We start from the raw sequence: 72,089 nt of genomic DNA on the forward strand, positions 1-72,089 counted from the left end.
TTACCTTGTAAGAAGGAGAAGAAGTATGTTACAATGTCATTAAAATGAGTAATAAAATACTTACCTTTTGACTCTCGTAAATCATGACTCTTCATTGATATAGCATAGTGATTAGGGCTTTCAAGTGGTAACCCGTCAGGAGGGTCACCTAGCACTATTCGACAACTCTTGGCGATAGAAGATGGTGTGGGCCAGTCTCGTGTTGCTTTTACTTTCTCATCATTTACATGGATTCCCTGTGCATGAACTATAAAGCATGTAGAGTTGTTCAAGTCATGTTTTCATCATTAAGATGACATTACGACTAAGGCTTTCATGGATGTAGCCTTTTTGTAACAAATTTAACTCTTTGGTTTCTTCGAGATTGTATGTTTGACGAGGTATGATAGAACCTTGAATTAGATTGGTTTGGTGTTGTTTTCCTTTTTCCAGTGGTAATCCGTCAGGTGAATCACCTAATTATTCTTGAAAATCCTGTAACAAAGATGAAAACACACTAGGCAAATCCTTGTTAATGTTACAAATCGAAACAATTGATTCTCTAAAGCGAACAAGGATGGAAGGCTGTTTGTAAAGAAGGTTCTCTCTCAATTCTTTTGTGCTCACACATAGATTTTGAGTCACTCTTTTCTTCTCACAATTAGGTTCACTCACCTCCCATGGGTCATTATTCTTTTGGCTTTTGTAACTAGTGACCTCTTTTTCTTTTGCCTCTTTCTCAGCTTTTTCTTTTTTTGCTTTCCCTACCTCCTCACAAATTATCATTTGATCTTTAGGGGCTGGAAGTGTGTCATTCTTTGCTGGTCGTTCTTTCTCCTTGTCAGGTTTGTCATCTCTTAGCTTTTTTAGAGAAGATGGAGCAGAAGACGAGGAAGGATTTGAAGGATTACCTTGGTAAGAGGATGAAGTACCTTGGTAATGTTCTCGGAATCTCCTTTGGATTTGTACTTCGATTGTCATTGCTTTCTTTAGTATATCTTCAAGTTTTTCATACCCATGGAGGTCAAGAAGATCAGTGATGTTTGAGTTCAAGCCGACGACGAATCTTGACACGGTGACTTCTTCTTTTTAGGTTATGTTAGCCCATTGAGTAAGGAGTGCATCTCCTTGTAGTAGTCTTCAACTGAACTTTTACCTTGTTGAAGTCGGTGTAGTCGTAGTTTAACTTCTCGTGTATAATGTGTCGGTAGGAATCGCTTCCTAATGGTTTGTTTGAGGTCGGTCCAAGAAGTGATTGTTGGAATTTGGAAATTCTGGATCTTTTTCCTTGTTTGCATCCACCAAGTTCGAGCATATCCTTCGAATTGCATGGTGATGAGGGGAACTTGTTTAGCTTGGGGGTAGTCATGGTATGCGAATATAAGATAAACTTTTCCTTCCCAATCGATTTACCTGTCTGGATCGTTGTCTCCTTTGAAAGACGTGATCATGAACTTTGGTTTTGAAAAGAGTTTGGGTGCTTGGAAACGTGGTTGTTCTCGCCTGGGTACCAAAAGTTCAGCATTGTTTAATCTTGGATTCTGGTTTGGTAGATCCAGTTGTGGTTCTTGTCGTTCTCTCACGGTATTGGTAAGTTCATCAAATCTTTCAACTTGAGTCGTGAGTCGTGCAAGTGCGGCTAAGATAGCCGTAAGTGTCTTGTTGTTATTGTCACACATCCTGAAATTATAACACTCGAAAGAAAATTTTAAAGTAAAATAAAAATAAAAGAAAGAAAATTCAACAAAGCAAGAAACCTCACAAGTCACTCCAAGAAAGTAACACAACGAGAGGCAAGTAAGCCGATCTTGTACTCTTTAAAAATCACTTTACCAAGTAGTCTTCCACAGTACGTATTGGAGTTTGATTACTAGCAAAGGCGATAAGAAAAAACCTAAAAGCTCTAAGAGGCCAAACAAATGTTAGACTCCAAGAGAACGAGAATGCAAAGAAGGAAGATGTATGCAAACTATTTAGTCCTACTAACACAATGAATATAATGTGTTAGATAATGCAAAAGAACAATAATAGGGAAAAACAAAAGAACCTAAAGCACTAAGAGTCAAAGAAAAAGGGACCAAACCAGAAAACCTAGAAAACGCTGGATCAACTTGAGCAATGTTTTTGAGGAGGTTACCGGTGTCCATAAATTCTGGAAAAATTCTTGAATGTCTTTAAATGCGTCAAGAAACCACCTGTAAAATTTCAGAACCAAATACCTTCAGTAGTATCCAGTAGTAGACTCTGTTGAACGGTGAGTCCTCAAACAATCTGTTTTTCTTGATCGCTTTGTTTGAAGTTGTTCTTGATCTCCAAAAATTCTGATTTTTTTTTTGAATGATATTCAATATATGAAGTTGAAATCTGGAAATTTTCACCACGAAATTCATCCTGTAGAATTTTCAAGAAATTCGACAAGATCCTAGATCGAATCTGCCAATGAAACTTGAAGAATGTATTTGAAGGCACTAATGAACTCCGATTTGGGTGAATTTTGGACTGGAGATTTATATTAGGATGAATATGATATCTGAAAAAAATCAGTCCTAAATACCTTCGTTTGATTTTTTTTAAAATTTTGGCTTTTTTGTTTTTTTTTGTTTTTGGGTTTTTTTGCCTTTTTTGTTTTTTTTTTGTTTTATTTGTAAAAAAATAATAAACTAACAAGAAGGATTTAAATATAAATTAAAATTAAATAAAAAGAACCTGAAACGATGAATTTTCTCTGAACTAGCTCCGTTGGGGTACCTTGACGGTGTTGTGTGCAAGAACAAACAAGATTGGTTGCTTCTTTCCAAGAATCGGCCCAAATCTGATACCAATTGATAGGGAAGTGGTGGCAGGTTGATGAACGTTGCTCTTGTTGAAGAATCAAACCTAGAAAGCTCTAGACTCGATGAAGAACAATGAGGAATGAATAGAGAAGGTGGCGGTAATAGCTAGGGTTCTTTTAGGGTTTCTTTGAGGTGCTGAAAATAAGGTAAGAAATAATATTAGAACAAGATAAAAAAAGATAAAGAAATTGAAAATAAAATAAGATAACCAAGAAATCAAAATATCTCTCTTATGAAGGTGAACGGTAAAGATGATGATGGTAAGGATGGATTTGTGGAAAATAGATGGATAAGTGTCCTATCGAGCCCTCCTAGTCGCAATGAAAAGGCAAACACGATAATATGGCTCTAACCAACCCTCCTAGTCGCGATGAAAAGGCAAATTGGAGTGTGAAGATTAATCTCCCTCACAAGAACTTGAAAGAACTCAATGAGAAGAAGCTTCGAAGGCACAAGGCAATCAGCACTTGCAAAAATGAACTCTCCTTGTATTATTAATCAAAAAAATCTTCAATTACAAAGTTTAATGAAGCCTCCTTTATATAGGGGCTGAGTTCTAAAGGTCCTAAATAACTAATGAATAAAATAATAATAACTAAACATATCTTAACTCTAATTCCTAATAAAATAATAATACTAAAGATAATATTTTTAACTCAACCTTAATTCCTAATAAAATAATAAATCTATCCTAAAAGATATGCATCATCCTATATTAAGTTATATTACAAATAATCAATAAAAATATTGAAAATTCGTAATATTTACAAAATCCCGTATTAATCCCGTATAGGATTTTCTGCATGCTTTGTCTTCAGTAAAATAACCATATCTTGAGTTCCCGATATCGGATTGATGCGATTCAAGAACCGTTGGAAAGATAAGAGACAGAAGGTTGTATCTAAAGAAGACATATTGAGTAAATAAGATCAGGATCCCATTCCAAAAGTCGTCGTAAGTCTGCTTCTGTTCTAATCTTCTTTTCCAATGCTTGACGAGTGGATCATTTGGAATAGTTATTACTTCTCCTTGATGTGAGCCTTGTGATGCATGTATCATCCTCTCTTTCTTCAAAAAGATTCGACCTCGAATCTAAAACATTAAAGGGAGCAACATTAGAATCGTTTAATGATTCATTCACATTATACTTACCGAGTAGATATGCTTTGAATCTTCGAGACTTTGTTCTTCTAATAGGTTCGAGTAGAAACATTAGTCCAAAGAAGCATGTATTATGGACTCTGGGGCATGTATCACTGTTGGATTGAGCCAATCTCGGAGTATGTTACACCTCTCATCACCAGGCCTTAGCTCACTATTCAAATTCGTCGATGATGGCTGTAAGAACATTTCTCTATTTTTTCCAGTTTTGTGATGTTCGAAAAAAGATCAAGGATATATCCTTCTTTCTTTCTGCTTTTCCTTCCCTTTTGTGTGTGTTTTTCCTTCTCTGGTGATTGGCGAATGGAAATAAGAAATGGCCTCCTTTTTTCTGATTTTTTCTTGTTAATGTTCTCTGTTTTTGGTGGTGTTTCTCTTTTTCTTTACGAGAATTGTGTGTTGTTTATAAGAAATGGGAAATCGAATAGAAATTGGGAGACCCTTGTTTTACTATTACTTTCGAATGGGAGGGAAAGAAAATCCATTACACTGCTTCTCTCGATGTTCTCTGTTTTTGGTGGTGTTTCTCTTTTTCTTTACGAGAATTGTGTGTTGTTTATAAGAAATGGGAAATCGAATAGAAATTGGGAGACCCTTGTTTTACTATTACTTTCGAATGGGAGGGAAAGAAAATCCATTACACTGCTTCTCTCGAATCAACAAAAATGGGAGCAAAGAAAAACAATCCCTCTTTGTTTACACTGTATTATTTGAATGTGGGGGCAAAAACCTCCTCTTACACTCTGATTTCCTTCGGGTTTTATATCCTTTTCTGTTACAAAAGGAATCTCCAACAAATTACATTTTGTTTTTTCCCCACTGTTTTCCTTTGTGCATGTTGATTTTTGCAGATGAGGCTTGGTCGTTAGGATGTTTGTTGTAGCTGGGGGCCATCGTGTGAGAGGTGGCTGCTGGAATCTCTGTTGGGACCACCTGAGCACGGCATGGTGGTTGTATCTCGAACAAAAGGGGGAACCAGCAAGGTATACGTGACTGCTGTCGTGGCATCTTCAGGAAAGCTTGGATCAATGGCACGTTCATCCTAAACACTGGCTACAGCCAGGGTGTTGAACATCCAACGGCCATCGCGTGTACATTATACACAAGTCAGATCCGACGATTGCTTTCATTCTTAGAGACCACTCTTTGGCAGCATCTTGTTGAAACATGATTAAGTGATCCCCTTAGCGTGTGAATCCAGTCTGGCACGTGTGAGGGAGCTCAAGTGGGCCTGAGAGCTATGTTGTAGTGTTGCTGGTGTGTGCTTTGGGCCTGTAACAAAATACCACTTAATAAATATTATATATAATATAAAACTTGCACATAACTAAATATATAGTAAATTATAACTAACTTATTTAATCGGTAATCATTTGACATATAAATATAACTAATGATAATATATATATAACCATAACCAATAATTAACTTATTTAGTTAAAAGTAACATAACCTACAAGTATAACTAATAGTAATATGATAACTAACAATTCCTACTTAATTGATAATAATATAGCATTAAACATGTAACTAATAATATATAAACTCAATCGAAGATCGAATGGAAACCCCGGACAAAATGAACATCTACACTGAGATAATTATGCTTTAAATGTAATATAGGGAAGAAAGGTGTAGGTCCACAATGATTCAGAAATTTCTAATTCTGATTTGATTTGATCTTGAACCAAGAAATCTGTAAAACAAAAAGATTAAAAACAACGGGTTAGGAATAATCAACTAAACTAAATAAAGTAAAACTAAAGTGAAAGCAATGAAAATAAGAAAAGTAAATTGTAGAGGATTAATTAATATGAGAGATAGCCTCCAGCTTCACCTCAATCTATTTCGATCACTAAAATATGTTTTACTTCGGATACTTGTCGGTTACAGTCTACAAGGCCCAACCCTTATAACTTGCTCTTCTCTCTAGTGAATTGATTTCCAAAGATAATCCTTGGAATTTAATCCTTGTTTGGATTAACAAAGTTATTGATGTTAACACCAATTATTTTTTTAATGCTGGAAAAGACGCTCTCGGATTATGTTGTCTCGATGAGAATAAAACCCAATTTTGATTTCCCTTAGCGAACTGCCGCTAAGTTTGTTCTTAGGAAATTGAATTTCCTACAAGTTGATTCTCCTCCCCAAATGCATATCAAAATGTCAATCAAACCAATTTGGAACTTTGGATTGAAGATATTGAGATGTTTAAAGAAAGGTCGATAGCCTCTCCTTGTCTGCCAAAAATCAAGAAAGATATATGAAGATATGAAGCGCTTTTGCAATTCTCACGAGATCGAATTGAGTCGTAGCTTAGCTATCGGCTAAGTAAAAGTTTAGCCAAGTATGATAGAATTCATACTTGGCCTGTGAAAGAGAGAAAAGATGAAGAAGAAAATAATTTTATTGAACTAAAAACCCAAAACAAAATAAAAGCCTAAATCAGTTATATACTAAATTCTGAACATATTCTCTCAAGCTTCACGCCTATAGGGTATTTATAGCTTTGAGATAATTCTAATGAGAATGAAATACTAACTCTCAAGAAAATTAAAATACTTAATTCCAAACTAATAGTAAACTAAAAATTCTAATAATAAATAATTAAAATCCTAAGTAAACTAGAACCCTAATGGATTAAATAATAAAATATAGAATGTTTGAATTTAATTAAAACTTTTTAATTCCTAAAGAACTTTGGTTCGCCTTGTTTTTCTCCTTTGATCTTGCTAATTGGATTATTTAATTAGAGTCGACGCCTGGATTGGTCTTCTAATTAGAGTCGGCATCGACTACTCCCATAAAATAGGATAAATCTACTTTTAAAAACTCTTTAAATATTGTTTTCTGAAAAGTAGAGTCCTTCATAGAATCTAACGTAAATAACTCAAATTAGCACTATAACACAAATTATTTGATAATAAAATATTAACCAAATAAAACACTCATTAGTATTCAAGCTTAAAGATCCAGAGAAAAAGTCTTCAATCTTTATTCTTTGATTTTCTCTTGTTTACATTATTTATGAGCTTCATCTTCGTAAACATACATAGAGAGATATATGTTGTTTAACAAATCAAACATTGTAAAAGGGAGTGATTCTAGTTTAGCCTTTAAAAAACTGGAGTGATTCTATCTTAGCCATTGTAAAAGATAAAGTTGTAAATATTAAATCTTGTCCTTGAAAAGTTCAATTCAAGTTAATGAATTGAAAAATCCTTATCATTGAAAAATTAAGGTATTGAATACAAATTTAGGTTGAGAAAGTCGAACAACTATAAATCGATTGTGTCAAAAAAAATTTTGAAACTTTCACCAAATATTGTTAAAGTCAGTTCACCCTTTTTGGTGATTTTCGGTTAATTGATCTAGCTAAAAAATTTATTAGATTAAATTATTAGTAATTATAGGAATAATTTAAGGGGTAATTTATGCTTTTGTTAGCATATTATTTATTAATTATTCGAATCATATTTTAAATTAATTTTTTAGGCAATAAAAGAATATAATAATTTGATCATTTATTTTGGAATATGAAATTTTTATTAAAATAAACCGTATGAGATGGAATTGTATTCGTTTTTGTCGGAGTGTAATTTACCTAATCATTTAATTGATTTATTTTACAATTTTTTTATTAATTCAAAATAAATTATTATGTTGTTATATTCTTTAAATTACCTTAGAGTTAATATAATCTAAAATCCATAATTTATTCCTATCTTGCATGATATGATTTTAAAAAAATTCTAAGACAAAATTCATTTATTTAAGATTAACAATATAATTTTTGCTTTTATTGAAGGTAATCCTTGTTGATTCTCAAAATAAGTAAATATTCTTTTAAAATCGTATATATAACGGATGATAAATAAAATAAAATCTAAATTCAAAATTCAAAATTTTCTAAAATTAAAACAATGAATAATTAACTACGTATCAATTGTAGGTGTTGTGTGGGTGTTAATCATTCTCTACACGTAATCAAATACCGAACTTGTTTTTAGATTTCGCAAGAGCTTTTTATTTTAGTAAAATAAAAATTTTATGAACATAACTCAATTTTATGTGATCCGATCTCACCTCAAAAATGATTTGTGACAAATTTTATTTTACATAATTCTAAAATCTATCAAACTTAAAATTCCAGCATTAACATTGTGCAATACAAGAGAACACCATTGAATATGCTATAAGGATGAGCTAAATGAAGCCTGGTATTAATGGATGATAATTAAATTATGTATGTATAGATCGTCTTTAAATTTTATATTAATGAATTATTTTTAGATTTATTTTAGTATAATTTCAGATAAATTTGTATTATAAATTAGTTTTTTATTTTATAATAGTTAATTTCAATTATTTTATGTTCGTGTTTGTATTAATAGTTTACAATAAGTATTACGCGTGTTTGCTTTTAGATAATTAAAAAACATATTTTGATTTCTATACTGATAATTTTTTTAGTCCCTACAATGAAAAAAAAACCATTGAAATAAAATCAAAAGTTATAAATAACTACTATCAATTTTTTCGATAACACAGAAGTGGCAAAGACTTAATAAGCTCGGTCACTATCCATTAAGGTAGCCAATTCACTTGGCATCTCTTGGTTAAAAAATTGTTCCTATTGGACATCCCCTGGCCATTGACAGATACTTCATACAATTTTGATTTTTTTTTTTACTCATATCAGAGGATGACTTTGATAATTATTACAGAGTTCACTAAAAATTCCTAAATGGTTTTTTTTTGCATCAGCATTTCATATTTTCTTTAAACAAAAAATGTAATAAATCTTGTTTCAGAAATAGAAAATATTGTTTTAAAATTTTAACTGTTTATACAATTATTAATTTTAATTATAATCTACTCGAATATGTATCATTTGTAGGTGTGATTGTACCTTATCCTTATAACATCAAATATATATATATGTATATAGTAAAACTTTTAATTAAATAATTTGATGTAAGTTTATGTCTTAAAAATCAGATATTAAAATAACACTAGTAAAATGTAATAACAAAAACTTTAAAATTAAGTATTAATACCATAAAACTTTTGTTATTATATGTAATAATAATAATCTTCTTTCCTCAGAATTAATATTTCATTATATATAAAATATGTAATAAATTTATTACAATAAAAGACATTTGATTGCATTTTTAGTATTAAATTTGAATTCTGATTTGGGTTTTTGGAATCGGGGGTTTTTTTTGGATTTGGGCTTTTTAGACTCGGTTTTTAAGGGTTTGAACCTTTCCAGATCATTTTTTTTTCAAATTCATTTTTTTGGTATATTTGTTTTTCAAATTCAGAGCATTTTAGATTTAAAATTTTTTAACTCCAATTTTTTTTTAATCCGGACTTATTTCACCAAATATATAACAATGGCAACATGGGAAAGCTTGATATACGTAGAGGTGTAAATGAATAGAGTATTTAGTGAACTGCTTGTAAACTGTTCGTATAATATTCGTTTATGTTCATTTGTTAAGTTAAGGAAACGAGTATGAACAAAAAAATTTATGTTAATTTAATAAATTAACAAACACGAACATAGATGTGTTCAGTTCGTTTGTGTTCACGAACAAGTTGTTTGTGAGCTCGTTTATAAGCTTACTTATGAGCTCATTTATCAATCCGTTCATTTATGTTCATGAACAAGTTCGTTTATCAAATTCTTCTTTTCAATTTTTTACATTTTAAATATTAGTGAAGATAGGGACTAAATTGAACACATGATAAAAGTTAAAACTTAAAAAGTGGATTTTAAGGATTTTAAGCACTGATAACATAATTTTATTATTTTTCTTTAGCTTGCAAATGAAAGGGTAAAACTAAAAATTAAACATATAAACGAATGATGACCGAACACTAAATAAACATTAAACAAACGTTAAACGAACACTAAACGAATGCTAAACAAACATGTTCATGAGCGTTAAATAAACACATCCATGAATGTATAAATGAATATGTTCGCGAACAGTAAATAAACGAACATGAACACCTTCAAAAATAAATAAATGAACACGGACATGATATTAAAAATTAAACAAACATGTACTAGATATAAACACCTTTAAAAATAAACAAACAAACACGAATATAATTTTAAAGGTTTAAGCTCGATTTTTATGCGATACAGCCAACGAGGATATTGGTAAATAAGTTGATCGATTCTACAATTGCACCATTTTGATATCTCGTCATTAAAAACTTAACAGTAATACTGGCGTGTCAATAAAAATACTATGTCATCATTAAAAAAATAAAAAGAAATAAAAGAAATACGTCAGTAATTCTGTTAATTTTTTAATAGTGAGTACAAAATTGAAATCTAAATTAAACGTTGAGCATGATTTAAAAAAAATAAAGTATGGGTATTAAAATGAAATAAAAGTAATGATTTAGATACTAAACATGCATAAAACCTATGTTTTTTCGCATCTGCAAAACAATCGTTATAGGAGGGGAGGATAAATTATCCTCTTTTCTTAGCTTCGAATTTTCATATGTATTTGGTTGATTAAATCAGCTCAAGTAACAATGGTGACATGGGTGAAATTCTTTTCGGCTTCCCAGCCATTTGTTTAAGAAGAAGAGGATTTCTGGTCCTCTCTCTCTCTCTCTCTCTCTCTCACTTTTGTCCCCCATGTCCATGGATAATGTTTCATATCTGTAGCTCAAATACATGACCAAAATATGGGCTAGCCCAGATTGTTGTGTGGTTTCAGATCCCAGAAAACAATGGGATGTCTCGAGTTTTTGACAATGAAAATGATGCTTATGTTTTTTGTTCTTTTACTACTGGAAAGTGTCAAAAAAGGTGAGCATGACTAGTCAAAATCCAAGCACGCTAGACTTGGCAACGGTTTGAGTTGAGGCTTTTATCAATTCGATTCAAGAAATACATCTTTGTTCAAACTCAATTCGAAAAGTATATTCCTTCCACAGTAAGCTATCCAAACTAATTAAAATTTTGACTCAAATGGAAAAATATATTTTCTCTGTTCGAATATGACCCGAAAATCTAAAATGCGGTAAAGGGAGATGCACTTGTGCATTGTTTTAGTAAAATGGTTAGGGTGAGGGCTTTTGTTATTCGTATCTGTTGCCTTTAATGTAGGGGTGTTAAATTGGTTGGTTAGGATAATCAATCAAACCAAATTTTCAAAATTTCGTTAACCGATTTTTTTTTTGGTTTTAACTGTTAATTAAACTGAAACTTTTTCGAAAATAATTAACTGAACCGAACAAAGTTCGGTTAATCGGTCGGGTAACAAAATTAATTAAAATTTTAAATAATATATATTATATATTTAATATTTTTAGGTAATTCGTTTATTTCAGTCGATTAATTCTATTAAAACCGAAATTTAAACACTCCTAAAGTTATTAATATATTAAAAATTTAAAAATTTCGGTTAATTTAATTAATTAATCAATTTTGAAACCGAATTAGGCGATAAATGAACTTTGAAAAAAATACTAATTGTTATCTGACCGAACTTATAATTAACTGATCGATTAACCGCAATTTTTTTTTGGTTCGGTCAGTTTTATCGGTTATCCAAAGTTTTGAACACCCTATAATCATAAAACAATGACCCCAAACGCCCTGCCAGTCATTTTTCTCTTTCATGAGAACCGAAATGCTTATGATTCCATGCAACAATCATTTCACATGTAAAATGAGCTTCAGTACCATGTGGAACACATAGACAATGACTTTGTATTCAAACATTAGCAGAGAGGTTACAAAGAGATGACCTTGAACCGGTACTTGAAAACCCGACATTGTAGTCGGAGCATCCACGGCCTGTGGAAGTATCAGAATTCGTTCTAATTCCACGATAAGTATCCCCGGCAACTAGTGATACATGCATCACAAGGCTCACATCAAAGGAAAAAGTAATAACTCTTCCAAATGATCCACTCGTCCAAGCATTGGAAAAGAAGATCAGAACAGAAGTAGACTAACGACGACTTTTTGAATGGGATCCTGATCTTATTTAGTCAAGATGTCTTCTGAAGATACGACCTTCTGTCTCTTATCTTTCCAACGGTTCTTGAATCGCATCAATCTGATATCAGGAACTCAAGATATGGCTATTTTACTGAAGACAGTGCATGCAGAAAATCCTATACGGGATTAATACGAGATTTTGTAAATATTACGAATTTTCAATATTTTTATTGATTATTTGTAATATAACTTAATATAGGATGATGCATTATCTTTTAGGATTAGATTTATTATTTTATTAGGAATTAAGGTTGGGTTAAAAATATTATCTTTAGTTATTATTATTTTATTAGGAATTAGAGTTAATATATGTTTAGTTTATTATTATTTTATTCATTAGTTATTTAGGACCTTTAGAACTCAGTCCCTATATAAAGGAGGCTTCATTAAATTTTGTAATTCAATATTTCTTTGATTAATAATACAACGAGAGTTCGTTTTTGCAAGTGCTGATTGTCTTGTGCCTTCGAAGCTTCTTCTCCTTGAGTTCTTTCAAGTTCTTGTGAGGGAGATTAATCTTCACACTCCAATTTGCCTTTTTCATCGCGACTAGAAGGGTTGGTTAAAGCCATATTATCGTGTTTGTCATTTCATTGCGACTAGGAGGGCTCGATAAGACATTATCCATCGATTTTTCACATATCCATCCACATCATCAATCATCTTTATCGTTCACCTTCATAAGGGAGATCTTTTGATTTCTTGGTTATCTTATTTTATTTGCAATTCATTTTTATTTTCTTTATTTTGTTTTAATCTTATTTTTATCTTGTTTCCAGCACCAAAAAAAAACCCTATCTATTGTCGTCACCTTCCCAATTCATCTCTTATTGTTCTTCATCGAATTTAGATCTTTTCTAGGTTTGATTTTTCAACAAGAGCAACGTTCATTAACCCGCCACCGCTTCCCTATCAACTAGTGCCAGTATCAATTTCGGTGGTGGGGGAACGGCTACTTCCACCACTCCTTCCAACATCTTTATTACCGTTCCCATTGTAGGCCTCAATCCCTCTTCATCTTGTATACACCAGATTGCTACCATAGCAAGACGCTCGGCCTCCTGTAAGTTATATGCAACACCGAGTCTACTGTCCACGATTGCAGCAAAATTGCCCTCAATTACTTGGCGTGCTGCCCATGGAGGGAAAAACCACTTTTCGCCGTTCCCTCCCTCACCGAAAGCATTGGTGTTTCCTGCAGATTGGGGTGCCTCCACGTTTCTGCGACCACCAATAAGTTCTAACAATGTCATTCCGTAACTATAAACATCGGCTTTTGGTGTAATTGACATACCAGATATCCATTCAGGGGCAACATAGCCCCAATTACCCCTCATTGTGGCTAATACCCTGCTAAAATCTCTGCCAACTAGCTTTGCTAATCCAAAATCGGATACCTTTGCCATGTAATCACCATCCAAGAGAATGTTTTCGGGCTTGATATCAAAATGAATGATACAGTCCCTACATGCCTCATGTAAATATGCAATGCCTCTTGCAGTGCCGACTGCAACTAGGAATCTAACTTCCCAGCACAAGTTCAGACTGTCTTGGCGTAAGTATGCACTCAAGGCACCATTAGGCATGTAATCGTAAACGAGTAACCGATGAGAATTCTCAGAGCAAAATCCTGTGAGTCTTACAAGATTAACATGTTGAATGTTGCCAATTGTGCAACCTCTGCCCTGAACTCTTTCTCGCCACTCCCAGGCCTTTCAAGTCGTTTAACAGCGACAGGAGTAGAATCCGATAACTCACCTCGGAAGACCGCCCCGAATCCGCCGTGCCCCAGTTTCTCCGAGAACCCTCGAGTCACACTACCAAGCTCTTTGTAAGAGAATACTTTGAGATTCAACCCTGGAAAAACACCATCAACATTATCATTCCCCTTCTTGTTCTTGCTTCTTTTACTCAGAACCAACAAAATCAACCCCATGAACCCAAAAGCTGCAGCTGACCCAACAATGCAAGCAACAAAAACCATGGTTTTCGACACATTTTGCTTCGCAATCCCTTCCTTTGGAACCCTAACATAAAACACATCTTCATTGACCCCATCAGAGCTCAAATTTCTCAAATTCAACAAAGAACCATATACATTCTTACAAAGATTTGTCCTCCCATGTGATACAACCCAACACAAGAACATTTTGCCAGACAAGACTTCTCACAAGAACTCATAGTTCCTGTAAACGGCACCATATTCTCTCCATCAAACACAGCATCACCCACCTCCTCAAACTCATCTTCATCCTCGCAAAAATCATCACTTTCTCGCCTGCAACAGCTAGTAAAATCATCAGAATTCCAACCCTCTTCATCACATGGTCTAAATCCGTTAAGACAAACACAGGGTTTTAAAGGTGAACTCACGCAAATCCCAAAACTGCCGCACAGTCCGTAAACTTTGCACTTATCCTCCGGTACGGACCAAAACATGTTCCAATTCTCTGCCTGTGGCGACCACGTGAATTGCTTCAGCTGTCCGTTGACATCAACTTGAAACCTCGTCAATGGAGGGTCCTGTACGTTGTCCAGTGCTTTTTCTGTGTACCAAAACGAGGCTGTCGGCAAGTAAGGGTCGGAGAAATGGAACTTGTAAATGTAAGGGATTGTCATTTGTGGCACATTGGCGAAAGCAGTTCCGGTCCAGTTCCCTGTGGACCAATACACGTTGGTTGAATCGTAAACGAGCTCAAACTCGTTGTACTCTTGTGTTTTCAGCCTTAGAGAGAAATGTCCCGGAGATGGGTCAGACCAGCTCTTCCAGGAGGTTAAAGATCGTAGGGCGCTGATGTTCATCCCCGGCAGCCACGTGTCCGTCGGATGATCGAAGCTTTGCCAGATTTTTGAACCGTCCGATGAATACATCACCAGATTCCCACTCTCTAAAAGACTGAAACCTTTTTCTTTTTCACTGTTGGTGCTCTCCCAAACGACGGAAACCGGCGACTCCTTCACCGCTAACCGCCCTGTTTCGGTGATTTCAAGCGAAGATTGGGTGATGTTGTTGATGGGTTTTTCACGATTGGCGACCCAAACGCGGGTTTTGGTAGGGATAGAAAAGTACCAAATTCCCAAATACCAATTGGACTCCCCATTTGTGCTAAAGAAACCCAGCTCGAAAGTACGGTTGAGGCTGAGAAGGGTTGCGTTCCCTGTGATGATTTGGGAACTGCCATTGCCGGAACCTGGAAAAAGCTCATTCGGTGAAGATTTGGAGGCGAAGATTGCATGTTGGGTGTGAAACGAAAGGTGCAAAACCAAAAGGAGCAAAGAAAAAGAAAGCATGAAAGAAGGGGAAGGTGAAGGGAGCAACCACATCTAAAGCAGACTTTTTGAGGTTTCAGTTGGATCTCTGGTTTGAACAACTACTGATTTTCTTGTTGTAAGATGACATGGAATCTTAACAACGGTTGAAGCAAAACACACTGTACAATAAGGCGTTTGTTTGTTGTTCCGGATGAAAAGAGAGCGGATGTGGATTCTTATACAAATCTGCCATGCACGGATACGACCAAAAACCAAAACAAAAAATGAACAATTTTTGGGAATTATTTTTGGAAATTACAGTTATGTTTTGATCGCGGCTTAAATTTGGTGGTTGTTAAATAATGGTATTAAGTAGGAAGATGAGGGTATTTTGGTAAAGAGAAAAAGTCTATGGAGAGATGGACGGTTCATGGTTGTGTTGTGGCTGACAAATGTGCTCCACTTCACTCACGGGGTCTCCGTTTTCAACAACCAAACAACTAATACTAATTTTTAAGCCTTCGATAATTATTTCACTACTAATTTACTATGTTTACCACAAATGTTCAAGTTCTTAAGTACATAACTTATAAGTACATAATTTGAATTGTTATTTTTTTTTATAAAGAATTCAATTGTTATACTATTACTGTTGGTGAAGTTTGTTAATTCTATAAATAAGATTAATAAATTATTGCATTATTTATTTATTTATTTTGAATTTTTAAATATTAATTTATACACATTTTCTATTTTACCTTATTAGTAAGATTTAAAAAGTTCAACCAATTATAATTCAAATAAATATTCATAAAATTTATTCAATTATTTTTAGTAACTATTATATGAAAATATATTTAATACAAGAACCAATGAATAAATGCAGTATAATATATACGTGGGTAAAGTATACGAATGTTCATCTGATTATATGACGTTGTTTTGTTGAGTTTCTTAAAAGTTCCAAATATTCCTTTGATTATAAGGTATTATTTTTAAGTCTCCGACTATTAAAAGTTATAAAATGATTAACTGATTATTTATATGTTCCAAAAGTGTCATTTTTTTGTTAAAAATTGACTACAGTCTGAGCTGGACGTTAATATGCTGATTGAAATATGACAAAATGTTATCACAAAATCTCAAAAGACTATTATAATTCAGCCAGCATGTTAGCGTCCAACTCAGACGACCGTCGTTGTTTTAATGAAAAATGATGTTTTTGAAACATATGAAAAGTCAAATGATCATTTTGTAACTTTTAATAGTCATGAGACTCAACAAAGCAATTGTGAATGGTGTAAGGACTATTTTGTAACTTTTAACAATCGTGGGTATAATTAAAGGATCGCTTTTGTATTTACCATATATATAATTAGGGATAAGATCTACTTATACCTAGTATAAAATATTTAAGTTTACACCTTTTATGATTGTTGGAAGGGAAAAATCAAAAATTAAGATTAACATTAAAAAATGTAAAATATTCACCGAAAAATAAAATAAAAAATTAATTTTAACCTTTTATTTTTTCATCTAACATCCATAAAAGTATTTAAAACTACAAATCTTACTCTAAATATAAGTGAATTATAATCTATATAATCAATATAATCAATATAAGTAACTCGTGACTTTATGTTATACTAGCAGATAAAAAGTTACTGGTCCAATTTGGGGTGGGGCTCAAGAAACTAAAGGAGATGGCAATGGCATGGGATGGTGAGCTTTTGGATTGAGATTTGTAGGTTGGAAGAAGGGGACAACCAATGTGTGGACCACAAATATTGCACAAAGTGTTCCAATCAGATTGGCCCTAAATTTATATCTATTCACTTTCTATTTGCTTTTATTATTTTATTATTCTTTAAGGGAGATTTTTTTATGGTAAATTTACCTAAATAATATCATTAAAATTATTTATCAATTTAATAATATATTTTATTTATCAAAATGACACACTTTTACTAAGGCAAAATTGGGCCAATGTTAATAAAAAAATTGGGAATTGGATTATTTATTTGGCCCAATAGGCCACCTTCTTATTTATTTTAGAATATACGACATATGCTACAGCACATTACGAATTCTTTTACGATATATTATTTTTATGAAATAAATGATATATTTTTATTAAAAAATTTAAATTTATTTTTTTAAGAAATAGAACTCATCATTTGGGCGTGGCGAGTTCTTTTTGAATTTTAAATGTATAGTCGTTAGTTGAATATTGGGCAACGGGCTAATTTTTTTTTTAAATTCCATTGGAACTCGCCATGTGGTGTGACAAGTTCCAACGGTCATATTGTGTTTTTTTTTTGTAAAAGTAGGAGTGTGTTTATTGTGTTTGTATGAGAAATGAGAAAATAAAATCATGAATCAATGAAAATAATTTGGGTATGATTTGGCGAACAGTGTATATGGGTTTTACAACTCTGACAGCGATGATTCAAATTCAAACTCATCTTTAGATGAAGAGTGGGTAAAACATACATTAATGTCGATAGTTGAGGAAAATAAACAGAATAGGAAAGTTGAAGAAGACAATAAGAAGATGATAAAAATCGAGAAGAAGAAGAAGAAGAAGAAGAAGAAGAAGAAGAAGAAGAAGAAGAAGAAGAAGAAGAAGAAGAAGAAGAAGAAGAAGAAGAAGAAGAATGAAAACTTACCATTCTACCATAGCAAATGACTCGAAGAGAGGGATGAAAAGAATACAAGTAATAGCATGGAATTTGAGAAGAATAAGAAGAAGATGAAAAAAAATGAAGACTTACCAATTCGACATAGTAAACGAATTGCAGAGAGGGGTGAAAAAAATAAAAGTAATATATGAAAAAATATTGACTTTATGGTCTAAATATATAGATAAATTTATCTTTACTAATTAAGTAATTATTGTATTAAGTTATTTATGAAAACAATTACAATTATGTATGAATAAAAGTGGAAGTTGAAAATATATAAACACACATATAAAAGTACAATCCAAAAAATATGAAGTGGAAGAGAAAAATTTAGAGAAATAAATAAACGAAATTAAAAAAGTAAAAATAAAAACAAGCATTATCACCCAAGTCAATATTTAGGAAGACGCGAACAATGCTTTATGCTGTGGCCTTCACCTCTATAGTGGCCATAAAGCTTTGGTAGACCTTGCTCACTTTGAGGACTATCCATATCAATATGAATTCGATTAGATTCAGGTCGATCCTTCAACTTTCTATGCAATTTTAGATTTGGTAACTATTCTTCAGAAATAGTTGGTGTAGGCCAATAAGCATCGTTTGAGAGATACTTAAACTCACTATTGTATATGTTACGCACAGAATGCAAAATCTTAACTATGTTGAATGCAAAATCTTATCCGGTACAATAATAATTTCAAATGACAAAGAATCTTAACTATTCTTTTTCAATGATATATCACTTCAAATAAGAACTTATTTCATATTGAATGTAAAATCTTATCCGGTACAATAATAATTTCAAATGACAAAGAATCTTAACTATTTTTTCAGTGATATATCACCTTAAATCTGACTTATTACATATTGAATGAAAAGATTTAGTACAATAATAATTTCAAATGATAAAGTACCTTAACTATTCACATCCTTTTCCTTTTAGTGATATATTACCTCAAATCAAAACTTTATTTCATATTGAATGAAAAATCTTATATAGTACAATAATAATTTTAAATGACAGAGAATCTTAAATATTCACGTTCTTTTCTTTTAAGTGATTTCAGTGATATATCACCTCAAATCAAAACTTATTTCATATTGAATGAAAAATCTTATATGGTACAATAATAATTTCAAATGACAAAGAACATTAACTATTCACGTCATTCCATTTCATTAATATATCACCTCGTGCCTATATAATCATTATGGCTATATATAGTCATGCCTATATAAATGATACAAAACATCTCAAATCACATCTTCACCCAATATATCATTGTTAAAGTTCATATTTTCATGTCATGGCAACAATTCTAGTAATAATTTATTATGAGAGGAATCACCATCTCTTTCGACGGAGATAATCTACTTGATGACAAAAATTTCAAACACGATTAGAGCAAATCAAAATTCAACACTATCTTCACTACACTTCAAGTTTTCCACCTCTGTGGTTCTACAACATTCATCAATGGACTATCTTCACAATAATTCTACAATTTGAGCAATGATTTACACATACACTACCAACTCTATGAGTAATATTGACCTATTTGTCGAGTATCATAAGCAAGCCACAACTCCTTCCACTTCAAATACTAAATTGGGAAACATTTATGGTAATATAAAAGTTAAACTTCAAGAACTGAAACTATTTATATATAAAAGGAAACAAGAGATAGAATGAAGGATTGAAAAATTGAACTTAACATCTATCGAGTCAACTGACTATGAAGATTAAGATATGGGAATCATAAGTTAATGCTTCTAATGTAATGTAATGTAATGTAGGAGTTAATGCTTGTTTAAATCAAATAGTTTAGCATTATGAAGTTGGTAAATAAAACATAATATAAACATGATAAATAAAATATCTTTTTTTATACATAATTTAACTATTCATAAATAACTTCACTTACTACAATAATTAATATTCTTTGGAAAGACGTGTTCATACATAATATTCATAAATCAACATTTTTTAACAACTATTTAATTTTTCGGCCCTCTCTACAATTCGTTTACTACGTCGAATTGATAAATCTTCTGTTATATTTTGGCATAAATTATAATTGATAATTAAGTTGGATTTTATTGTAATTATAGTGATTAAATATTACTTGATAGTTAGGTTTATTTAACAAAGTAAATATTTGTTTTAGAAAATAATTATTATGAAATAAGAATTCTTGGTGACCAAGTATTTGACTCTATAAATAGAGATTATGTATTAGCCTTTAAGGTAAGGTGGGAGAGAAATATTTTGGAGAGATGCAATTCTTTTTAGATCTCTAAAACTTTTGGGGCTTATGTTACAGAGATAGTTTTGTAGGGATATTGGAAGAGTATTTTGGGATATACCGAGTTTTGGTATCTGTACCAGGTTTTGGGATACATGTGATATCATGTATTTTCTACTCTTCGTGTTATCTACGTTTATAGTGGATTGTTGTTCATCTTGCCTGTGGAGGTAGGCAAGGCCGAACCACGTTAAATATCATCTCCTTTCCATGTCTTATTTATGTTGATATCATTTTGGTTATTTTTTTGCTCTCAAATCTCTAACAAATAGTATCAAAGTTATGGTTTAGGCTGTGGAGTTTTAAAGAAATTTGTTGCTACAGATTTTGTTAGCGACAAGATGAATTTGTTGCAATGAGGTTTCAGTTGCAGGAAGTAATTCTCAATTAATCTAGTGATACATCAATAGATATTGCATAAGGTTTGAAGTTGTTGAATATATGGTAGTGGTACTTCAATGGATATGCGACTTACATAAAGACTGAAGTTGTTAAAGACTTGAAGACCAATTTTTGACGAAATTTAGTTAAGGGGGAGATTTTTTATATTTTGACTCATTATAATTGGTAATTAAGTTGGATTTTATTATAATTCTAGCGGTTAAAAATTACTCTATAGTTAGGTTTATTTAATAAAGTAAATATTTGTTTTAGATAATAATTCTTATGAAATAAGAATTCTTGGTGACCAAGTATTTGACTATATAAATAGAGATTATGTATTAGCCTTTAAGGTAAGGTGAGAGAGAATTATTTTGGAGAGATGTAATTCTTTTTAAATCTCTGCAACTTTTTGGGCTTATTGTAGAGATAATTTTGTAGGGATGTTGGAAGAGTGTTTTGGGATATACTAGGTTTTGGGATACATGTGATATCATGTATTTGTACTCTTCATGTTCTCTATGTTTATAGTGGATTGTTGTTCATCTCGCTCGTACCTCATCTCCTTTGCATGTCTTATTTTATGTTGATATCGCTTTGGTTATTTTTTTTGCTCTCAAATTCCTCACATCTTCGTATTTATCTTTCGTATTCTTCTTCTTCTTCTTTTCGATTTTCCTACGATTATTTTTATTTTTTTCACCCTCCCTATAAACCATTTGCTACGTCGAATTTGTATGTCTTCTTATTTATGCTTCGTCTTCTTCTTCTTCTTCATCATCATCATCATCATCATCATGTTCATCAATTTTTTCAACTCTTCTTCAGCTTATCTTCCTCAATCATCGACATAAATGCTTGGTATATCAACTCATCATATAAAGATGAGTTGGAATCTCAATCGTCAAAGCTCAAATCATCTAAATCATAGTCAACATTCGGCAAATAGTAGCCAATTTGATGCCATAAATTCATTCTTTGATTCTCAAAAGTTTGTATTTTTTTCTCATATAAACACCAACAAATCAATTATATTTATACTAAAAATTCCAAATATGACCGTTGGAACTCGTCATGTCGGTGGGAAGAGTTCCACTTGCACTAGCCATTGGAATCTATCATTTCCCAAAGGTCAGGTAATGACTAAAAATTTTAAATTTAAGCAAACTCGTCATGCCCATATGACAAGTTCCACCTATATTTTCATATATTAATTTTTTAATAAAACTATATTATTTATTTCATAATAAATAATATATTTGAAAGGAACTCGTTATGTGGACATGATGAGTTTCCTAAAATATAATAAAATATTTGGCCGTACGGGGCCTATCAACATGAGTTCGTTTAAAAAATTTTCTAAGAAAACTCGTCACGTGGGTGTGGTCAGTTTACTAAACATTGTATATTTTGAGTATATTTCAAAATAAATATGAAGGTGGTCTATTGGGCCAAATAAATAATATGGTTAGATTATTGGCTCAATGTTGCCCTTTACTAATATATCATGTTATTAGAATAAAGACGTGTCATGTCAGTCGTACTTTAAAAAATGTAATACCCTAAATTTAACGTAAATGTTACATCCAAATCTGAGATATTGCATAACATTAAATCAATTTACTCTTTCAGTTAGAAGAGGTGATGGTTGGTCAAAATAGTCTCATGTGACCAAATGATACTAAAAAAGTTAAACTAATGTGTCACATCAATATTTTGTTACTTTAGTGATGTAGGCAAAATCTACACTCTTCAATGGAAGTGAGCAGATAGCCTTATTGTTGTCCCGATCTAGGAATGACAAGTATTGACGTCCTTGAGTTATAAGTTTGGCTGCAACAAAGATAAGAAAGGAAATAAGATTAGTAATGGGATAAGAAATAGATAATTAAGATAATTAATGAAATGAAAGAGATGAATAGAGTTGGCTGTGGAATTATGAAGATGTTGATGGCCTTGATGGAAGATGTTGATGGTGTTGATGTTGAAATGGAGATGGTGGTGATTTTGTATCTCAAACATGCCAAATATGAAACTATGTTAGGAAGCACAATCCCGATCTTCACAAACTTGCTTGAGGGGTGATGAAAATGTCTTCAATCCACTAGCTAGAAATCTAGGAATTTAGGAATCAAGGTGAAATGAATGACTCCACAAGAATAAGAAGTATACTTGCTTAATCGATAAAGTTCACAAAGAACTTTGAACAGAGATTAAACTCACAAAGGTTTATTTATAATATGAGATGGAATGATTACAAATGAAGGCAAGCCTCTCAATTTATAGGAAATGAGAGGGCTTGGCCGAATGATTACATAATGTTTCGGCTAGGTACATGTCTCCAATGAAGATACATAATTAATTAAATGAAGGAATATGTCTATAGGCTTGGTGTTGGTTTGGCTAACCCTTCATAAAGGGGCTTGATGTTTCGGCCATTTATGAATCCATCTCCCTTTGGCCGAATAGTGGGGTGCTTGTTCATCTTGGCGCCAAAGATATCTCCTTTGGTCGAATGGTGTTGTGTCTCCTCAAATTGGCGCCAAAGCTCTCATGTGCAAGGGATGCAATCTCTTCACCAACGTGCTCCTTGATGAAAAGGCATATTCATAGGCAGCATCATTCATGAAAGGTCACAATGTTTGGAAGGCAACCTTTCATGTTTGAGCTAGTTCTGAGGTGAATGAGCTGGAGGTGAGCTGGCCATAGGTGCGTTGTAGCATGTTGAACATTATGGCAGCTCCTTGTGAAATGGTACCTCTTGTGGTGGAAATTATTCGTGAAAAGGTACGATTTCACAAAATCTAACTTAGGACATATTTGAAGTGTCTTAAGTGGTGATGATGATGGTGCAACTCCCCAGCTGAATTGAAGTGATCTTGTACCTCAAATCTTCAGCTCAATCCAACTATGAGCTCATGGGTCTCCGGACAACTTCTCACCAATTGTTCCTTATGCTCTCCTAAACGTCCCCATGTAAGTTTCCTTGCCATTGCTTTCTCCATTTAGCTCCAATATAGTTCCCAAGTTATGGCCGAATGTACCTACACACATAGCATAAAAACTAAGTTAAGTATATGAACTATATATATATATATATACATAAGATAAAGATGTGTACTATAGTATATAATGATAACTTATATCTTACATAGTAATGAATAAATTATCATCATTATAACTATAGATATAATATATGTATATGAATATAACTATATTATAGCATATGAAATTAGCATCATCATGTATAAAGATAGAAAGTTTCTTCCCTTGAAAGGTTGGAATAGCCAAGTTAAACATGATGCTAAATTGGCTCACATCATTTAATAACATATGTTAATGGTCGAGTGACCAATTTGTTATTAATAAATAATATTAATGATGAAATTGTTATTTTTAAAATATCAATGAGGAAAAGATAAGTTTACTCAAACATTAATAATCATTTATGTTATTTACCCTTTTTATTTCCTTTGTAAAATTTTAGGATAAAATATTTATTTGATTTTTCTGTTATTGTGTTTTTTGTTTTTCTCATTTAATTATTTTTTAAATCATCTATAATGTTAAACATTACTTATATTTAGGCATGCTGCCATCAAGTTTGAATGTTGCCTAAACATAAATAATCATATGAAATGATATAATAATAGTTTTAATCTCTAAAACATACAAATTCTATCAAATTGGTTCTTATTCAAATTATTCAATAAATTCACAATATTAAAAAATCTTATCAATTTGGTCCTCATTTTAATTTGAAATAATTTAGGAGCCCATTTGGTAAAGTTTTCTAAAAGTATTTTTAGTTAAGAAAAGCTTATTTTGAACACAAAATCAATACCAAACAAGTAAAAAATGAGAAAAAATTACGGTAGAAAGGTGGTTTCAAACCAACCACAAGGTAGAATTTCTAGCTTTTTTTATTTCAACTTTGCTTTTGGAAGCAAATTATAATTTTACCTTTACTAATGCATAAGCTCCACTCAATTATGTATTTACATTTTATTTTAATAATTTAATACTAACATCCTTAAAAAATAATTTATTACTTTTATTAATTTTTTTATTATTTAAAAATAAAAATAATTTATTATTTATATATTAAAATAATACTAATGAGTTATATAAAATATTATTTCTATTTTTATATTTTTATTATAGTTTAAATTGATATAATTCATATATAATAATAATAATTTTTAAATGTATTATAATTTCAATTGATATGATTCATATTTAAATGTAAATATAATTGAAGTGCTATATTTTAAATTTATAACACAATGTCTATAATAGACATTTTATCTTTTCAAGCTCACTATTTAACATCAATCCAAAACAATTAAATTTTAAATTGCACTTTCGTGCATCACTTTTAAAAGTTCATTTCTACAACAATTTTAAGAGTTACTTTTCAAAAAACTATACCAAGGTAGCCCTTAATAATTTATTAATAGTTTAATAATTTATTATTCATTTCATAATATTTTTTCAATATTGAAGATTTATTGAATTATTTCCAATTAGTACCTATTTAATTGAATGTGCCGACTAAAATTATTATCATACAATGCGACATCACCAATAATTAAGTGACTAAAATAAAAACATGAAAATAGATAAAGTACCAAATAGGGGTGTTCACTTCTCAATTTTAAATGAAATAATTGATTGAATCAAACTAATTCGAATGAACGATCGACTACCATTATTTTGGTTGGAGAACAATTATTTTTTTCAATATTCAATTAACGATTAACACAATTCAAAATTAATTAATTGAAAATGTTAAATATTTAATATATTATATATTAAATACATATTTTAAACTCAAACTCATTGAGTTTAAGCACACTAAACCCATTAAATTGCCAACACATTCGGATCATATAATGATTTAAAAACAAAATCGATTTAGTAACTCATAATATTGTCAACACATTAATCAAAATTTATTCGAATCATATAATGATTTAAAAACAAATTCGATTTGGCTAATGATTAAAGGAAAAAAATTCAATTAATTCAATCTTAGGAATTTAATTCCGACCGTTTGAAGACCCTTAATACCAAATAAGTAGTTTACCCAAAAAAGTTATATAGAAGGAATATAGTAGTTAGTAAGGTAGACAGTTTGGGGGTTGAACCGAAATGTTTTAGATCCCACATATCTCCCCCACCAGTGTTACTTGTTGATTATTATTTATTAGTGTACCAGTGTTAATACGATTTGACATAACTGACACCTTTTCGCTGAAATTCTCCATTTCTAATATCATTTGACCAATATTTCCTGAAGTAGTACCATTTCGGCTGAGGTGGCACAAAGGCGCATCCCTGGGGATGCGCTTTCACGGGGTTCTGCTAAGTCGGATGCCACGGGGTAAGGCGCATCCCCGGGGACGCACCTTTCATTAAATGTCATAAATGCCTATATGTTTTTCCCCAACTACCCCTCCTCATCCCCTATATAAACCTCTTCAACCCCCCTCATTCTTCACACCAAAATCATCTTCTCATCTCTTATATAACTCAAATTCTCCAACTATTTGAGTTTTAAATTTCTTATTAGTGGTAAGAAATTTATTTTTAAGTTAGTATTTGTTTTTAAATAATTGTTATATTTTATATTAATATAATTATATAAATATTATTTTTTATTAAAATAATATTTATATAATTATTATTTATTTAAATTTATTAAATAATTTTTTTTTGTGCTAATTATATTTTTTTGTCTACAGTTATAATGGAAAGTGAAATGCTGCTGCGATTGGATGCAAACCATATCTCCAGACATTTTAGTGATATGGTAATATTTTTTTATAATTAATGTTAATATTTATTATTATTTTTAATTTAAATTTATCATGAATTTATATTAATTATAAATTTTTTATAATGCATATTATTTAGGAAACTTATCATTTTTAGAGACATTTATTAAAAACCCATGTATACTGACATCGCAACGTATTTTGCCATATTTGTCTTCTGCCAGGTTAGGGTATATTGCAACAATTATTGGCGGTTGCAAATCAAACCTGTCCTAATTTCTACATTGATGAGAGGTGGAGGCCCGAGACACATACATTTCATCTTCCATGTGGAGAGGCTACAATTACATTGGAGGATGTCTCTATGCGTCTGGGGCTTCCCGTTGATGGGAATATTATGCGTGGTATGGCGGATGGTGATTGACAGTCAATGTGCATGGAGTATCTTGGAGCTGCTCCGCTAGAGTTTAATAGAGGTAGAATAGCTTTATCATGGCTGAAAGCTAATTTTGAAGTTCTGAATGAAAATGCTTCAGAAGTGAAGTAAAGGCATGTGCTTGGGCTTATATTCTACGAATCATTGGAGGAATATTGATGCCGGACAAATCTCGCAACCAGGTGCATTGAATGTAGTTGCGACATCTGATTGATTTTGATGAAGCTGGAAGATATAGTTGGGGCGCTACAGTTTTGGCATTTCTCTTTATAGAAATGTGTCGTGCGACGAATTATAAGAAACCTACTATCGGTGGATGTCTTCTGCTTCTACAATCATGGGCGTGGTTCCGCATGCCTTTCTTATGCCTAATCGTCAATGAACCATACGTATTCCCCTTATTATTGAGTAATTTTCAAACTAAATTTTGATTTAAATATTTTTAATTAAATAGGGTGGTATTTATTTTATATTATATTTCATAGGTGGTCGATGAAAAGAAAGAACCATAGAGATATACCTACTGGACTAGAGGAAGTCCGTTTACTTATTGATACAAAAGTTGGTTCTGAGGTATGTTTTGAAATATGTTTAAATATGAATTTTTTAATTTAAAATGCTAGATATAATTAGAATATTATATTTATTTGAATTGTATATTTATATTTCAATTTCAGTGGATACCTTTATGTGAGCGATAAAGTAAAGGCTTGCATCTTACCCCACCTGAGTGGGTCATTAGAGGTTTGGATGTCAATTGTACCTCTTATATGTTATGTTATTATCGAGTGGCATCCAGTTGATCGCTTGTACGCAATATATTCCTGGAGCACCTAGGAATTTAGACGACATGCATAACATAGATAGACGAGGAAAGAAAGAGGTTAATTGGGTGGTGAGACACAGAGATTGGATTGCGCTTTGGGAGAATCGGTATGCACAGTTGGCCCCTCGACAATTTTACGCTGAAACTAGTCATATAGTTATAGATAACTATATGGACTGGTTTAATGAAAATGGAAAGTCGTTTCTACTTTCGGCGAAAGCACGAGGGGTTAACATTCCTAGGCGCCGAGAGAGACGTCCACCGTCTCAATATCATCGTCCCCCGACTAGTGGACGGAGAGAATGCGCTATCGATTCTGCAACAGTCCCACCATAACATCCCTATCCACCGATGATGATGCCCAGCCCTCCAGTTCAAATGCCATCTCCTCAAGGGTATATGCCAAGCCCACCAGTTTATATGCCATCTCTGCAGGGTTACATTCCTAGCCCTCAGGGTTACATTCCTAGCCCGCCAAGTTACATGCCTAGCATGCAGGGTTTTATGAAACCATATGGAGGTGCATATACGACTATGTTTAATGATCCGACATATGGTTCATATGCATCTTATTTGGCTAGTGGTCCTTCTCCACAGACACCTCAATCTCCATCTGGATCACAGACATCGATGCCAATGTTTTCATAGTTTTCTCAATTTTCTATGAGCGGTGGGATTGTTAGTAGCACTCCTCCAGGGTCGTTATTTTATACAGGCCCTTCAGCGTCATCTACGCCAAATGAAGAAAATGCCGATGATGATGATGATAATGATGAGGAGATTGAAGAACAAGTTCCACGAAAAAATCCTCAGCAAAATAGACAACCATCGCCATGTGGAACTCATTCTATAAGATGACATCAGTGATCTAGTTGTATTTTAATGTTATTTAAATAGTTATATTTCATAAATTAATGTAATTTGGTTATGTTATTTAAATGTTTCATGGTTGTTACAACAATATTTTTAATGTTATTTTTTATTCAAATTTAACATTAAATGTTTGTTAAATATGTTTAAAATACAAATTATAGTATTCGAAATTTAAAATTAAAATACAAATTATAGTATTCGAAATTTAACATTAAATTCAACTTAATATTCCAATTGTATTCAAAATTAAAAGTTTTATTCCAATTATAGTTCACAGTACTTAAATTGAAATTAAATTTATCCATACGTATGATTTTATCCTTAACATATACATTAAAACATATACATTAAAACCAACTTATCACTTCACATTTATTCGTAAAAACATGTCGATTCTCATTCCATACAATTTCAATGTCACAACCAACTTATTACTTCACATTTGTTCAATTTATCCATAACATTTTATACAATTTATTCAAACAACCAACTCATCACTTCACATTTATTCAATTTATCCATAACATTTTTTCCAATTTATTCAAACTTCACATAACGTTTTAATTTAACATATGAACTTAAATTTATCCATATGTATAATTTTATCCTTAACTTGCTGAACTTCCAAAAAGAAATTAAATTTTGGTTATAATTTACCTGATTTCACCATCCATCTATAGTTTCCCGGGGGACGTGAGTGACATAATAGGGCAATGATAACATATTCTCTGGCAAAATAATAGAAGGCGCGCCCCCGGGAACGCGATTTCAAGTCCCCTCAGAAATAATAGGTACTGCCATGAATAGTTTCCCGGGGGACATGAGTGACATAATAGGGCAATGATAACATATTCTCTGACAAAATAATGGAAAGCACCCCCCCCCCGGGAACGCACTTTCACCACTTTGCCAAGCCCCCTTCAAAAATAATAGGTACTGACATGAATAGTTCCCCGGGGGACATGAGTGACATAATAGGGCAATGATAACATATTCTTTGACAAAATAATAGAAGGCGTGCCCCCGGGAACGCACTTTCAAGTCCCCTCAGAAATAATAGGTACTGCCATTAATAGTTTCCTGGGGGACATGAGTGACATAATAGGGCAATGATAACATATTCTCTGACAAAATAATGGAAGGCGTCCCCCCGGGAATACGCTTTCAAGCCCCCTCAGAAATAATAGGTACTACCATGAATAGTTCCTCGAGGGACATGAGTGACATAATAGGGCAATGATAACATATTCTCTGACAAAATAATGGAAGGCGCACCCCCGGGAACGCGCTTTCAAGTCCCCATAGAAATAATAGTTACTTCCATGAATAGTTCCCCGGGGGACATGAATGACATAATAGGACAATGATAACATATTCTCTGACAAAATAATGGAAGGCACGCCCCCGGGAACGCGCTTTCACCACTTTGGGTACTGATATGAATAATGCCCATAGGGACATGAGTGACATAATAAGGCAATGATAACATATTATCTGACAAAATAATGGAAGGCGCCCCTCCAGGAACGCACCTTCACATGAATAGTACCCCGGTTATAGACATTATTATATACAACGTATTATAAACTTTCAAAACAAACTTCAGTTCACAAGCTTTCAAATTCTCAAACTCTAAATTTCTCAAAAATCTCAATCCTCTATTCTCTGAAAATGAGTCGTCTTTTTGTTGTTGTTTTATATGATGGATAAATTAAGGAAGCTAAAGAGGGGGTTGTTTTTGAGTCAGATCATTATATTCCCTTAACTTTTAAGAGAAACATCACTCTTGAGGAGTTAATCACAAAAATTTCGTTAAAGATTCGTGTATCAGGCCGGAGAAGACTATCTTCACTTCAGTATAGATTTCCCACTGATCTTTTTCAACTCACGTATACATCATTTAATCTTTCCAACGATGAGGATATTTCTATGATGGTTGATGCTCATATGGGGAGTTCACAATCTCTTATTGAAATGTATGCTACTTTTATTGAGGTTCGTGCTTCTCGTGGTCTATCATATTCCTCTCACTTTGGCATTGCATATCAAGCTGATCAAGTTGATAGCCCGACGTAATTGATCTGTAATGATTTCACTTCATTAATGGCGAATCCAACGCCAAATGCCATGCCATCAAGTTCAATAGGAAGGCATTAATCAACAACTGCTTCTGATCTCAACCCACGTGGCTTCACCAATAATCCATATGGCAACATCTCTTCTACTTCAAGGGGCAGACATTCATCTGACAATGTTTTCGACTTACATATGAAAATGCCATCGAGACGACAATCTATTCACATCCCACATGATACAATGGCCTCAAGTTCAAGGGGAGGACACGCAAGCGGGAACTTATTTGACCTCAACATTGGATTATCAGAGGAACCCTCATCTCCACCAGAAGAACCTCTTCGGGAGCCAGGTGCTGAAACGGTATTATTCGTTGAACCTGACTCACCACAGTTTAACGTACATTCTGATGATGATGAGGATGACATTCCGATAAATACAACACCAACCGAGCTTTCAGTACATATGTATGGGGATGATTATGATGAAATGTTGAATTTTCGGATCTTCTTGATGTTGGCAACTATGGACTTCAATCATCAGTCAATGACGGTGATTTACATATTGGAATGGAGTTCGCATCGAAGGAGGAAGCAATGATGGCAATAAAGAGTTACAATATTCATAACTAAGTTCAGTCCCGAGTTGATCGATCTACCACGGAGAAATATGTCTACTACTGCGTCCAACGTGACAACGGATGTCAATGGATGGTCCGTGTATCAAAGAGGAAGAGGAAAAACAACTTATGGGAACTAACCATATACAACGGTCCTCGCACGTGTTGTGCAAGAGGTATAAACCAGGATAATCCCAACTTGGACTCCAACATTATTTGCCAAGCAATCATACCCATTGTGAAGCAAAGCTCTCATATAGCTGTTGCAGTGTTGATTTATGCTATACATTCACAATATGGGTACACCGTCTCCTATAAAAAAGCTTGGTTGACAAAACAGAATGCCATTAGCAAACTTCATGGCAAATGGGATTCCTCTTACAACGAGTTGCCCAGTTAGTTTCATGTTGTGCAAAGACTCAATCCTAGGACAATTGTTGAGTTTGAAACTCAACATCATTACGTGAATGATCGAGTGGTTCGAGATCGCTACTAATTCTACCGTGTCTTTTGGACTTACCCTTAGTGTATTAATGTAGTCAAGTACTGTAAACTAGTTGTCCAAATTAATGGTACTTTCTTGTATGGGAAATACAAGCAAGTATTATTATTGGATGTGGTCCAAGATGGAAACCGCAATATTTTTCCTGTTGCGTTTGCCCTCGTTCAAGGAGAAGACACTGAGTCTTGGGTTTTTTTCCTTACAAATTTACGTTTACATGTTGTCACCAGGGAACGAGTACGCATTATTTCAGACCGAGGAGCTGGGATAAAAGCAGTACTGGACTCTTTGGGTACAATGTATAGACCTCCACATGTTCAACATCGTTATTGTGTCCGTCATATTACTACAAACTATTACGGAAAATAAAAGAAGAACGATGAACGTCAGTTAGTCGTGCGGATGGGTATGTTACTTTTTCCCAATTTTTCTATCATTTCGTATTACTTATTTATACTTCATATTAACTATTACATATTCCTAATGGCTTAGGTTACGAACTCTTACCTCAAAGGTTTGATTCTATGCTACAAGAGCTGTTTGACAAAAATAAGAAGGGGTGCGAGTACATTATGGACATCAGCAAAGAAATGTGGACAAATGCATATGACGAGGGGTATCGCTATGGTCATATGACAACCAACTTGGCTGAAGCAATAAGTTCAACCTTAAAGGGGACGCGTCATTTACCAGTCACGGCATTGGTCAAAACGACTTATTTTCGTTTGGGTCAACTCTTTGCAAAGCTCGGTGGACAAGTTCTTACTTGGATGCAAAACAACCATATTTACCACCCAATACTAGTAGCTGATTTACAGAAAAAAGTGGCTGCATCAAATTGGATGTTGGTTACAAATTTTTCTCGCACCCGTAAATTGTCACCTCCGTTGCAAGGGATTGAAGCTAACTCTTTCAGAGTTAATCTGCAAGAGAGGTGGTGCGATTGTGGTTTCTTTCAAGCACTCAAATACCATGGTCTCATGTCATTGCAGCTTGCTCACATTCGCATTTGGACTACAAAAATTATGTTGATCCCGTATACCAACTTGTATTCAAGGTATATGAATTTGAGTTTCCGTCCATAGGAAATGAAAGAGACCCAAATGAGATTCAAACTTGGCTTACAATTGTACCAGATCCATTACTATTGAGGGACTCAGGTCGTCTAAAATCTACTATAATACATTGTGATATAGATATTCGAGAGAAGTCAACAGAACAAAAACGATGTGGGCATTGTAGAAACATCGGGCACAATAGAAAAAAAATGTCCGGCTCTGTTATCATCACATAACCGTTAACTCTTATATAATTAATATTCTATTTAAATGAATGTTTTTGTTTCTAATATTTAAATGTAATTGCATTTTCTATAATTTTCCAATGTATGTACACCTAAATAAATTTTATTTTTTAATTTTTTTATTTAAAAATTATTTTATGATATTTATTTAATATAATAATTAATATTATTTATTATAAAAATTAATTATTAATTTTAAAATATGATAATAATTCTACCTTCTAAGTAGAGTATTAAATTAAACAAATTAAAAGTTATAAAAAAATTATGTATACGATGACAAATTTCATGTTCTGATTGGAGGATTAAATTTATTAAATTAAATTAAAATTAAGACTAAATTGATAAAATATGTAAGTATTGAAGATTAAATGTATAATTATACTAATTTTATTAACTTATGCATCAATATTTTCGTTAAATATTGATAACAGATGACTAGATTGATAACATTTAAATAATTAAGTGATAAAATTAATAGATTGATAATCAAAATAAAAAAATAATAGATATATAACCATACATGTAATATTATAATTTCATACATTTTTCCTATATCTACAATAAGATCAAAGCTGGTTTTCATCTATTGTTCCATCCGATTAATGTCGCATGGAATGGGTGAATGCCAAAGTCCCTGAAACATATAACATTAAAACCTAAATTCACTCCACCTTTAACACATTTAAAAAATATATTCGATAATTCTTAAATTATAACCGAAACACTTTACATAATATATTACTAATTTATAATAACAATAAAAATAAAATCTTTATTATTAAAAAAATACCAACGTGATATCCGACTTAGCAGAACCCATTTAAAGCGCATCCCCGGAGATACGTCTTACACGCGTGCATCATAGTCAGCATAAACCCAGGTAAAATGCGTCCTCGGAGATGCGCCTTTGTGCCACTTCAGCCGAAAGGGTGATACTTCGAGAAATATTGGTCAAAGGGTGTTAAAATGTGTTAGAGAGGGAGAATTTCGACAAAAAGGTATTAGTCAAATCGCCCAGTGTTAACAATTTTCAAAAGCTGTATGAACAGAGAAAGCTGTTTTTTTTAATATATAATCAATTAAAAAAACATAATCTCAAGAAGAAAGATTGATTCGGTTTTAAGAAATTCAACGGTCATTAATTCAAAGCCGTCACAGTTCATTCTAATGGAGTATGAAATAAATAAATGATATTATGAAAATGGTATCAACAGGATGGGACCTATCTACCCTTTGAATTTGACACAACCATTTCTAAAATGATATTAAGAAGAAAAAGAAAGTCTAATTACAATTAAGGAGGCAGACAATATGGGACCCCAATGTGTATGCAAAATCAAAAGAGTTGCATGGAATTTAATAAGGTACAAGGAAAGAAGGAAAAGAAGACAAGTGACATATTGCAAATGAATGTCATGGATCATAGATTATCTCAAGCTTAATCACCAGGTAAAACAACAAAGCAGATGATTATAGACAATTCGATGGATCTAATATTCTTGTCACATGACATAGTAGGAAACAAACAAAAGGAAAATGACATAAAAACCTGTACTAGTAAAACCTCGATCGATTGAAGCAACGCAGGCCTACAATTGTTCGTACTGTTCTGTATAATTTCGATCTGAATCTGATCCCTCCAATGACCTTATGGTTTAGGCCATCCTCACAACTAATCTGAAAACCGACAACAGAATATATAACTGCAGAAGAAAAGCAGTAACACCCCAAGTCCCAAGCTGTGTTTATCATATTGTGTCAACTTGTTCTTTATTCTCGGATGTCATGAACTGGAACGATAGGTTAAAAGATTTGACAACCTTAATAAATGTATCCTTTTATATGACTAGATATTCGGTAAAATTCAATCGTGTAGGCACACCATCTGACCTGCTGCAGAACCAAAAGCTAACATGTCTCTGCTCCATACTGAGCGTTATTGATCAAAAGTCTCGTCAAACATCATTTCCTGTAACATTAAAAAGGGCAGAACATGTCACTACTTAGTGGCCAGGTGATGCAAAGTACAAGATTTGGCACAGGGAATAAAAGACAAGCAGATTCATAGGTGTAATAGAATATACAGGGGCTTCAAGTAAAGCCCAAGTTCTTGCACAATCTGCGTGACAGTTTGGGTCCATAATATTATTGGGTACATTAATTGGATCCAAAAAGTCCAAGTCCAAATCTTGTCCTAATTAAATCAATGTAACCTGGGTGAAACTATGCAGTATAATTAGCTACAATAAAGTCATCCTGAAAGAGGCTAACCTGATCGTACATAGGGCATGTGTCACTTCTTTCCATCCACTCCAAAATGCATGAGAGGTGATAATGATGTTCACATTTTGTAATAAGTTTTGGATTCCCTGTGTCATACTCTGCATGTGCAAATACCATATACAAGCCATTACTTATGAGCTGTTAATATATGAACAAGGAGATTGGCGCTATTATGTTTAAATGCACTGATCAGTTAACAGCAGCACAGGGTCCAGATCTAGGTTAACAGGCAATTGAAGCCTCAGACAACGAGATTACATTACCTTCAAGACAAATAGGACAAGCATCCTCTTCCTCTGTCATTGATTCCTTAGACTCGGTTACTTTTGACACTTCTGATTTTCTTGGTGAAAGAAGCGAAGAGCTAGGTTGTATTTTGCAGTCTGATTCCTCAAGATCTTCACATGTTGGCAGTGTCTCGAAACTGCCTCTACTTAGAGTTCCTCTGAAGGATTCCGAATCGATTGATTGTGGACATCCCAAGATCACATCATATGGAAAAGGTGCTGGAGGTGGCCTAAAGGTATCAGGTACTTCTATGTCCAAATTAACCAGGAATCTTGCAGCCATTGCAGAGGCTGATCCTTCATGAGGTACTATAGACTCATTCTCTTCCAAAGCTGGTGGGCACTGTGGGAGGAGTTTTAAAATTCAAAGAAATGATTATAATAGATAGAGATTCTCAGAATTCGTATACCACAATAGTAGATAAAAGGAGGATTTCCACCTATACAAATTAGAAATTATTAGGTAATCTACTAATTTAGCCCAGTGGCCACTGAACAAGAAGCTCAAGAAACTTGAGCTCCATCCTCCAAACGCATATGCAGACAATCTCAGGTGAATCTTTTATGATATTTCAAGGAGTTCTCAAGTTAGGGGACTAGATTTTTATACCAAATTTCAGGTTTTCTCTTTCTGTTCTGCTATCAATTTCCCCCCTTTAAAAGTAAACTAAAGAATCAAATAAGTCAAAGCACAAAATCAGAATTATTGTCACAGTTTGTGCATGCACAGCATTTATATTCAGCTTGCACAATGACAGGACAACATCAAATTCAAGCTTTTGGAAGAAAGTCTTCAGGTCAGAAAACATTTGCAAGGTCAGTGGCAGATCATAGGCTCTACAATCAGTTCAGGTAAAGGAAGAAGGAATGAAAGGGATTTAAGTATAATAATTTCATTGAATGGTCAATTACAAAAGAAAAACATGAATTAAAGGGATAGTTCTAGGGTAAAAAAAGGTACATAAAATGTTATTGAAGATGCATAAATTGTTACAACATTGTAACATTTTGTTTATACCAAAATGTTATTAATTTTTGTGTAGTTTGTAGCAATTTATGTATATATATTTAGAACATTTTGGGAATACACAAAATGTTAAAATGTTGTAACAATTTATGTGTCTTTGATAACATTTTAGGTAGTTTACCATTTTTACCTTAGAATAAGGTTCTTCACTGTCGAATTTCCCGAATTAAGGGTAGTTCAAACTTCAAAATCTTCTTCTTCCTCCCTTTTCCATTCCTTTTTCCCCATCTGTTATTATGGACAGTGGGAAGTGAGTACTTCCGAGTTCTGATATTCCTAAAAATTAACTTCCATTCTCTACTATGAAAAAAGAAAAAGTAGCATATGATAATACAGACATTAGAAATATTCATAAGATGAACATATTACTAACATAGTAATACACAGGTGTTCCATGCAGAAGAGGTTTCCTGGAAGAACAACAGCAGCCTCCCATTTCCCACAATTATCTTCTCATTAAACCAACACAAACGGAGCTTGGTGTATTTTCCCTGTTATTTGACATAAGTGGATAAGTAGAATATAATAGGTTCAAAGCAAGGGGTTAAAAAAACAACTCAAAAGCTAAGACAATACAGGGAACACTTCAGAGAATTATAATTTGCATACACAGTCTTAGGTTAGATAGGGATAACAAGTTGGCAGCATAACGGAAATAACCAATGCATGCATTACTAGCTTACAGGCATACAGCTTACTAGCAATTCATGCTAAATCAAGACGCCAAGTTATCCAACGTCTTTTAGTGCCTCTGAAAGAAAAGTCGTCATCGAAATTCTAGCAATTCATGCTAAATCCATCTGATTATAAGCTGGAAAACATGAAATTTAGCCTCTTAGTGCCTGATGCCCAGCTTATCCCATAATGGAACAAAAGCCAGACCCTAAACAACTAAAATTGCAAACATCACAAGCAGACACACATGAATTTCGTGCCTTACTACTTTTTTTTTAATAAAAACAATTCAGATAGGTTGTGTGAAGCTAAGTAGGACAACTTATAGTTTGAAAACAAACAAAGAAACAAACGCAGAAACAGTCAAGACTAAAAAACTAGGAAATTAATCACAAATCAACTACACAAACAACAAGCAACGAAACAAAGAGGTTTATCAATTACATAAATCCAAGGAAAAGGGGAAAGTTATATGCAATGGAGGGAAATCAAAAGAAAAGTAAATTATTTTGAAGGAATAAAAAACTGTTTCATCAGTGAAGAGAAAAATAATATTACAGATATAACCTTTGGAAGAAGCGGCGGCGGATATAGAAAGGAGGCGAAAAATTCTAACCTTCGAAGAACGAAAAGAAGGTGAGGAAGAGGTTTCCCGGAAATAATTATTCTTTTCTTTGTTTATAGTTTCTTAAACAGTAGGAGCTCCTCCAAGTTCTCTTCCTCGTCATTTATTTATTTAATAGAAAATAATCTCAGTGATCGAAAATTATTTATAATATACGATTTTGATCAAGTTTTTTTGATTTGTTAAAATGACCAACAAAATCGTAATGTGATCTCTAAATCGCAACGCGATCTCCAGTATCGCAAATCAGTCTCCAGATTCGCAATGCGATTTTGACTATCGCAATGCGATTTTTCAAATTCGCGTAGCGATTTTGTAAAATCGCAATGCGAATATGTAAATCGCAATGCGAATATGTAAATCGCAACGCGATTTTCAAAGCGCCATTAGTATCGCAATGCGTATTTTATTTTCAAATTCCAAACACAAATATTAATACATCTCGTAATCACAACTCTTAACCTAAAACCCTAAATCACAACTCAATCCCATCTCCATTCTCACTCTCTACGGTGACATCCGTCCCCATCTCCGGTGAAATCCGTCCCCATCTCCGGCGAAATCCGTCTATCTCCATCTCTCAGAGCCACCCTCACAATCATTCACGATCAGAAATGGAAAATCAACCAAATCAACCACCGATGGTTAGTTTTTTTTTTAATTATTTTTATTTTGAAATTTTTGCATTATTATTAGGTTTTTCATATTGAAATTGATGATAAGTTTACTGGTAATTTCAATAATAGATTAACCATTTCACTTAGATTGCTTATTAAATTCATTCGATTGCTGTCAATACTGCTAAACTGTTTAGTCTTTAACCCTGTAAAGTTAATAATTATCTTTGTTTTGTCTTTTGGTTGAAGTAATGCAATTCATTCAAGTTTCAATTTTAGACAATGACTATTTGAAACCGAGGATCGCAACGCGAAGTGAAAATCGCAACGATAGTCAAATTCGCGTTGCGATAGTCATTTTTGTGTTGCGATTTTCATTTCGCGTTGCGATTATCTCGTTGCGATAGTCAAATTCGCGTTGCGATAGTAATTTTCGTGTTGCGATTTTAAGTTTCAGAAACTATTATTCTTCTGCAAATTGAAACTTGAATGAATTGCATTACTTCAACCAAAAAACAAAGACAAATATGAAATTCACAGTGTTGCAAATTTAAGTTTGAAGAATAAACTACTACTACTCTTTATTGTTTTTGGTATATCTTCACAGTATAGTTTTTAATCTAACTTGGTATGTTTATTGTTTTTGTAGAACTTTTTTTCGGCTCAATTGACCTTAAGGAATAAAATAAGCCTAGTCACTACAATTGCGTCGAAGCTTTCACATGTACAAAGAGCATTGTTTGAGGATACTTGCTTCAGGCCATGGCTGAAAGTACAACATCCGGGTGGAGATGCTATGTTAACCCATTTGTGGCTTCATACCATGATTAGCGATCTACCCGAGAGTATAAAACGTGGTAATGAAGATATATGGTTTCATTTTCCACCGACGTATACGTGTTTTGGGCGGGAGGAGTTTAGCTTAATCACTGGTCTACGCTTCAGACACGATGATGTAGGTCGATACACTAGTCATATTACCCGCCCATCATGGTTATCCCGGGTTTTTCCTGAGCTGTCAATGGAGAAGCCGAATTTACACGTCGACGACTTGACGAGATTATTGAATAAGAAAGATGGTTTTACTCGGATGGATGACGTCAATGTTGTCCGAGTATGCTTTTTAGTACTTTTGCATGCCGGCTTTTTAGGCAGAGAGGCCAGACAACCTATTCTTAAGGACCTAATATTATTGGTAGAGGACCTAAATGCATGGAACCTGTTTCCGTGGGGTTCGTATCTATGGAAATCTACCTGGAATAAGTTGTCGTCTTCATTTGATGACCGCAAAAGTTTGCGTGGCGATGGTTCCAAATACACTTTTTCAGGCTTGTTTTGGGCCTTTAAGGTAAGAATTTCTATATAATGTTTCCAAAATTATAATTAATTATTTAACAATTACTAATGTTTGTGTATTATATTGTTTTTTGTAGATTTGGATATTTGAGGCTTTTCTCGACATGCAGATATATGCATTAAAAACTTCAAATGATATTCCTAGAGCTATTTCCTGGAAGAGGAAACGGCGGCTGTTGATTTGTGAAGATTTACTACGGTATAAGACAATAAATGATGTAAGTTAACACAAATACTACCATATATAAAAACAAGTTATTACTAGTATACGTTTAACTTTGTTTGAGCTTTTATATTGTTAGGAGGCCAACACTCCATTATAGAGGCTGACACCCACGGAGGCTGAGCTTGCCACTGATTGGTGGCAAGCTAGTAAGCGTTTTTTTGATGGCACGGATGATGAGCAGCCTCCACTTCGAGAGCCATCACCTCACCCAGAGCCATCACCTGATCGACCACACTATATAATTCTACAACGAGAGCCATCACCTATTCTGTCACATCATCGAGCCTCTTCTCCACCATCACCTCATGATAGGCAACCGGCAAAGATGCCACGACATTCATCTCCCTATTCTCCACCTCCACGGGATGAGTTAGGGGAGTTACGTGATGAGGTCAATGCCTTGCGTGAGGAGGTCGGTATTTTACGCGATGATAATGGTGCATGGCGTGACGAGGTATCTACTTTACGTGGTGAGGTAGCGACTCTACATGAGATGGTAGCATCGTTGCAGAATGAGGTAAGTTTAAGATTTTTCATATTTAACTTGATTTACTCGTAATTTCACTTAGATTAACCATTTCACTTAGATTGCTTAGTAAATTCATTCGGTTGCTGCCAATACTGCTAAACAATTCTAAAATAACCCTGTGAAGTTAGTATTTGTCTTTGTTTTGTCTTTTGGTTGAAGTAATGCAATCTATTCGGTTGCAACACGAAACTTAAATCGCAACGGGATAATCGCAATACGAAATAAAAATCGCAACGTGAAAATCACAATGCGAAAATGACTATCGCAATTTTGGTTTCGCGTTGCGAATATCCCGTTGCGATAGTCAAATTCGCGTTGCGATAGTCATTTCCGCGTTGCGATAGTCATTTTCGCGTTGCGATTTAAGTTTCGTGTTGCGATTTTAAGTTTCAGAAACTATTCTTCTTCTGCAAATTGAAACTTGAATGGATTGGATTACTTCAACCAAAAGACAAAGATAAATACTAACTTCACAGTGTTGCAAATTTAAGTTTCAAGAATAACTACTACTCTTTATGTTGTCCTTGAATATGCACTAAACCTATATGCTGTCCTTTTAAATGTTTATAAGTGCTTACTTCCGGAATGTTATCTGATGCATTTTGTGAACTATGATAGAATAATGACTTGGGTGAATACCGTGCAAGTTTGAAACATATTTGCCTTTGTTTTCACTGTTTAATATCATGTCTGTTTATTTACTGATTTATGTATTAATAATTATTTTTAGCAGCCCGATAAGGTGGATGCTTTACGTCGAGTTTTTCTTGCACGACGGAGTTCACGCATCAGACGGCGTGCATGTGCCATTACGTCTCCATTCACCCTAATAGTGAGAAGACTCCGTAAGAAGAAGCCCGACTCACCTGTCATCGTTCAAGAGGCCTCTCCTATTTTTCAAGAGGCCTCTATCATCCCTCAAGAGTCTCCTCCCACCGTTCAAGAGGCCCTTGTCATCGTTGAAGAGGTCCCTCCCACCATTCAAGAGCCCGATTCATACGGCGTAATATGTCAAATTATTGAGAAACCCCCTCACGTGCCGGACATGATGGATGACTGTTGGCTTTCGTATGAATTACCGGCTAGTACCATTCCGGCAGATGAAGTGGAGAGGAAACAACTACCGGAAACAATTCTGGATAATACCCTTTGGGCTAAGACCACAGTTGATTTTTTTCTACATGAGCGGAGCCAAGGGTGTTACGCTGACATATACAAACTCAACGATGATATGCATTTGTTGATTGATCGGTCTTGGTGGGATGTGTTATTAGGGGTTGAAGACAAAGACTATTTCGATGGGGGGGTAAGTCTTATATTTCTTCTTATATTTCATTTTGATTTTTTTTAAAAATTTATGTAATTCACTAATATATGTCTTTTTTTGTAAAACAACATATTGATGCATGGGTGTCACGTCTTCTAATAGTAAGGAAATTGAAGAAAAATAAAAAAAATACGCGATATACAATTATGCCGAAGTCTTTTCACATAGTTCACTTGAAGAATCAACGACATGAATCATATGTGTTGGCTAATGGACAAGCTAAGCTTTATCCTGCATGGTGGAAGGTCGATAAGATTAGTATTTATTTATTTTAAATATTTTAATGGTGTTCATAAATAAGTGTGCAATTTGAATTATTACTTATGATTACAGGTGTTTATCCCTGTTTTGGAACGTACTCATTGGCTTCTCGTCGAGCTTCAGCTCCCATCCCTGAAGACAATAGTATATGACAACATGATAAATTACATATCATTGTCTGATTTGAGAGATATTATTAAGGGATGGAGCTCTCATTTGGCTAAATTCTTGGATGCTATTAATTATTGGACTTATTCTGGAAACAAGAAGCCAAAGAAGTTCAATGTTACAGTTATCAGAGACGAGATCACGCCATAACAAACACCGAAAGCCAGAGGGGATTGTGGTCCTCTCGTATGCATGTGCTTGGAGCATTTGACGACAGGAAGTACACAGTTTCTACCTCCCACCGATAGAGATAGAGGTGCAGTAGGCTTGTGGTTTCGGCATTTTATGGCTAGAGCGATATATGCGAGACGCTGCCTACCTGCATCCGCGTTATGAAAGTGTTCATAAACAATTTGTAAGTCAAATGCAAGTGTTGTTAAGTACCTAGAATTCAATAATAATTTGTTGTTTGTTTGTTTTTGATGTGTAGAAAGTGTTATTTGAGCAAATGTTTGGTTTTTGCAGGTTAATCCTGAAGTGAGCTGCGTGAAATTAATGTATGGGTGCATAAACAACTGTCTGGGGTACACTTTTTTTGATTGTTTAATTGATTCTTAAAAATCTGATTTGTTTAATTGATGAGGAAAATAAGAATTATTAGCATTTTTTTCTTGTTTAATTGATTTGTAAAAATTGATTTGTTTAATATTGATGTGTAAATAATTCTTATTTGTGCTTGTTTAATTGATTGAAATGTAAAAGTTGATTTGTTGATTTCAATCTGCATCATATTGAAGGCAAAAGACCTGTTGAAGGTACACTTTCGCAACGCTAAACTCAAAATCGCAATGCGAAAGCCAAAATTGCAACACGAAAGTCAATTCGCATTGCGATAGTCTAATACGTTTTGCGATTTTCTCATTGCGATAGTCAAATACCCGTTGCGATAGTCAAATTCGCGTTGTGATAGTCAAATTCGCATTGCGATTTTTTCATTGCGATAGTCATATTCGCGTTACGATAGTCAAATTCGCGTTGCGATTTTTGAGTTGCGATAATCAAATTCACCTTGCGATAGTCAATTTCGCGTTGCGATATTCAAATGAGTGATAACAACTGAACATATCATAGCAATGTTCAAACTCAAGTTACTAATACATGCCTAACTGAAAATGTTAATAGTTTACACATAAAATACACATAATAGTCAAATTCGCGTTGTGATATTCAAATGAATGTGTAATAAGTGATAACAACTGAACAGATCATAGCAATGTTCAAACTCAAGTTACTAATACATGCCTAACTGAAAATGTTAAAAGTTTACACATAAAATACATATAATACAATGTTTGCATTTAAAAATCACTTAAGTTAATAGTCCAAAAAGGTGAAGCCGGTTGTGATTGGGATTTTGATTTTGATTGCGATTTTGATTGCCTTTTACTTGACACCATATGAGCTTTGGATTTTGATGAGGATCCATATTTTGGTAGAGGAAAAGATGATTGTGATGGCACTGGTGATCCACATGTCAACCTTGTATGACCATTTTCCTTGCACCGACTACATGTCGATCTCTTCTTCTCTTCACCCTTAGACGGTATACGATCGTGACTTTTTGGTCGGCCAGGTAGCCTTCTGTCCATGGCTGGTGGTAAAACTGTTTGTAAGTCATCTGGTATGTCCCACTCAGAAGGATGTGGAATAGGGTAGATAATCTCGACATAAGTCTATCGATATACTTCTGTAGTGTAGCAATCCATAGCGTATGCGCTTGAATCATCTTGGTTTAGATGAAGAGCAACTTTTATAACATGGCCACACGGATAACCAGATGTTTGCCATTTCATACAACTACACGTCTTTGCATTTAGATCGATAAGCCCATTTAAGTTATTATCCAGTACTTCAAACAAAGTGTTTGAACATGGTTCAACTCTCCATGACGTTGACTCACAACACGTTTCGTTATCTTTTTTTCAGTCCATGATGTAACACAATGTTCCAATGTTCCTGTAAATTTAAATAAATAATACTTAGTAAAATATATGATAAGTTACGAATTTAAATAAATAATACCTGTATGGTTTCTTTTCTTGTAGTACCACTGTTGAATAGAGGCTCGAAAAAACTCCATTAACATAGTAATGGGTAATTTATGGGAATGACGACTTAGAGCGTTGATTGATTCTGCACTATTAGACGTCATGAAACCATATCTTGCTCCAAGTTGATGTACTCTTGACCATCTTTCAAACCCGACATCTTCTAGTGTTTGAGCACACTGAGGCAAAACACGTCTTAAACAATTTATATGCTTATTAAAATCCACTTCCCGATAAGATTTTATAGCCTTCCAGTTTGTCCATTTGTGATTTTTATACCAGCAGACATTGATTTTAGATTTCTATACAAATGAACACCACAAAGTCCATGAAAAGCATATGGGAAACACCTTCTAACAGCGTTGTCAATTGAGTTTGGCCTATCGGATATGATTGTCAGATTGCTAATAGGACCTATGCAATCCCTAAGATGCCCCATAAACCATGTCCATGAATCAGAGGTTTCAGATTTGCCAACCCCATAAGCTATTGGTAGTATCCCATTGTTAGCATCCATGGCTACTGCTAATAAGTTTACTCCAATGTATCGACCTTTTAAATATGCTCCTCCAACTATAATAACTAGGCGCATACAAGTAATAAACGAACGAATCTACAAAATCATATACACAAGAAATATAATCATTTAAATGTGAAATGCATGTAACTAACAAAAATGAGTCAACAAAATTATATTGATTTACTAACCGCAGCACCAATGGCGATAAACAACAACTCAAAGCGTCCATCTCTATCTGTTTTGATATGAGTTACCGACCCAGGATTTTTCAGCTTTAAATTATGACAATAAGCCGGTAGTTGGGCAAACAATGCTTCTGGCGACCCCCTCAACAATTCCAAGGCATAACATTTGGCTCTCCAAGCTTGAGAATATGAGATACTAATCTTGAACCGAGCATTCATGTCAGTCATAATTTCATGTCCATGATATACCCTACCATTCAAAAACATTAACTCAGCCAGAAAACCACCCAACACCTTTTTGTTTGCCTATCTATGGTGAGGAAAAACTTGGGTTCTTGAACATGTATGTTTATCAATAAAAGTCCTAACTTGAAACATTTCTCAATCTTTTATCCTCTTTGAAATCATACGCCACGTACAGTTTTTGTCAATCATACACCTTGTTTCGAAATGATCTTTGCTTGATTTGTTAACTTTTAGTTGATAACCATCTTCCACACATTTCATATACAAAGCTATCTTCAAGTCTTCCTTTGTATCAAAACAATCATCTCTCTTGATACGAATAATTTTTGTGTAACAATCAACTGTTATTTTTACCAACTCTTCTTCCGGTATCTGAAGTAATTCTGGCATATTCCAGTTATACTACCGTGGCATTTTCTTCAGGGACTTTTCTTCGGGGATTTCTTCTTCTTCTTTTTCTTCTTTAGGGTTATATGAATTACAGAATGGATGTTCAACATGTTCATTCATAGTCGTAACTTCCTCCTCATTATCTTCAACAACATCTTCCTTGGCAGTGACTGTGTCATCATCAAAATTCAGGTATTAACCAATATCAAAATCATTACACGCAGGGTCTATTTCTTCTTCTGAAACATCATCAAAATCTGAGTATTGACTAAGATCAAAGTCTGGGTATTGACCAAGATCAAATTTCGAATACTGACTAGTACTCACAATTTTTTCTGTTGGCTCATCATCGTCTAACTGGTTAATACTAAAACTGGAATTTGGTGCTAAAAGTTGATTGTGATTTGGATTAGGGAAAGGTTGTGGGTTTTGAGATTGTGTTTGGTATTGGAAATGTGGTGAAACAAAATTTTCTTGGTGATGAAATTGTGGTGGAACCATTAAATTTTGAGCACCATAAATTGGGGTTGAAAAACTTAGTTGATTACTACCCGCTACTGACCCAACTTCACTACTTCTAGGTTCAACAACATACAATGTAACATCATCTTGCAAAACACTAATGTAAGCAATGAATCATTCAACATCTTCATTGTCGGTTAACAAATAAACTTTACATTTTCTCTGATAAGATAGCCTAAATCCACTTAAGGGCTCTAAATTCAATTTATTTGCAACACGTAACATTAGAGTTTCATAAGTTAACTTTTTTAATGACAGTTTTAGTTGAAGATTCATGGGTAAAGGCATATATTGTAAAACACCATGAACATTCTCCCATGACCCTCCAAAACATAAATCTATCCAAACATGATCAACATTAGATGATTTCATTATTGTAAATTAATTTACTAAACAAACGAGCTGCGAAACTAAAACCTGTTGCCGGATGGGGAAGGATGTCGTTGGATATAGGAACGGATGTCACCGGAGAGAGTGATAGATGGAGATGGAATGAGTTACGATTTAGGGATTTAGGTTATGAGTTGCTTCTGCTGCGTAGTTATATACCCAAAACATTTGTGTTGCGAAACTAAAACCTGTTGCGAATTTGAAATTCAGTGTTGAGACAGTCAGAATCGCGTTGCGATAGTCAGAATCGCGTTGCGATTATGTATTATCGCGTTGCGATAGTCAGAATCGTGTTGCGATTATGTATTATTGCGTTGCGATTATGTATTATCGCGTTGCGATAGTCAGAATCGCATTGCGAATCTGGAAACTGATTTGTGATACTGGAGATCGCGTTGCGATTTAGAGATCGCATTGCGATTTTGTTGGTCATTTTGGCAAGTCGAAAAAAAGTTGGTCAAAATCGCATATTATAAGGAATTTTCGGTCACTGAGGTTATTTTCTCTATATTTAAAATTCTTTAATCATAAATCAAGTGACGACCATTATAAAAAAAATTAATATTATTTTTTGATCATTCTAGTTCGAGCACCATAAATCATAGATGTTAAAGATATGAGGGTTAAATGTTGAAATATTAAAAATTATCTTTAAACATATATTATTTTGTACTTATCTCATATTAATAAAAATATTCTTTGAACAAATCTAAAAATTGATGTAATATAAAGAATGGGCATAGTACACAAATAGTCTCTTAATTACATGGCGTTTGTCGAAACAATTTTTTTCCAAAATAAAATTAAATTATTTTATGAAGTGATTTAAAATCTCGCCTTGAATAGTTTGGTGTTTTTCTTTTTAAATTAGATAAAACCCTATTTAAGGAGTTGCCACCAATCTTTGATTAAGGTGTAATTGGACACCTAAAACATTTTGTTATATTAATAAAATTTATTTTCAAAATTATTAAAACAACACAAAAAGGTCTGCATACCAGAAAATGAGTTCAGAGTCGGTTACGTGTGGAGAAGGATTAACACCCCATAACGCCCTAAATCAATACCTTGTCCATTAATTATTTGTCTTTGGAATAAAAATTGCAAATTCGAATTTAATTTAATTTAAGATCCCTTCAAATAAAATTCTTTAATTTTGGAATGAAATATCATAATATTTAATTATTTCCTATAGAAATGAATTGATTTCTCATATTTTGAGACAGTCAACTCCTTCTTCAATCGAAACAAATAAATATTATAATTTCACCCTGTATTCAAATGCAAGAAATAAATTAATTTAAAATTACCAATCGTTTTAGAAAGAAAAAAATATTCAATTTATTTAAAGACTTTAAGATCGGACCTTAGATAAGTTCTAACAATCTTTTCTCAAAGAATTTATATAAATGAACATATTATTTTTCTTTTATTCCCAAATGTCAGGCATAATTAATTTTTAAATTTCCACTTAATAAGATATTCTTTCATCTTAAAATATTCGAAAGTGACATTCTTATTAGTTAAGACAATCACTTTAAAATAATTTTAAAATGAATTTTACATTTAGTAGAATTATTTTAATTGAAATCGAGTTATGCTCATGAGGCCATCATACATGTCGGATAAAATATAACTAAATTTAGATGCACACATATACATACAAATATAAGAATAGACATTAGGACCAAAATAAAAGCTGATAAAAGATGATGCTTAAAATAGAATACCAGAAAGCTTCATTCAATGACCAAAACAAGAAATCACAAAGCCCAAGGGACCCAATACACAATTAACCCACATGTTGAATAGACACACCCTAGCCCCCTATGGTGTTATTTTGAACCCAGTTCCAAACCCTCAAAATGACGCCGTTTTGAACGGCATATATATAGCCAACCTTAAGGCCTTAACCGACCATTCTCCTTCATTTCTCTCTTCTCTCTCTTTTTTCTCTCGTCGGGGGAAAAGCGGTAGCCTCCGACCACCATCCCCGGAGCCATCCGCCATCGTACACGGAGGCCGGAGTTCTAAAAAACTCCCCAAAATGACCACTGGCCTTCCCTTATCCCGAATCCGAACACCATTCCCCTTAAAAATAATCATATTGTTTTAGATCTAAAAAAATGAAGGGTTACCTTCGGTTTTCTAAAGCTTTTGTTCTCTTTCCGGGGACAAGCGAAGGATTCGGTAGTAAGCTCCTCTATTCTCTCTCTTTTTTCTTTTTGATTTTCTTTTCTTTTTCAAATGGTTGTTTTTTGATGCGGTCATTTTTTCTTCTCTCTCCTCTTTGTTGTTTTCGAATGGTTGTTTGTGGTTGTGTTATCTGCTATCTTTTTTCTCTCTCTTGTAGGTGGGTTCTTTTATCGGACCCGTGGCTCATTCCTTGGACCGGTTGGAGAAGGGTTTCCCTCTAAGTCACCGATCTATGGCGGTGACTAGGGCAGCTGGTTGTATTAAATGCACCCAGATATTTTGAATCTGGTTAATACGGTCCGAAAATGACAGTGGCGGTGGCTGGAATCTAAGGAGTCGAGCGCGTACAACACACGCGTGACAGGTGGATGGTCTAGATGGATTAGCAGCGGCTGATAATTTTGTAAGGAAAGAACCCTAATATAAACGCTGGTAGACCGTTAGATCTTAATCAGATCCAACGGCTAAGATTAGAAGCGACTAGGGCTAAGAGTGAAAACCCTAGTCGGGTTTGCACCTGCTGAGTGGGTTGGATCTTGGGCTTCAGATCGGATCTTTGTAACTAGGTCTGGGTTTGGGTTGCGTGTAATTGGGTCTGGGTTTGGTTGTAATTGGGCATGTAATGAAATGTAATTATTATTTAATAATAATAATAGTAATAATAATAATAATTATCGGGATGAAAACCATTGTCTACAGCTGCCCCCCTTTGCCCATTCTTGTGTCAACAAGAATAGGGCAAAAACGAAGAGACAATGAGTTTTTGTTCAGTCGACTTCATGCTTTGAAATCTGATGAGAGATCTACTCCACTGTTTCTCTAGAGCAAACAAGACTTGATTTGTTCCTCTTTTTCGAGTAGTCAGATCTGAAGGAAGATAGGTATGCTCCACTATTCTTTAGAGGAGATCAGACTTTATTTGTTCCTATTTTTCGGGTAGTCAGATCAATTTTGGAAATAGTTTACTGGGTAAGAAACTTTTGAAATCGCTTTCTTACTTTTCAAAAATTTCATTTTCAGAAAACATTAAACGAGAAACTTTAGAAATCACTTTCTCATTTTTTTTTTAAATTCATGTAAAAACATCCCACCCGAAGGTCTTACGGATGGCCCGAAGGACTTACCATCTTGCTCGAAAGACTTACAGATGACCTGAAGGATTTAATCATCATGTTTGAAAGACTTACTGATGGCCCAAATTACTTACCAATTTCGAAAATAGTTTGCTAGGTAAGAAACTTTGGTAATCACTTTCTTACTTTTCAAAAAAAATTCATTTTCTAAAAACATTAAATGAGAAACTTTGGAAATTTCTTTCTCATTTTTTTAAATTCATGTAAAAACATCATACCCGAAGGTCTTACGGATGGCCCAAAGGACTTATCATCTTGCTCGAAGGACTTATCATCTTGCTCGAAAGACTTACATATGACCCGAAGGATTTATTCATCATGCTTGAAGGACTTACTGATGGCCCGAAGGACTTGCCAATTTCATAAATAGTTTACTGGGTAAGAAACTTTGGTAATCATTTTCTTACTTTTCAAAAATTTCATTTTCAGAAAACATAAACGAGAAACTATGGAAATCACTTTCTCATTGTTCGAAACAACTTGATGGTCGGGTAACATGCTCAATTTCAAAATAATGTTTCTTCTGTGGATTGAGCCTATATATTCTTCAGGTCTTGCCTCTCCTAATGTGATTCATGCATTTGAGGTTTGAATTCAACCTTCCACTTGTAAGGATTTCGACATTATGAATCTTCTCTTTTCATATGTAGATCTATAGAAACCAGGTGTTTATGTGAAATACGAATACAATTAAATGTATCAATGTAATGCATTTTCTTTTATGCAAATGATGTTTTCATGAATGCATAAATGCTGATTCAATTTTCTTTTAACTCCAAAGTGGCGAACTCGGTCTTCTTCCACTTGATCACTCCTTTCCAGGGTTTACTTCAGATATCAGTGTAGCCACTTATAATTTCAAGCTTGCATTTTTGAAGAGCCATCTGATCAACTTATATCTTTGTGATGTAAGGTGAATCTACACGCTTTGATGGAAGAGAGTAAATAGCCTTATTGTGTCTCGATCTAGGATTGACAAGTATTGATGTCCTTGAATTTATAAGTTTAGGCTGCAAATTAAGATAAGAAATATGATTAATAATGGACTTAATAAAGGGAATAATAATATAAGTAATGAAAAGAAACAATAAGAATGAAAATGAGATAAAGAAAGGATAGATATGGCCGCAGAATTGATGGATGATGGTGATGATAAAATGGCAATGGTGGTGATGTTGTATCTCAAACACGCCAAAGAGGAAACTATGCTATGAAGCACAATCCCGACCTTCACAAACTTGCTTGAGGGGTGGTGATAGTGTCTTCAACCCACTAGATATCAATCTAGGAATTTAGAAATTAAGATGGAAGGAATGACGCAACAAATATAGGAACTATACTTGTCTAATCGATAAAGTTCACAAAGAACTTTGAAGGGAAATTAACTCACAAGAGTAATTTTAATATATGAGATGAGATCATTAGAAATGATGGCAAACCACTCTATTTATAGGAAATGAGAGGGCTTGGCCGAATGGTTACATGATGTTTCAACTAGATACATGACTTTATGAAGATACATAATGCTTCAAAATAAAAGAACATGTCTATAGGCTTGGTTTTGGTTCGGCTAACCCTTCATAAAGGGGCTTGATGATTCAGCTAAGGATGAGAAGGCATATCCCTTGGTCGAATGGGCATGCTTGTTCATCTTGGCGCCATTTTCTCCCCATGGCCAAATGGTAATGTGCCTTCTCATGTTTGGCGCCAAAAGGTTCTCATGTGCATGGCATGCGTGTGGCCGAATAGGCATGGAGCTCTATATCATGTCACTTGGTGATTTAAGCTTCCATTGTTTGTAATTTCTTCAACAACGTGCTCTTGGATGAAAAGGCATCTTCATGGGCAACATCATTCATGAAAGGTCACAATGTTTGAGAAAGGTGCCCCTTCATGTTTGAGCTACTTATGGTGTGAATGAGCTAAAGGTGAGCTGGCTATAGGTGACTTGTAGCACGGTGAACATTATGGCAACTCCTTATGAAAAGGTACCTCTTGAGATGGCAACTATTCGCGAAAATGTACGTTTTCACAAATTTTGACTTAGGACATATTTGAAGTGTCCTAAGTGGTGATGATGATGGTGAAGCTCCCCAGCTGAAATGAAGTCATCTTGTAGCTCAATTCTTCAGCTCAATCTAGCTATGAGCTCACAGCCTCAAAATAACTTTTCACCAATTTGCTCCTTATGCTCTCCTAATCGTTCCCATGTAAGTATCCTTTCTTTTACATGCTCCATTTAGCTCCAATATATCTCCCAAGTATTGGCCGAATGTGCCTACATGCATAACATAAAGAAATAAACTAAGTAAATGAACTTATATATTGTATAATATAAGAATGTGAACTATAGTATATTATGATAACTTATATCTCACATATTAATGGATAAGTTATCATCATAATAACTATAGATATAATATATGTAGATGAGAATAACTATATTAAAATATTTGAAATAAGCATATATATGTGTAAAGTTAGAAAGTCTTTTCCCTTGTAAGGTTGGAATATCCATGATGCTGAATGGGATCACATCACTTTGTGTCTTATTTGCTTCTCGTTTGCATTAAAGTCTCAGAAGATATGTTTTATTTCTAGAATTCTTGATGCAATCATATTATAACCTTGGTGCCCCTTTTTGTCCCTGAATAAATTACGCTATCAGAGTTATTTTTCCAGGACCCTACAGTTAATTGATGCTCGATTGATTTGCTCTGCAAGGTATGCTCCTCTCAAATTCATGGTCCATCTTTGACACTCCAAGTTGTGAAGCTCATTCTCAATGTCTTTTTGGTCTGAACCTTGTTATCCCAACATGATCTAGACTTTTGGTTATGCCCTAATGTAGGTATTTTCATGACTCATCCCTATTTGTGTGTGAAAATTTCATCCTTAACTGGTCTCACTCTTGTATTACTAAACAACAATGTTATGATGCCATGGACACTTAAGAAGTGATCAATTTTGGTAACAGAAATGCTATGATCTGGGATATGTGCCCCTTTCAAATAGGGTGATCATCTGCTTCTCGATGGGTTACCGATAACATCACAAGGAAGTGTTACAAGTTCTTTCCTCCTGAACTACTTACTTTCAAGATTGTGGAATGCTTCATTATTTTGACATCGCTTATTCTTTTCTACAATAGAGGCAGAATGGGCATTATCTGCTTCAAGGACATTTCACATTTGAGACTATCTTGTTTGAAAATGGTTTTTTCTCCTTTCTTTTATTATAGAAATAATATAATGAAAGAACTTTGTAAAGTATTACTTCTTAATTCAGGCTCATAATTGAAGGAAATCATGAATATGAGTTCACAGAATATCAAAAGAATCAACAACTCTTTTAATATTTTCAAAGTTATAGCTCTTTGACAAGTTTCAAAATTGATGGGTTGGCTTCAGGTTGGTTTCCTATTTTCTAAGGTTATGGTCATCAAAGATGTGATTTCTTTCTCGATCCTTGTGAACATTATAACATGCCCCTCTTTCTTGGCTTGGTATTTTAACCGGATGCGGACAAAATAACGCAACTAGCAAATTTAATTACCATATTTTCTAGAACACTTCTATTTTGGTTCTCTAAAATCTACCATTTGTTCAAGCTTCACATATTTCTTTAGCTGAGGTAGTGTAAAGACATCATTCTAAATATAAAATTCCTGAGTGCTTGTGTGAGGTTGACTATAACAGGTGTTCCTTAACTCCCTTAGTCCATTTTACTAAAACTCCTCACTAGATAAATTTGATTTAATTTTCCATTGTTTGGCTAGCTGAATTCAGCTTTATTGTAATTACCTTTATTGGGCTAGCTGAAGGGTTCATCTCATCACAAAGTCTTCGACTTGACAATTATAATGGAGCAAACACCAAACTGTCGGGTACCCGAGCAATGTCATGGTTTGAATATAATCTATTCATAAAGCCGGGGCTTTTGAGTTTCCTCTATAACCAATTGCTTTAGTGAAATAAATCAACTTTATTATATAATCTACAATAATAATACATCTTTTGACCTTTTGAGTATTCAGATTAGAATTTCTTAAGATCGTCGAGAAGAACCTGTTATAGTCTGTGTCTTTTATGGTCAGACAATCCCATATTTAGAATTCAGTTCCCAAACAAACTGACCTATACTAAATTTATCCACTCCACCATTCCATTTGTGAAGATTATGATCATCACTGAACGTCCTCAACCAGAAGTGTAGTCTAGTTAGTTTTGCAATGTCATACACAAGAGCTGCCCCATGTTGTTCGCTCCTATTCATACCTGAATACCAAGCCTCTTGTTCATTTCCTTTCGATAGGAGAAGGCTATATCGGTCCCTACAATAGAAGGGTATAGTGTTCGAGTATATCTTCTGGGGGTAAGGTCGAGGGTCCTTATTTTATCAGGTTTCAATCTCGTCACTTTGTCAAAGATCCATAACTCTAATCATTTAAAGAGTTTTTACTTTAGTTGATATTCAAAGAACTACAAGATTGCAAATTTGATTCAATGCTCACCATCTTGAAAAAGTAGTATAAGTTTATTTAAATATCCATACAAGAAAGTTAAGAAATGACAAAAACATATTCAAACAAGAACATTCAATGTAAGGTACAACTATGGTGGGTAACAACCTCTATTTGTTCATCTAAAATGCCCTATTACTCCTATAATATTGGGTGTATGATTAGACTAGGGTCTTTTTCCTCATTTTCTCCCTATTTCTTGATCATTTCTCATGTTAGGACTCCTTTGTCGACGAGTTTTTCTATCTCTTCCATCAATGGTATGCACTTGTCAGTAAGATGGCTCAATGCCCCTATATGAAAATCACAAGTACTATTCGGGTCATAGCCATAAGAAGATGGGCTAGTCTTCACTCTTAAAGGCCTCGGGGTGAGGTATTGATTCTTGATTAAAGGGTATAGCAACTCAAAAAAGGGCACTTGAAAAACCTTGAGGGTCGTATTTTTCCAAGACATATTTTACGACCGGTCTCAAATTACCTCTCCTTTAACTTCTTTCTCATCATTTCACATCTTTTTCTTATTTGTTTAGCATCGGAGAGGTATCGAGAGTTGAATCTTTTATCTTTGCCTCACATACATCGCTTTCCTTGATTTTGCTCTTTTCCCTTTTTACACCCTCTTCCATATGCACCTCACTCATTTTGACCTCATCAACTCCATTTAGGGGGTTGACTCCCAATTGTCTGACCAAAATAGATCGATTTTTATCGTTAACCTTTATAAATCCATGAACCAAAAGATATTATACTCCTCACTTGAAGTTACTACAATTTTCAATAGACTGTCATTGGGATCTGGTGTGATATTCACAATAAACTTTCTCATTATATCAACTTGGATAAGGGGTAGCAGAGGCTTAGCCTGACGTGGAGCAATCAGCTGGGCCTGGAGCAACTTACGAAATATCTTGCTATACGAAAATGAAGGAAAATTGGTTAGAAACTCTTTTAACCTTATTTTCTCCTTGGCATTATTATAACTATCTTGAAGACCTTGTGACTGATCATCAAGATGTTTGTTTCAAAGATTTAATTTTTAACCAACGTCTTAATAGAGATTGGTTTACAGATCTCCCTTCATCAATAAGTTTTGAGTTTTTGGGGATCTTAGGTTTTTAATCTTCAAAGCATAGCAACCCTTCCATGATGAGGTTTTAAAATTTTAATCTCACGATTGCACAACTTTTCGTAGAGTGAATAAATTCTACAGAATGATAGCCGCATGAATTTTTGACACTTTGCCAATCTGGACGTAAATAAGTATTAGATCTTGGAGAAATGGGCGTTAGGAGACCACTTTCGAAGAGAAAGGGTAACAAGTCTTAATATGAGATTGGAATCGGAATGAGAGGTATATTCTTCTTTTTCTTTATGTTCTTTTTATCTTTCTTCAATGGCACTTGAACCTCTTCTATGCCTCTTTTCTTTGAGTCAGGTTCAACTTTCATGTTAGAAGGTTCACCCTCAATTTTTTCTTTTCTAAGCATGATCTCTGTCGCATTTTCTGGAATCATACCCGATTTTTGGAGTTGAATTGGATTACCACATTATCCAATAGGTTCTTGATCATCTTTTATTATCGCATTGACTGCACCACTAATATTCAGATTCTCACTCGAAGTTTTTATAGGGTCCTCTAATGATTTCTCCTCATATATTACTGTAATCATCATATTCATCAGCTTGGACATATGTTCCTTGGACTCAAATTGGAACTTTCTTGCTTCATCAAACATTTCTTGTTGGGTCTTTACCAGTTGTTCTTGGATTCTCTCGATCTTACTAACACATTTTAATATCTCATTCATCTATTTCGATCTTTCTATAGACATGCTCCAGGTAACTTCAATTTGCTTTCAATGCTTCTGTCACACAGTCTGATATGATCCAAACTAGCTCCAACTTTCTCTCTGACTTGAACACACCATGGATGTTATTCAAAGTTGCTTCTAAGGGTGTTCTTCCTTACCCTATCTTATATTATATCATTTATACATTATATTCTATCATAACCATGCATTCACATGTTAGTATAAATTATCATATTATTATTTCCATCCTATGCTTATTTGATCATGTTTTTCATATCATTCAAATATATGCTATGATTACATATCATTTCTTAGGATATTATTATTACATGTTTCCATTTATCATTTATTATGAATACCATGTTAAATGATATTCATGCATACAACATATATCCAAATCTTTATATTATTTGGTGCACAATGTTATTTCAAGCATGTTAAGTATGTTATATTAGTCTTGCATTCATTTAAGCATGATTATCACATATACATCAAGGCAACATACTTATAATTCATTTTATTAGATCATATGCATTCATATTAGCTCTTAGGCTTTATACATTAACTCACACATGTTATAAGATGATATAATTAGCTCATGACCTTCAAATATAGCTTACATTACCATAATTATACATGACAGTAAGGTATTTAGCTCATATCAACTCAATGCCATGGACTTACCTTGTTTCCTCACATATGTAGGTACATTGGATTATAGCACACGTTGGGGTAGCTTGGTAGATTATTTGGACATCATATGCAGCTCACAAACAGCTCACAAAGTACATGACAGCTCATGAAACACTAAAGAAAGCTCAATTCAGCTGGATGAGCTCAAGGCTAGCTAAACTCAGCTAGTTGGACTATTTGGAGCAGAGTTGTCAAATATGATACCAATGGTAGCTGAATGTAGCTAAACATGCTGTTATGGAGCTCACAAGGACTCAGCTAGGAAGCTTGTTCACAAAGAACCCCATGCTTGCTAAGCTAGCTCCACACTCAAGCTAGCTAGGAGGAGACACATGCACGCCCAAGATGGAGTACACGACCAACCATCATCCCATGCACAAGGCTGCACCATAAGATTCCCTAGATCACCCATGTGCGTGCCATATGACCAGCCCCCATGTGCCTTGCATGTGGTATCATTTAGGTGCCAAGATGAAGAGCCCTCTTTCTATTCGGCCAAGAATTATCTCCCATCCAATTTGGAGCCAACTTGAAGGGACACAAGAGCTATTCGGCCAAGGGATATCACCCTCCATTTAAACCAAACCATCATCTTTATTTAGAATTAAATTATGTCATTTTAAAAAGGCACAATGCCTGACCAAAACCCCTTGTAATCATTCGACCATACCCCTCTATTTCCTATAAATAGGAAAGCATAATTCATTTGTAAGAAGACCTTTTTGATTAATATAAGTGAGATTATTCTCTTTCTTAAGTCCTGGTGATTTTTATTGACTTATCAAGTATTTTTAATACTTGTGGCGTCAACCCCTTTCCGCTTGATACTTCTGGTTCCTAGTTCTTATAACTAGTGGGTCAAAGTCCTTTATACCACCCCTTAAAGAAGCAATATAAAGTCTGGGTCTTTTCTCTCTATAGCATTGGTTCTTCTTTGAGTCTTCTTTAAGATACTACCTCACAACCACCCCTTTATTTCATCAACCATAAACCATAACATATCAACCATCTTCCGCTTTCATCATTTATTATTTAAATAGCCTACATATTCACCCATACGTTTACCACCCATAACCATCTCTTTTGAGCCATTCACTTGTGTAGGTTGTTTTGCTTCCTTCCTAGATCCACAATCAATTAATAAGGTACAAGTGCCTTACATCACAGTCTTTTTGTTAATGTTGATATTTTATTAATGGATATGAAATATATGATTAAGAATGAATAAAAATACAATACAGAAATTAAGATGCATTACGAAAAGTAAAAATGTGTATGCAAAATGCAGGGTATTGATCCTGGAACGACTCCTTAGAACAACTTTTTATATTAAAAACGAAGTTTAACTACAAGGTTGGAACATATCATAGATATATCTGCTCTACTTCTCCTAATTGTTGCATATGTGCTAGTAGTTCCATAATCCTCTAGGCTTCTTCAGTCTCAGGCTTTAGTCCTTCACTTACAACAACAGCTTCACGAGACAGGTTGACCAAATATTGAGCTACTCCTTGAGCATTTTCTAGGTAATTAGCGATGAGGTCATCTCTTTGTTTAACTCTTGACTGAGCCTGCTCCCAATGATGACGCCACTATATAACCCCTCATAAGGAACTATCAGAAGCTCATTTACCTGCCTCTAAAAATATTGAACCATAGCCTCAAGCTCATTCACTCGCTTCCTTATACTTTCAACTTCTCCACAGTTCGAGCTACTTTCCCAGCTTCGGTATCGTCGTAATGCAACCTTTATACTTGAGATCTTTCCTTTAAGCTTCTCATTTTGGGCTTGATTCTCTTGTAATCGTTGCTCTAATGCATCTTTTTCTTTTGAAAGCATATTGGCATGATGTCTACTCTGTTTGAGCTCTTCTTTACTCTCTCCAGTTTCTTTTATTAGACTTGCCATTTCTTGTCTCCATTCAGTAGGTGATTTACTTGAGCCACCAGTCATCTGAGTCTTTACCATTTGCTGATAGGATAACTGGAGATCATTAAAGTCTGTTCTGAGTTACTTTTCAATCTTTTCAAATCGATCAGTCCATGCTTTATGGATGTCTATCTCTACTTCTTTGTGATATACCTTATCCTCTAATTTTTACAGAGTTCATCTCCATTGTTTTCTTTCAACCTCGAAGTCTTGTTTTGCCAACTCTAATGGGGATGGTACAACTCTTAAGTGTTCTTCCATAGGTTGAACGTTCTCGAGATTAACTATTGGGAGGTTATCATTGACTCGACTACTTCTCCATTGCTCGTATTCATGTGAAAGCTTTCGACTGAAAGTGAGCAAATTTACCCGATGGGTCTGTTTCCAAGCACCAACAACATCTCTAACTTTACTCTTATACTGCTAACCTTTTAATGAAAATTCTAACCTAGATAAATACCATGTTGCATGAATGAACTTCCTCGATCCATACTATCTAGAAACCAACAGAGGTGCGTATCCTACGAAATCCCAAATACATGACAAAGGAACCCAATCATGCTTTCTACACCTATTAGTATATCTGAAGAAGTATTCCATGAAGCACGCCATAATACGTTACTATCTCTAAAATCCTTGAAGATGATCATCCATTTTTCTTCAGTGAAACTTTTAGGCCATTCTCGGGAAAGGAAGTCCTTTGAAGGTGAAAAATCTTCTAAAAATACTCAGCCAGGTGCTCTTTCTACATGCTTGAAATGATTAAGGATACACATTAGTAGCAAGGGTGCACATCCTATAAAGTGTCATTCTCATTCACGTTTGTAGGAATTAAAAAGAACGAAATATTTTGGCTAAAATAGCTGGAACAAGGTTTATATACTTCTCTAATCTTTCGAACAAATTAACAACTGATATATCCACATACCCCAGTATCTTTGGAAAAATGATAAGCTTATAAATCCCTAAAGCAAACAGATTAATCTTCTTTATTTTGTTGGGATGACGATAAATCACCTCTCTCAGAGCAGTCCAGGTGATACATTCACTATCACCCTTCTTCTTGATGTTTCTGGTAACCCATTCTTCGCTCATTCCAGTATTTAAGAGTAATTTCTTCTTGAAAGAAGAAGTATTAAGTGGTTTGGTGTATACCCTGTCTACCTGAGATCTTAGATAACAGATCAGGGCCTGGTACTCCTCTAAAGTAGGTGTCAAATCCACTCTACCAAAGGTAAATCATCTATAGGCGGGGTTCCAAAATTGTGCCATAGCTCTAAACAAATGTCGATCGATAGGAATGTCTAAGAGATAGGTAATATCACCATATAACTGAACTGCCTGTCGACTGTTTCCCATTTTCCCCAAATTTCTTTCAGCTCACTCAGATCGTTTTGACGAACATTGATATGAGTATAATCAATCAGATCTGACACATATCCTGGTGATAAACTATCTCCATTGATAAGTTGAGATTACTAAGACCATCTTAGAACATCTGCATTATCTTCTACTTCATGTTGGACCCTTCGTTCAATATGTCTAGCCTTCTATATGGATATCAATCATGGATCAACATCATGGTATGAAAAGTGCAATGCAAAATGAAAAAAAAAAAGTAGTCAATAATCATTAGGAAATCAAATAGACATAGTATAGTTCATTGATAACAATTAACCCACATATTGGCTACACAATCATATTTTAATAAATCCTACCCAAACATGCTTTGTTTTAAACATAAAAAATGATGTCTAATTCATATACTTATTTGAAAAATAAACCTAACCGCATGATTTCTAGTTCTCATACATTTATTCGAAAAACAAAATTAAACTAGAAAAAATTAAAAGACTCAAAAGAACCATTCCTTGTTTATTTTTCTTACGGGATTTTTAAGGTTTATGTTAGGCTCTACCTAGGTTCGGGTTCTAGGTTCACTATATGTTGGGATCAACTCTAAAGTAAAAGGTTCTCAAATTGTCCTTGTCGGTGCCCTCTTGGGCTGCCAAACCCTTAATCTTGGCCCATCATAGGCTTTCAGATCGAGTTCAATTCGAGGGGACAAACCTCCTTATGTCCATACGGAGGTGAATACCATCACGAGGATCATAAGGCGTGAGCTCCAAGAGCGATCCACTATCCCATATGGAGGTTAAAACCACATGAGGGAGTAGTTTCTCATTCCTACTTAAATCAGACAGAACAGGGTTTAGCTCATGTTATGATAATGCGAGTGCACAATGTGTGAGGAAAAGATAAAAAAAAAAAACACACAACCCACAGTAACTCAGTTAATTCCATAAAGACATAATTAATTCTGAAAACATTATGAAACAAACAAGTACAACTATTTAATAGCAAATTAATTCATACAAAGAATGGTTATTTAAAACAATCAAGGGATCAAAACCAAAAGTAAAACAATATATAATTTTTACTGCAAAGACGATTAATTAATGAACTGGTGGCTTGACTCTCTAAAATGCATCCCCGGCGGAGTCGACAAGCTGTCAAAACAATTTTTCCAAAATAAAATTTAATTATTTTATGAAGTGATTTAAAATCGCGCCTCGAATAATTTGGTGTTTTTCTCTTTAAATTAGATAAACCCTATTTAAGGAGTCGCCACCAATATTTGATTAAGGTGGGATTGGACACCTAAAACATTTTGTTATTTTTAATAAAATTTATTTTAAAAATTATTAAAACAACAAAAAAAGGTCTGCCTACCAGAAATGAGTTCGGGAGTCGGTTACGTATGGGGAAGGATTAGAACCCCCGCAATGCCCTAAATTGGTACCTTGTCCATTAATTATTTGTCTTTGCAATAAAATTTACAAATTCAAATCTAATTTAATTTAAGATCAGTTCAAATAAAATTCTTGAATTTTGGAATGAAATATCATAATATTTAATTATTTCATATCAAAAGGATTTGTTTTCTCATATTTTGAGACAATCAACTCTTACTTCAATCAAAACAAATAAATATTATAATTTCACCCTTATATTCAAATGCAAGAAATGAAATTAATTTAAAATTACCAATCCTTTTAGAAAGAAAAAGAATATTCAATTTATTTAAAGACTTTGAGATCAGACCTTAGATAAGTTCTAACGATCTTTTCTCGAAGAATTTATATAAATGAACATGTTATTTTTCTTTCATTCCCAAATGTTAGGCATAATAAATTTTTAAATTTCCACTTAATAAGATATTCTTTCATCTTAAAATATTCGAAAGCGACATTCTTATTAGTTAAGACAGTCACTTTACAATAATTTTAAAATAAACGAATTTTACCTTTAGTCGAATTATTTTAATTGATGTCGAGTTATGCTCATGAGGCCATCATACATGTCGGATAAAATATAACTAAATTTAGATGCACATATACATACAAATATAATAATATGCATTATGACCAAAATAAAAGCAGATAAAAGATGATGCTTAAAATAGAAAACCAGAAAGCTTCATTCAATGAACAAAACAAGAAATCACAAAGCCATTTTGAACCCGATTCTAAACCCTCAAAACGATGCCATTTTGAACGACATATATATAGCCAACCTTAAGGCCTTAACCGACCATTCTCCTTCATTTATCCCTTATTTCTCTCTTTCTTCACTTTAGAGAGAAAGAAAATTATCTCTTCTCTCTTTTTTCTCTTTCGCTGGGGGAAAATAGATAGCCTCTGGCCACCATCCCCAAAGCCATTCGCAACCGCACACGGCAGCCGAAGTCTTAAAAAACTCCCCAAAATGACCACACACCTTCCCTTATCCTGAATCCAAACACCACCCCATTAAAAATAATCATATTATCATAGATCTAAAAGAAATGAAGGGTTACCTTCGATTTTCTAAAGCTTTTGTTCTCATTCTGGTGAGAATTGGCGGATTCGGTGGTAAGATCCTCTATTCTCTCTCTTTTTTCTTTTCTATTTTCTTTTCCTTTTCGAATGGTTGTTTGTTGTTGTGGTCATTTTTTTCTCTCTCCTCTTTTTTTTGAATGGTTGTTTGTAGTTGTGTTATCTGCTGTCTCTTTTTTCTCTCTTGTAGGTGGGTTCTTTTATAGGACTCGTGGCTCATTCCTTGGACCGGTCGGAGAAGGGTTCCCCACTGAGTCACCGATATATGGAGGTGACTAGGGGCGGTTGGGTTCATCGATTGCACCCAGATCTTTTGGATTTGGCTGGTGCAGTCTGAAAATGACAATGGCGGTGGTTGGAATCTAAGGAGTCGGGCGCGTGCAACACACGCACGGTAGGTGAACGATCCAGAGGGATCGATAGCGGCGGCTGATAATTATTTAGGGTAAAAACCCTAATCTAAACATTAATGGTCTGTTGTATCTCAATCAGATCCAACAGCTAGGATTAGAGGCAGTTGGGGCTAAGAGTGAAAACCCTAGCCGAGTTTGGGCCTGCTGATTGAGTCGAATTTTGGGCTTTGGATCAGATCTTTGTAATTAGGTCTGGGTTTGGGTTGGCTGTAATTAGGTCTGGGTTTGCTTGTAATTGGGCCTATAAAGAAAAATAATTATTATTTAATAATAATAATAATAATAATTATTATTATTATTATTATTATTATCGGGACGAAAACCATTGTCTACTACGTTATTTCGTTGAAAATTCTTACTATTAAAAGTTATAAAATGATCACTCAACAATTCATTTATTCTAAATTCGTCATTTTTCATTAAAAATTAGTGATCATGAGAATTAGACGTTAATATGCGGATTAACATATGATAAAATATGATCTTAGAATCATTTGAGTTGTATTTTATGGATCAATCCTCCGTTTGCATTATGTCGTCGAGCTAGTACTTGAAATATTATATCCTTAAGTCAATGCTTGAAAGCAACGACAATGGCAATAGACATTTTTAAAATATAATTTTATCATATCCCATTCAGTAGGTTAATGATCAACTCAGATGATCATCAATTTTTTAACAGAAAAAGACGAGTCTAGAACACATGTATAGTCGAGTGACCATTTTGTAAATTTTAATAGTTGATGGACTAAAAAAATGATACCTTTTATTAAGGGACAATTTATAATTTTTAATTTTTAATAATCAAAAGATTCAATAAAATAACATCTTGAAAATTATTTTTGTACCTTACCTAAAAGTAAAATACCTTTTAAAAATGTTAAATGACGTTATATCTTAACAATTTAAAAATTCAGAAATAATTTATAAGGGTTCAATCAAATATAAAATATTGCATCTATCTATATAGAATATATTCCTAATTCAATTAGATTATTATTAATGACTTTAATTCTGGGCGGTCAAATTTACTTTATATCTAAAAATGTTTTAGAATGCATACATACGTTATTCCCACTTCAAATTTATAAACATAAAGTAATATATCAAATATAAAGTATTATTTATTTCTTAAATTTGAAGCCAATGGTTTCTTCTAAGCAATTTGGGAAGAATTTACGTTGTTTTAGTTTTAGTAATAATCCGTAAAAAACACTTATTATATATATAAATATAAGATTATCATATGATATGTTATAAGTAGAAAATAATTTATAAACCATGTTCAAATAGAGAAAGAAGTAAGATTTTATATTAGGAGAGCAAACTTTTAAAATTTTAAGAGAGAGTATATTTATAAAATTCGAAGGAGACAAAAATAATCAATAAAAAATATAAAAAATAAAATAGATGACAATTCTCTTTATTTTATCTTAAATACCAAAATTTATCATTTCTTCATATAATTTATTTTAACTATCGGTATCTATGAGTTTTATTTTTTAAAATGATTTTTTAATACATCTTAGTAAGGACGAGTCATAAGAAAATAATACTATTAGATTTATCTTCCGATTGATTTCATATTTTTTATGTAAATTTAAATCATTTAAAGTGTGTTTCACAAAAATATTTTTCATTACATCGTTAAATATATTTTATTTTCCTAAGGTGCTTTAATTTTTTTAATAAACTTTTTATATTACTTTTTAGAATTTTATTGTACTTATTATTATTTTAAGAAATAAGAGAAACAAAAAAATGCATAACTTTCTTTGATTATATCTTTAATATATAATTTTGAATTTAAAATCATATTTTTTATACATGATTTTAATTAAATCTTTATGCATGTATACTTGTTTTATATGAACTTACGTTTATTGCATAAAATTATGCTTGCAAATAGATATCTAAGAGTATTTTTTTTTATAGAAAGAATTAATTTTACTAAAATAGAAAATATCTCGAATTACAATGAATATTTTCAATTATAATCATAAATTAAACATATAATTAAGACAATTTACTATAATCATTGAAACAAAAATCATAAACTTAAGATCATATAATGACCATACAAGGCAAGTTTAAAAACTTAACTAAGAAACTCTAACAAAGATAGATACAAACAAAATTAATTATATCGGCAAATAAACCACAAAAGGGGAACAATAGGGGCATAAATGAACTAAGCTTGAACGAACAATACTATGTTCGTGTTCATTTGTTTATATTTAAAGGTGTTCATGTTTGGTTCGTGTTCGTTTAATTTTTCAATATCATGTTCGTGTTCGTTCATTTATTTTCGAAGGTGTTCGTGTTCGTTTATTTAATGTTCGTGAACGTGTTCGTTTAAATGTTCGTGAGCTTGTTCGTTTATACGTTCGTGAATATGTTTGTTTAGCGTTCGCGAACATGTTAGTTTGGCGTTCGTGAACATGTTCGTTTGGCGTTCATGAACATGCTCGTTTATATATGTTCAAAAATGTTACTAAATAAATAGAAAATAATAAATTAAACATAATCAACTAATAAAACTTAACAATCCACAATAACAAAATACAATCTTAAAACATTATAGCAATATTTAGAAACATCCATGAACATTTTCGTCTTAAAACATACTTGAAAATAAAATGGAACAACCAAATCATACGAGTAGCAACTTAGCAAAAACGTCATACATCACATATCGAACAACATAGTCAAAACAACAAAATAAAATGGCAAGCACAATCAAAATATCCCTCCTAAAGCGTCAATCAATTCACCTGCAGAACCTAAGAAATAAAAACAAACATCAAGAATGTAACACCCATTTCCCGTATACTAGTCACCTATGTCACATGACTTTTAAAACATTTTCGTACTTGAAAACCAATAAAATTTTGTTTATATAAATAAACGGTTTAATAGTATAGTTTATAAAACATTCTTCAAATACATATATATATATATATAATAACATTTAAAATCCATCAAACAATAGTTTAAGTTTGAATATAATATAATAATACAACCCATATGTCAAATCCATACCAGAACATCATCATATAACTAATACATGCCAACTAGTAATATCAAAAGTAAACATCTAAAGATGTCACATAGTTACTGATGAGGCAACCTTGATCTACGATGTCAGTTGCACTCCTCACTCCGACCGTACACTATTACCTACGCTTGAAAATCATCACATGATAAGTATTCACTTAGTTAGAAATAATATAATAAATGAGGCATATTAAAACATAAGTATTTCATAAAAGATCAAAATACGAGTTTAATCATATAAAATATATTAACGGCATAAAACTCACTTGATAGGCAAATTTTCCATCAAATAACATGCGAAACAATATTTGTATGCCTAACATACTTACAAATCAGTATATTCCAAAATATCCATCCACAACCCAATATATGACAAATGAGAATGCAAGATACACAATAAAATAATTCTAACCACTTTTCAAAATAGTAATCCCGTACGATTACCATCCTTGTACACAAAGTGCCATAGTACACAAAGTAATACTTCAAGTACACAAAGTACTCTTACGAAAATATGATAATGCATTTTCTAAAAAAAATCGATAGATATCCATCTCACACCAAGTATGTCAATTACATACATAATACTATAGTACACAAAGTACTACTACAATACCACCTTATTTATGGTATTATTATTGCACCTATGACTCTCCATGTGCATACAATAGGCTTTAAAATCCAAATCGCAGGTTAAACATTTATTCCAAACCATCAATAAATAATAATTTGTATGAAACACATCCATTCGTTTTAGGACAGTTCATAACCTAAAGTCATTCGTAAAAATCATTTCCATAAACTTTATGAAAATATTTCAAAATACGATAAATCATGCTTTTATAAAAACATTCGAGGTTGACTCATCGCTAGCCATCCTCATATCATATAAGTACATAATAAATACACTCACCTAGTATTCATTATTATGCCTTATTGACGAAGTCCAACTATTCTTGATCATTTTCCTTGCCTTTTGGTTCGCTTGTATCATGAATTTGATCACTATCAACACAAGCATCCATAATCACATATACAAAGATAAAATACAATGTTAGTATCCTTACTAACATTTTTACAAAATAATAATACTCAAAAGTACCATTATTTTTGAATTCTTTAAATTTTCATCTTAACTTTTTCTTTTTATATATAATGGACCCTTGTCATAAATTCTTCAATTCAAGCCCAAATAAGCCCAATAAATTCCCAGCATTTAATTTCCAGACCAATACCACAACAATGCCATATTTACCACTTAAATCACTAACTTTTCCAATATTTTTCATTTTGTACTTAAACTTTGATAAATTTCCAAAATGGCTAACTTTCACATTCTAAATTCAATTTCAATCGTCAAATAATAATTTCCAGCAATGTACATCAATTGTTGAGTAATTACACATTCATCCCATAACTTTTCAAAAATTTTGAATAGGTCACTCAACTTTTGAAAAATTACAAAATGACCAAAATTTTTTCTAAGCCTTGAAAAACCTTCCAAATATCATTTGTAAGCCATGGGAAGTTTTCCACAATTTTTCCCAATCTATTTCTTCAATGTCGAATGGTATGTAGTTTAGGGTTTAAGATTTTTGCTAGGTTCGAACATGAAATCAACCTCGATTCAACATTTCAAGACCTCTAGAATCAAAGCCCTAATAAAATTTTATCAAAACAACTATTTCCCCTAAAGCTAGGGTTTGGCCGAATTCAACATGTGCTTATGTAGCCATGTACAAGTGATTTTAATCAACAATCATGCTTGTATATGATTTTGCAACCTCAAAAACATCAATATCCTTAATCAATTCCATAAAACCTAATGTGAAGACAAACCCTAAATTTTGGGATCTTTCAACACAAACCAAATTAGCAAGTAATAATGGTACCAAATGATAGCATTTTTCAAATAAAACAAATTTTATATTTCATGGCATGATCTAAAATCCAAAGAAAATTACTCAAAAATTGAAAAGAAAATATTTCTTACCTTAGGAGGAAGCTCACGACAATGGTGGCTGAAAATTACTCAACTTCATGAAATTTACCATTAATTTCATGTTAATTTAACCTTTATTTAAGCTTAAATGAATAAAATATTCATTTATTGAGAAATGTTCATTTTACCATTAATGAAACTTGATATTTACAATAATACCAAGCCACAAAACCTTATCATCATTCCAAAGCCCAAGATGAACCAAATATTTTACCCTTTTCCAATATTACCAAGCAACTTTAAAAAATTACAATCTTGCCACTTTGATCCAATTGTCCAAATTAAACATGGAATTAAATCATCAAATCCAATGATCCATATTATTTTCCATCATTTTAATATGTGGAAATAATATTTTTAAGCCTAATTTATCATCCTTCAAAATTTCCTAGAAATCCGACTCGATCCGATTATCCGAATTTTTCTCAAACTTTATCGCTTTATAGCTTTTAATATAAAATCCGTACGAAAAATATGATTCCAAAAAAAAGATAATTCTTGGGGGTAAATTATTCATGTACGAGACTGGAATACATAACTTTTTTAAATTACATTTTAGTCCCTAAACTTTTCCAAATTTTATACTTTAGCTGCTTAGCTTTCAAAATTTACATTTTGGTCACTATACAAAATTTGGGGTATTACAAATCTCCCCCTTAAGAAAAATTCATCCTCAAATTTAGTACGTACCTGATGTAAAGAGTTGCGGATATTGTCTTTTCATGTCATCTTCTCTTTCCCATATAGCTTCTTCGACTTTATGATTCCTCTAAAGAACTTTGATTAAAGGAATCATTTTGTTTCGTAATTATTTGACTCCTCTAGCTAGTATCTCAACCAGTTCCTCTTCATAAGTCAAATATGGTAAAATCCCTATTTCCTTCGGGGTGATAATATGCGATGGATCTGATAAATATTTCCTGAGCATCGACACATGAAAAACATTATGGATATTGTCCATTTCGGGAGGCAATGCTAACTGATACGCCACTGGTCCTACTCTTTTCAAAATCTCATAAGGTCCAATAAATCTTGGAATCAACTTTTCTTTGCGTCCAAACCGCAATACTTTCTTCAAAGGTGATACCTTAAGAAATACCTTATCACCCACGTGATATTCAATCCATTTTCTTTTTAGATCTGCATAAGAGTTTTGTCGATCGAAAGCTATCTTATTATCTTGGATAACTTTCACTTTATCTTCCAATTCTTTTATAAATTTAAGGACAACTAGGTCTCGATCTTTTAGCTCGAACCAATAAAATGGTGTTCGACATTTCCTCCCATATAAGGCTTCATACGGAGCCATTTTGATACTCGATTGATAGCTGTTATTGTAGGCAAATTCAGCTAAAGGCAAATATCTTTCCCATGATCCTTTGAATTCAATCACACATGCCCTTAGCATATCCTCCAATATCTGAATAGTCCGCTCTGACTGACCAATTGTGTGTAGATGAAAAGCCATGCTGAAATTCAATTGAGTACCCAAGGCCTCGTGCAAAGAATTCCAGAATCTTGATGTAAACCTTGGATCACTGTCAGATACTATCGATACATGCACTCAATGTAGTCAAACTATCTCTTTTATGTACAACTCATTATTTTTATCCATCGAGTAATATGTCTGAACATGAATAAAGTGTGTTGTCTTGGTCAATCTATCAACAATCACCATATTGAGTCTTTATTGTTGGGTGTCAAAGGTAGCCCTGCAACAAATTCCATAGTGACTTGTTCCTACTTCCATTCATGAATGGATATCAGTTGTAGAAAACCAGAAGGCACTTGATGTTAAGCTTTTACCTGTTGACACGTCAGACACTTTGCCACGAATTCCGTGATAGCTCTTTTCATTCCAACCACCAATATTGACTCTTTAAGTCTTGATACTATTTGTTTTCGTATGGATGCATAGTTAAAGGACTATAGTGTGCCTAAAAAAGAATCTTCTTCTTTATTTTTTCATCATCGGGGATTCAAAGTCCTCCACGATAGTATAAACATCGAACCATCTTGACTTCAAAGTCTTTAGTCTCGCATTTTTCTATTTGTGCAATTCTTGCCAAACAATTTTCATGCTTTCCTTTCATCTCTTTTATTCGATCCAAAAGCATCGAATTTAATTTAGCTCAACAATCAAGGCACTATATTCCTTTAAAGATAAACGTGCATCCAAAACTTGTAAAGCTGCAAAAGTCTTTCCGCTAAGTGCATCAGCTACCATATTAGCCTTTCCTGGATGATAATCTATGATCACATCATAATCTTTTAAAAGCTATATCCATTTTCTCTGTCTCGTGTTCAACTCTTTTTGAGTTAACAAGTACTTTAAGCTTTTATGATCCGTATAAATATAACATCGCTCACCGTACAGATAATGGCACCAAAACTTTGAAGTAAACACGACCGCTACCAACTCTAAATCATGCGCCACATAATTCCTTTCATGAGTCTTTAACTTTCTCAAGGCATAGGCCACAACTGTCCCTTCTTTCAGAAGAACATATCCCAAGCCGTTATGAGATGTATCACTAAAAACCACATAGTCTTTACCCGACTCAGGTTATAAAAGCACTGGAGCCTCTGTTAAAATCTTCTTTAACGTTTCAAATCTCTCTTGGGATTTCTCTGTCCAAAAAAAAGGCACATCTTTCCTTAACAACTTGGTTAGTGGTGAAGCTAACATCAACAAGTTCTTCACGAACCTTCGATAATAACCAGCAAGTCCCAAGAAACTTCAAACCTCAGAAACATTCTTTAGGGCTTTCAAATCCTCTATATCTTGAAGCTTCTTGGGATATACTCTTATGCCTTATGCCAAAACAACATGGACAAGGAAAATAACTTTTGATAACCAAAATTCACACTTGGACAGCTTGGTGTATAACTTTTTATCTCGAAAAGTCTAAAGAATAATACGAAGATGAGTATCATGCTCCTCCATCGACTTTTAATTCACTAAAATAACATCAATGAATACTACCAGAAACTGCTCCAGGTAAGGTTAAAACACTCGATTCAACAAATCCATAAATGCTGCAGGAGTATTAGTCAAACCGAATGACATCACCATAAATTCGTAGTGACCATATCGAGTTCGCGTTGTCTTTGGAATATCCTCCTCTTTAATATTTAATTAGTGGTATCCAACCCAAATATCATTCTTAGAGAACACCACTGTGCCTTTCAATTGATCAAATAGACCATCAATTCTTGGAAGAGCATACTTTTTGTTTATTGTTACTTTATTCAATTGTCGTTAATCTATGCATAATCGCATAGACCTATCTTTCTTTTTCATAAAAAGAAAAGGTGCTCCCCTAGGTGAAACACTGGGTCTGGTGAATCCTCGATCAAGCAACTCCTGTAATTAATCCTTTAATTCTCTTAGCTCAATCGGGGCAATTCGGTATGGAGCCATAGAAACATGTTCGGTACCTGGATAAACATCAATCTTGAATTCTACGTCATGGTTTGGAGGTAAACCTGATAATTTGTCTGGAAAAACATATGGAAATTCTTGAACTGTTACAATATCATCTAACCTCACTTAAGATGTTTGAGTATCTATCACAGTAGCCATAAAAGCTGTACACCCTTCCGACATTATTTTCTTTGCAGTCATTGCTAATATCACATTGGATGGAGATTACAATTTTTCACAAATTAATATAATTTTTGAACCCTCCATATCTTTAAAAAATAGTCGCT

The 72,089-nt window shown here is 33.5% G+C and overlaps 1 protein-coding gene, 1 long non-coding RNA gene and 1 pseudogene across 2 annotated transcripts; 1 reads left to right on the forward strand and 2 right to left on the reverse strand.

Annotated features, from left to right (window-relative positions):
- Positions 1-12,807: 12,807 nt before the first annotated feature.
- On the reverse strand, positions 12,808-15,366 carry LOC120173971 (annotated as a pseudogene).
- Positions 15,367-22,067: 6,701 nt separating this feature from the next.
- On the forward strand, positions 22,068-35,289 carry LOC120173973. Its single transcript, XR_005521115.1, has 4 exons — positions 22,068-22,079; positions 23,028-23,038; positions 27,735-27,740; positions 34,867-35,289. It is a non-coding gene; the product is annotated as an uncharacterized LOC120173973 (long non-coding RNA).
- Positions 34,644-37,947, reverse strand: LOC120173972 (probable E3 ubiquitin-protein ligase RHB1A). Its single transcript, XM_039180990.1, has 5 exons — positions 37,896-37,947; positions 37,027-37,144; positions 35,603-35,969; positions 35,328-35,437; positions 34,644-35,025 (listed from the first exon to the last, which is right to left on the reverse strand). Exons 2-5 carry the CDS (start codon positions 37,087-37,089, stop codon positions 34,993-34,995), a joined length of 573 nt encoding a protein of 190 aa, XP_039036921.1. The 5' UTR covers positions 37,090-37,144; positions 37,896-37,947; the 3' UTR covers positions 34,644-34,992.
- Positions 37,948-72,089: the final 34,142 nt, after the last annotated feature.

This window comes from Hibiscus syriacus, unplaced genomic scaffold (genome assembly GCF_006381635.1).
Source record: "Hibiscus syriacus cultivar Baekdansim isolate YM2019G1 unplaced genomic scaffold, ASM638163v2 tig00111996_pilon, whole genome shotgun sequence".
NCBI lineage: Eukaryota > Viridiplantae > Streptophyta > Magnoliopsida > Malvales > Malvaceae > Hibiscus > Hibiscus syriacus.

Bases quoted from the DNA above. Each gene is read 5' to 3' on its own strand.
- LOC120173972 (XM_039180990.1), bottom strand. From the start codon at position 37,089: ATGGGAGGCTGCTGTTGTTCTTCCAGGAAACCTCTTCTGCATGGAACA. The intron at 35,438-35,602 runs GTAATGTAATCT...TTGCACATGCAG, and splicing joins TTGTCCTATTTGTCTTGAAG to AGTATGACACAGGGAATCCA. The intron at 35,026-35,327 runs GTTAGCCTCTTT...TTAATGTTACAG, and splicing joins CATGCCCTATGTACGATCAG to GAAATGATGTTTGACGAGAC.